Source organism: Epinephelus lanceolatus, chromosome 15 (genome assembly GCF_041903045.1).
Source record: "Epinephelus lanceolatus isolate andai-2023 chromosome 15, ASM4190304v1, whole genome shotgun sequence".
In the NCBI taxonomy this organism is placed as follows: domain Eukaryota; kingdom Metazoa; phylum Chordata; class Actinopteri; order Perciformes; family Serranidae; genus Epinephelus; species Epinephelus lanceolatus.
In genome coordinates, this window is record NC_135748.1 from 18,274,858 (window position 1) to 18,335,805 (window position 60,948).

General features: G+C 41.8%; 3 protein-coding genes across 10 annotated transcripts in view; 2 read left to right on the top strand and 1 right to left on the bottom strand.

Annotated features, from left to right (window-relative positions):
* Positions 1-9,106, top strand: part of LOC144466959 (C-1-tetrahydrofolate synthase, cytoplasmic-like) — an 11,368-nt gene extending 2,262 nt beyond the window's left edge. The window contains 11 exon segments of the mRNA XM_078175009.1: positions 778-918; positions 1,010-1,078; positions 1,186-1,297; positions 1,496-1,635; positions 1,996-2,037; positions 2,829-2,929; positions 4,528-4,705; positions 4,928-5,035; positions 5,166-5,318; positions 8,218-8,330; positions 8,436-9,106. Of these exon segments, the coding sequence (XP_078031135.1) occupies positions 778-918; positions 1,010-1,078; positions 1,186-1,297; positions 1,496-1,635; positions 1,996-2,037; positions 2,829-2,929; positions 4,528-4,705; positions 4,928-5,035; positions 5,166-5,318; positions 8,218-8,307 (1,134 nt within the window). The 3' untranslated portion in view covers positions 8,308-8,330; positions 8,436-9,106.
* Positions 9,107-15,722: 6,616 nt separating this feature from the next.
* LOC117267575 (uncharacterized) lies at positions 15,723-17,432 on the bottom strand. Of its 5 annotated transcripts, none has more exons than XR_013493452.1 (5): positions 17,300-17,432; positions 17,176-17,218; positions 16,281-16,642; positions 16,134-16,190; positions 15,723-16,001 (listed from the first exon to the last, which is right to left on the bottom strand). XR_013493452.1 is itself a non-coding variant. In XM_033643554.2 (4 exons), exons 1-4 carry the CDS (start codon positions 17,180-17,182, stop codon positions 15,822-15,824), a joined length of 255 nt encoding a protein of 84 aa, XP_033499445.1. In that variant the 5' UTR covers positions 17,183-17,197; the 3' UTR covers positions 15,723-15,821. The 5 variants fall into 5 exon arrangements, 3 of the variants coding, with proteins under 3 accessions (XP_033499445.1, XP_078031552.1, XP_078031553.1); XR_013493451.1 differs by having other exon boundaries at positions 16,281-16,649; XM_033643554.2 differs by lacking the exon at positions 17,300-17,432 and having other exon boundaries at positions 16,281-16,291; positions 17,176-17,197.
* Positions 17,433-27,548: 10,116 nt separating this feature from the next.
* ccdc9b (coiled-coil domain containing 9B) lies at positions 27,549-55,469 on the top strand. Of its 4 annotated transcripts, none has more exons than XM_033641903.2 (14): positions 27,550-27,827; positions 31,433-31,540; positions 31,709-31,813; positions 31,979-32,134; positions 34,498-34,647; positions 40,594-40,656; positions 42,571-42,749; positions 46,818-46,867; positions 46,992-47,027; positions 48,093-48,189; positions 50,332-50,365; positions 50,459-51,053; positions 51,136-51,218; positions 51,587-55,469. In XM_033641903.2, the coding sequence occupies exons 1-14, from the start codon at positions 27,816-27,818 to the stop codon at positions 51,611-51,613; spliced, it is 1,695 nt and encodes a 564-aa protein (XP_033497794.2). In that variant the 5' UTR covers positions 27,550-27,815; the 3' UTR covers positions 51,614-55,469. The 4 variants fall into 4 exon arrangements, with proteins under 4 accessions (XP_078031136.1, XP_033497794.2, XP_033497793.2 ...); XM_033641902.2 differs by lacking the exon at positions 27,550-27,827 and adding an exon at positions 28,058-28,403; XM_078175010.1 differs by lacking the exon at positions 40,594-40,656 and having other exon boundaries at positions 27,549-27,827.
* The last annotated feature ends 5,479 nt before the right edge of the window (positions 55,470-60,948 follow it).

Consider the following 60,948-nt stretch of genomic DNA (forward strand, 5'->3'; position numbering starts at 1 on the left):
TGGCAACAAGACGGGAAGACATGAGGATTAAATACATGAGGTGATAGGGGGTGATGAGACACAGCTGGGGAGGAACAATCAGGAAACAGGTGTGACAGCGCCAGACAGGAAGTAAAACCTACGGAGACAAGGAGAGACAGGTGAATCTTTCAAAATAAAACAGGAAGTACAGGACAAGACACAAAACATGAACACAAAATGGGTGACTTCACTAACTGAAAACAGGATCATGACAGTATCAACTACAGTAGATGGGGTCAACACTCTCTTAGTTAGGAGAAGCAGACAGGAGCACTGGGACACAGAAGCGAAGCAATGTACTGCTGTGGACGCTACTTTAGATCAGTTATGAAAGTCACACAATAACAGGAACTCAGTATCCAATCAGAGGCAGCAGTAGACCAGCATCTCCTCATGTTCTCAGAGGTAAAATTACTGTTTCTGTCAAAAGAGTCTGGTGTTGTTGGTCTACCGCTGCCTTGATTAGTTAGTTTGATTGCGTTATTGTGTGACTTTTGGAATCAGGCTAATAAAACCATAATAAGACAATATGAGCAGCAGCTATGTTTAGGGTCCATCAATAATACACTTGTAGCAATGTATATTTTGCATAAAAAATAAAGTTCTTGAGGATAGGTTTTCAAAATCTCTGAGGTAAACAAAACTCTCGGGGTTTCGTCTTCTCTGCTTAGATACTGACTGTACCCTCTCTGTACCCATTTGGTTGCATTGTTGTTGATGATAAGTGAGTATGCAATTCCTCTGTCTGTCCTACAGGCTCAGTTTGACATCACAGTGGCCAGTGAAATCATGGCGGTGCTCGCCCTTACCAGCAGCCTGGAGGACATGCGTCAGCGTCTGGCCAAGATGGTCGTGGCCACCAGCCGCAGCGGGGATCCCATCACCACCGAGGACCTGGTCAGTGGTCTGGACTTTGCTTCATGATGGGACTTTCTATATAAGTAACTGTGGAAACAACGCTCAAATAATGAATTGTTTTTCTCTACAGGGTGTGAGTGGTGCTCTAACTGTGCTGATGAAAGATGCCATCAAGCCAAACCTGATGCAGACCTTGGAGGTGGGTGAAACACACGTGCTAACCTATGTAATTCTACTGAAGAGTACAAGAAAAAAGTTACCTTTAGTTATGGCTTTTATGTCACATGTGGTCGTCTTAATCTGCAGGGAACTCCTGTATTTGTCCACGCTGGCCCGTTTGCCAACATCGCCCATGGTAATTCCTCCATCCTGGCTGATAAAATAGCTTTGAAGTTGGTGGGACCTCAGGGCTTTGTAGGTAAGTGGAGCACAGAAAATGTTTTCATCACTTTTTCTTGCTTGATCTGGAACTGCGATGCTACAGTAGATGATTTGCTATGTTGATAGTTCATGTGATGGAGGAGCAGATGTTATGTTATTCAGTGATATTACCCAGTATTCCCCACAGCTGGGATTCTGTTATCATTCTCTTTGTCTCAACCCCTTTTCCAAACAGTGACAGAGGCTGGTTTTGGTGCTGACATTGGCATGGAGAAGTTCTTCAACATCAAGTGTCGCTACTCAGGCCTCAGACCCCACGTGGTGGTGCTGGTGGCCACCGTCCGAGCCCTGAAGATGCACGGAGGAGGACCCACAGTGAGTTTGCTTGAGTTTCCCTCAGCGTCCTAACAACACGATAATTAATGTTGTGATTTGACATGATGTTTGCATTTCCCTGTTGTGAATTCTGAACACATCCTCAGCATACACAGGATCTCAATTAATATTTCCTCAGCACGAAATGAGGTTTCACCCTGCCTTCAGGGAATAACTGCACACTGCTGGTAGTGTAACTACATTTCCTGCTGAGTGGACATCTCAGAGCAATTACTCATTTATATTCTCAATACTTCATTCACACAGATGTTAGCTTTTCAATACTCCTGAGGCATAGACTCTGCTGTATAAGATTTGGTAAGTTCATTGTCTGCTAATTTTGAATTATTTTCTGTTCAGGTCACTGCTGGGATGCCACTGCCTAAGGAATACGTAGAGGAGGTAATGCATAAGAGAGATAATCAATAGTGTGTGTTTAAGTTTGTATGGAGAGCCTAAGGCCTTGTTCAGACTGCCAGCCCAAAATGTTTTTTTCAAAATATCCAGATTGATTTTAGTAAATGTGGACAGCAAAAAAAATAAACCACATGAATAGCAATTTTTGCAAATCTGATCCAAACCACATTTGGAGGTGGTTTGAAATGCGACTCCAACCAGATTTCTACAGATGCGTCTGAGTCCTGACACTTTGACCGCTCAAATCATATTTAAGTGTCTTTGAACTCAACACACGACAAAGTCAAATCCAGCGTGACCAAAGTGCTGAGCAGATCCCATGTTTCTACTAGCAGAGCACTAAAGAGGACAACATGAGGAACAACAGTTGTGGACTTACGCCACAATAAATTGTTGATGAACCTCCATTTCTCATGCTCCCAAGTTGGAAACCTGCATCATCAGTGCAGTTAGTGACGTTTACGTTGTTACCGCAGTAACCCATGCAGATAGATTGATGATGTCTAGACACACACATCCCATCTGATTATTTGCAAATAACAGTGCGGACAGTCTGTCTTCAAGATCATATTTGAGAAACAAGTCTGATTCATCCGCAGTCTGAACGTAGCCTAAGATAATGCAGCTTTTTGGTCAATAACATGTTTAGTGTGCAGCACAGCACATTAAACACATAATAAGCATCTACATGAAATGTTTATGTGGATTAAAATGCTGTTCTTAACCAGCTTCTCATAAACCTATTTAAAGGTGTGTTTATGTGTACCCGTGTGTAGAACCTTGAGCTGCTGGAGAAGGGCTGCAGCAACATGAGGAAGCAGATAGAGAATGCACAGCACTTCGGTGTGCCAGTGGTGGTGGCTGTCAATGCTTTCAAGTAAGTTATATATGATGATATAGTGGCAATGGGTTAAAATGATTCATACAACTTAAATCTGCACTAATCCATATTTTTATATTAGCAATGGATCAAATTAATGTGAAAGAGTTTGCCCACAATGATGAGGGAATCATCATTATAATCACTTGTCAACTTTCAGCTCACTGTTTTAGTTTTTACAGCCTGTAACTTTATTGTTTTGGTTCTTTCATCATTTTTTTTGCATTACATTCACCAAAATGACATCAGAAGAGCTAATGTTGATTTTAAATGAATGAGGGTCATGTTGTGTCACAGCAGCTAATCAAAGCACAGAAGCTCCAGTTTATTACAGTTCATTTCAAATCTAGTGCTGAGCAGGTCTGACCCAGTCTTGCAGTCACATACAGTGGTTACCACTTTGTATTAAAATCACCTTCTTATATTAATAATAGCATGATGATATAGAACAATTAGATAGCCTAGATCTTTTTAAATAAATGAATAGCCTTGTCAGAGAGGGTTAGGCAGAGGATCAAAGTCTTATCATTTATGAGATACAGATAAATATGTGTGGGCCTATGATATGAAACACAATAAACAAATTTTAAGGTTAGCACATCAAATGGATTGGCATGCGAGTAAATCACAATGACAAGCGCAAATGAATGCACTGGTGTGCCAGTCAGCTACAGCAGCGCCGGAGAAAGAGTTATGCATAAGAACGGGACTGTGTGCTGCCATTGCTCTGCAGTTGTAGGGTAAATGGAAACACATCCAACATTACTAACATCATCCATATATGTCAATTACCAGGTCGAGGAAAAAACAAACTGGAGGTCAGCTCCTTCTCCCCACTGCTTTCAGACAGCCTTAGAACACAAAAGCAGAATAGAAAACAAAGTAGGTATATGAACGGAAACATACTGGACATGATAACGCACATGATCACCTGCACCCTTCCATAAAGTAGTGTATAATGAATGACATGACAACACACAACAACCTTTAGGGGATGTTTTTTCTGGTGGCGCACTGGTGGAAGTGGAGCAGAACGGATCAGTGTGGACCAGTGTGGTTGAATGAAAAATGAAAACAATAAACCGTTCATTTCAGGTGGTAATGACATACGTGACATTGTAAATGTAATAATATTACCTGAAATCCTGTTTGTTATGCATTATATTACTTTGTTATTGCTAAAAAGTAATATATTACTGCACCGTTTCAGACACAGCAGACCACGACCACAAAAAAGCTTTGATGAATCTGCTGTAAAACCTGCTGGTTGTTGGTGTTTTATAGCTTATTGTTAATGCAGGTTTAAAGTAGGATCAAGAGATTGTAAAGCTATTTTTCTCCCAAATTACAATGCACTAGGATTGACTGGCTGAACAGGAGAAATACAAAAATCTCCAGTGCTACCTTTGCTTGAGGCAGAAAGAAAGTGTTTCAGTCACCAGATAAGGTTAGATATGGTGCACAGATGTGTTGAGTCATATATTGACAGTTCTGTTCCTGCATTTTTAGGAGCTAGTGTGTTTCCCTGCTTTTGGATTGGAGCTTCTGTGTCTGTTCATCTCTAATGCCTTTTGTTGTTCTGACCCATCCTGCAGGAACGACACTGAGGCTGAGCTGGACCTCGTCTGCAGCGTGGCCAAAGCTGCCGGAGCCTTTGATGCCGTGCGCTGCAACCACTGGGCCGAAGGTGGAGCTGGTGCTGTGGCACTGGGTCAGGCTGTCCAGAGGGCCTCCGAGGCCCCCAGCAAGTTCAAGTTCCTCTATGATTTGGAGGTAGGAGCCATTATGTTGTCGGTTTTTCAAAATTACAGTAAGTGTGTGTATGAATTTACTTGAAAACGTGCATGTTATTTGTTTTGTCTATAGAGCAGAACAAATATGTCAACCACACTGAAAAAAACTCTGGTTTTTCTATTTCTATTTTTTATGGTTGGCCAATCATTATTATTATTATTATTATTATTATTATTATTATGATGTCTGACTCCTCTCTAGCTCCCTATTGCTGATAAGATTCGAATAATCGCCCAGAAGATCTACGGAGCAGATGATATTGACCTTCTCCCAGAAGCTCAACACAAGGTGGAGCTGTACACCAAACAGGTCAGCATGTCTTCCTAGCTCATTTGTTTCTTTCCTCCGTCTTGTCAGGCCTGTTTGTTGGATAGAGAAAGCTTGATGAGGCCTGCATACACGATCTGCTTCTCTTTTTTGTCCGCTTTTCTTCCCTCAGGGTTTCAGCAACCTGCCAATCTGCATGGCAAATTCTCACCTGTCGCTCTCCCACGAGGCAGACAAGAAGGGTGTGCCCACAGGGTTCGTCCTGCCAATCAGAGACATCCGAGCCAGCGTGGGCTCTGGCTTCCTGTTCCCACTGGTTGGCACGGTAAGCTTACAAACGATGCCTTTCTTTTAGACTCTGTTGGCACAGATTCTGGGAGGGATGAGGGTGTGACCAGAATCAAACTGCCTCTCATTATAACATGATTTTCTACATTCATCTGTCATCCCGGATAAGGTGTATTAATGAAAACAAAGACTGAGTGCTACTCAACTGTCTTAATCTTGTCACTGAAATAACAAACATATGACATCGCACAATGTCAGCTTTGTTGTAAACAGTGTACAGTACAGGCCAAAAGTTTGGACACACCTTCTCATTCAATGCGTTTTCTTTATTTTCATGACTATTTACATTGTAGATTCTCACTGAAGGCATCAAAACTATGAATGAACACATGTGGAGTTATGTACTTAACAAAAAAAGGTGAAATAACTGAAAACATGTTTTATATTCTAGTTTCTTCAAAATAGCCACCCTTTGCTCTGATTACTGCTTTGCACACTCTTGGCATTCTCTCCATGAGCTTCAAGAGGTAGTCACCTGAAATGGTTTTCCAACAGTCTTGAAGGAGTTCCCAGAGGTGTTTAGCACTTGTTGGCCCCTTTGCCTTCACTCTGCGGTCCAGCTCACCCCAAACCATCTCGATTGGGTTCAGGTCCGGTGACTGTGGAGGCCAGGTCATCTGCCGCAGCACTCCATCACTCTCCTTCTTGGTCAAATAGCCCTTACACAGCCTGGAGGTGTGTTTGGGGTCATTGTCCTGTTGAAAAATAAATGATCGTCCAACTAAACGCAAACCGGATGGGATGGCATGTCGCTGCAGGATGCTGTGGTAGCCATGCTGGTTCAGTGTGCCTTCAATTTTGAATAAATCCCCAACAGTGTCACCAGCAAAACACCCCCACACCATCACACCTCCTCCTCCTCCATGCTTCACAGTGGGAACCAGGCATGTGGAATCCATCCGTTCACCTTTTCTGCGTCTCACAAAGACACGGCGGTTGGAACCAAAGATCTCAAATTTGGACTCATCAGACCAAAGCACAGATTTCCACTGGTCTAATGTCCATTCCTTGTGTTTCTTGGCCCAAACAAATCTCTTCTGCTTGTTGCCTCTCCTTAGCAGTGGTTTCCTAGCAGCTATTTGACCATGAAGGCCTGATTCGCGCAGTCTCCTCTTAACAGTTGTTCTAGAGATGGGTCTGCTGCTAGAACTCTGTGTGGCATTCATCTGGTCTCTGATCTGAGCTGCTGTTAACTTGCCATTTCTGAGGCTGGTGACTCGGATGAACTTATCCTCAGAAGCAGAGGTGACTCTTGGTCTTCCTTTCCTGGGTCGGTCCTTATGTGTGCCAGTTTCGTTGTAGCGCTTGATGGTTTTTGCGACTCCACTTGGGGACACATTTAAAGTTTTTGCAATTTTCCGGACTGACTGACCTTCATTTCTTAAAGTAATGATGGCCACTCGTTTTTCTTTAGTTAGCTGATTGGTTCTTGCCATAATATGAATTTTAACAGTTGTCCAATAGGGCTGTCGGCTGTGTATTAACCTGACTTCTGCACAACACAACTGATGGTCCCAACCCCATTGATAAAGCAAGAAATTCCACTAATTAACCCTGATAAGGCACACCTGTGAAGTGGAAACCATTTCAGGTGACTACCTCTTGAAGCTCATGGAGAGAATGCCAAGAGTGTGCAAAGCAGTAATCAGAGCAAATGGTGGCTATTTTGAAGAAACTAGAATATAAAACATGTTTTCAGTTATTTCACCTTTTTTTGTTAAGTACATAACTCCACATGTGTTCATTCATAGTTTTGATGCCTTCAGTGAGAATCTACAATGTAAATAGTCATGAAAATAAAGAAAACGCATTGAATGAGAAGGTGTGTCCAAACTTTTGGCCTGTACTGTATGTACAATGACTTTCGACTGTAGTGATGGGCACATCAGTTTTTTCAGTGTATCAAATCACTTGAATACATTCAGTACATACATTCAGAAAGATCATTTTGCAAACTGCATGCTCCTACTACACTTATGTACAGCACGTATGTTTTTGCAACACCTAATTATTCAGTGAAATATTTGTTACTATTTCCGACTTCCAGGAAAGGAAGGTGGTCATGAGCAACTCAGCGACTCACTCTGGGCTCATGTTCACTGTGCAGTACTCTCAATGAACAGATCATTGGAAATGCACCGTTCACTCACAGTGTTCGACCAGAGCTTCAGTCGCATAGTCCCACCCACTGAACTTAAACACGGCCAAACGTGCAGTTCAGCTCGTTAACTAGTGAATTGAGAAGGGTCATTCTTTAAGGATAAGCCAGTGAGCTGAGAAACAAAGCAGCATTCTGAGTAAAACCTACAGAAATATTGAGTACAATAGTCCACCTTCCATCTTCTCCTCCTCTCTATCTGTCACTCTCTCTCAAACACACGTCACCAGCTGTGTTTGCTGAAGGTTCACCTGCTACTGTGAATTAGCAAGCAAGGTATCCTAACCAGGGACACAATTAACAATTATTTTTACTATCAGTTACTTGAAAAATTACTCCGTAAATTATTTAACATTTAAAACTTGGAAAAAATAGCAAAACTTGTGTCACTATTTCCTGGACCCCAAGAAGACATCTTTAAATGTCCAAAACTCAAAGAATTTCAAAATAAAAGAGGATATACTCACATCGAAAACACTCAAACCAGCAAATATTTGACTTCTTAAAAAATAAATTTACATACTTAACTTGAACGATTAATTGACGAATCAGTTAAGCAGCTAATCATTCCAGCTCTAGCTCAAATGTGCTGTACAAGAGATGCTATATTACTAATTTTAAAGGCACCAATAATGCAATTCGTCTCTATGTCATCACCTGGAATTCCTGTTTATTTATTTATTGATTAAAAACTACTCTCCCTTGCTGTTCCTCCTAGATGCCCACCATTCCTGGTCTGCCCACCAGGCCTTGTTTCTACGACATCGACCTGGACCCTGAGACTGAACAGGTCAACGGACTCTTCTAAAAAGGCCTCTGCACTGTACGATGGTAAGAAAAGTAGTTCAGACAGATACCATTCTCATACTGGAGTTGGCAGGCACATATTTCTAATGGTTTGCATTGGTTGATTTGTTTTTTCTTGGCATTGTATAGACCCAGTGTCCCCCCCACTGAGCCTTAATGAGACGTGATGGACTCCTAACTGGAAGCGCCGTGAGATTCTCCTCTGGTGCTGTTTTTGTTTGTTGTTTTTCACTCTGACACTGACATCTGTAAATAATTGATTTGCTTCGCCCAGAAGGCTGCCGATGGGTAAATCAAAAAAACTTAATTAATCACAGAACGGTTTATTCCTCTGAGATAGTCACTCTGTAATAGACTTTTTGCAAGGAGGAAGTGTCCTATTGACTTCTCTTTTAGGTACAATGCTCGCTGCACATTAACAAGCATCACAGAACTAAGCCTAGACTCTTAAGAGGTAAATCTGGACTCTATTAAGTAATTGTGTATATTTTGTTTGCACTATACCACGAGCATCTCCTCCAGGCCACCATCTCTAACAAATCTGTTTGCCTTTGGGATACAATTATTATTAAAAAAACATCTGAACATGAAAATAATGCTGCTTAACAAACTCTTTTTTTTTTTTAGCAATCCTGTGTCCGTTGCATATCAAATGTCCTGTTTCATCTGTCCTGTTTCTGATTGAATATTTCTAACCAAGTCTAACACTGCTAGAGAAGTCATGATGCTGTAAATCAGTGGTTTCAACTTTTCTGTCAGAAAACATCGAATAAAGTGTCCTTGATGGAAAACCCTCAATATTAAGCCTTTTTTTAAGATATGTTATTTTTGACTGTATTTATGGAACTTGTTTGTAGAGATGGCGTTTGTTGCCTGTCTCATTATTGCACCACTTTCATGCCTGTCCATCAGGATTGTAGACTCTGTCCAGAGCATCTGCTTCTGAGTGTGTACAAGTTTTCTTTTTGAAATTATTGGTTGCCCAGAGATTTTTTGTTATACTGAAAATATACACCATAAATATGGACATATAAACCCCATGGTCAAAGTTTCTTTTGCTGTAAATAGTTAAGTCAAAGATGAAACATTATTTTCAACATTTTAAGCAAGATTACTGTATTATTTTTCATTTCGTACAATTTTAGAGTGAAATAAAGGAAAGCAGCACCATGCAAAAGTTTGACATTTGAGCCCTCAGACAAATTTTAAAATTGTCTCAGACCTTAATTAGCTTGTCAGGGCTCTGGCTTGTTCAGTCATCATTAGGAAAGGCCAGCTGATGCATATTTCAAAGCTTTATATATACTCTAACTCTTGACACCTTGTCCCAGCAATCAGCAGCCATTATCTCCCCTTAACAGCTGCCGAGCACTCTGAAAACTAAAATAACTGATGCCCACAAAGCAGGAGAAGACTATAAGAAGATAGCAAAGTGTAATTAGGAAATGGCAGTTGACAGGAAATTTGGAGGTCAAGTTGAGGTCTTGAAGAAAATGATCTGAGAGAGCTGCTTGCAGGATTGCTACAAAGGCAAATCAAAACTCTGTTTGACTGCAAAAGACCTGCAGGAAGATTTATCAGACTCTGGAGTGGCGGTGCTGTTCTACTGTGCTGCAACACCTGTACAAATATGACCTTCATGGAAGAGTCATCAGAAGAAAACCTATCCTGTGTCCTGACCACAAAATTCAGTGTCAGATATTTGCAAAGGAACATCTGAACAAGCCTGATGCTTTTTGGAATTAAGTCCTGTGAAGTGATGAAGTTAAAATAGATTTTTTGGATACAGTGAGCAAAGATGTGTTTGGAGAAAAAAGGGTGCAGAATTTCATAAAAAGAACACCTGTTCAATTGTCCAACACGGGGGTGGATTGATCATGTTTTGGGCTTGTGTTGCAGCCAGTGGCACGGGGAACATTTCACAAGTAGAGGGAAGAACGGATTCAATTAAATTCCAGCACATGCTGGAAGCAAACCATCTGTAAAACAGCTGAAGATGAAGAGAAGATGGCTTCTACAACAGGACAATGATCCTAAACACACCTTGAAATCCACAATGGACTTATTCAAGAGACGAAAGCTGAGGGTTTTGCCATGGCCCTCACAGTCCCCCGACCTAAACATCATCAAAAATCTATAGATAGACCTAAAAAGTCAATGCATGCATGACAGCCCAAGAATCCCAGAGCTAGAAGCCGAATTCCCCAAACAACAACTGAAAGACTCAAAGGGGGCACTACTAAGCACTGACCATGCAGGGTGCCCAAACTTTTGCTTCAGGCCCTTTTCCTTTGTTGTTAATTGAAAACTCTCAAAGATTAAAATTTAAAAAAATAATATGGCAGAAATGTGTCCTCTTTAACTTTTTGCCTCTTGGAAATCAGTTCATCTTTTACTTACTTAGCTTTACCGTGTATAGCTATAGTTTTTATTTCTATTTTTTATTATTATTGCACACTAGCCTTTTAGCACATCATCTAGAGCAGTAGTACTCAACTTACGGCCTGGGCAAGTCTGGCCCTCAGTAGGGTGCTGGATGGCCGTCCGTCCGTTTTGTGATGCGCAATGAAAATAAACTGGTAAATGCCGCAATTTGAAGGTGCCAGAGTGCATAAAAATAATCAATAGAGAGCTTGTTTAAAAAGAAAAAAGTGCCAGGGGACATGAGTGGAATATGAGGCTATGGGCCCCTGGGTACAGATATGCACAAGGCACCACTACCTCTTCTACACAGATGCAAGATGCACAGACTTTGTGGTGGTTCTTGCTTCTTTTTTGACATTTGCTGTAGTCATTTGTGTCTTTTAGGTAACTTTGTGTATATTTTGGTCATTTTGTGTCTCTTCCTGGTTGGTATGTATTAATTTGAGTGACATTTTGCAGGTGAAAACACTTGGCTCATTCTTTGCTCATTAAGTAATCCATCAATGCCAGGGGAGGATCCCTGGACCCCTCAACAGAGGTCCAGGGATCTCTACAGTCCTGGAGAAGCCCCAGCTTACACCTGACCTTTGTGGGGCTGCTTCACAGGATTTGCCTTGCTTATTCATTTTAACTGATACATTTTATAAAAGTGGCCCTTGGGTAAAGCAAGGTAAGTATCCCTGATCTGGAATATGCCACCCCCACATTTCACTACACAAAAACTTGGAGTATGTGACCAATAAATCTTTGAATCTTAAGTATGAGCAGAAGTAAATATTGTAGTGTGCAAACTGAGTGGTAATGGTTATTGAACATCTGTGGACACTCCAGACGGTGAGTGATGAATAGAGATGAAGCTAAGTGTGGCAAAATCACACGCTGAGAACTTTTTCCTGTCACACAGAACAAATGAATGTAGAAATGTTTTCCAGCTAAATGCATTTCTCTATTTAAATAAATCAGGAAATGGTTTCTGAAATGCACTTCCAGGATATAATTTCATTTCTTCAAATATCCCATTTTATTACAGTGGCTGTTTACCAGCAGGGTTGGCAATTTATTGCATCGTGTAACACGTCAGTCATTTCATCGCCATGGAAACCAGCGTGCCCAGTTGCTGTTAGAGCTCTGTTGAGCATCTGAGGCGCAGAGAGGCACATTTAAAGGTGAGCCAGATAGTGTTATGAAGTGGAATAAGGGGAAGCAACTGGGGTAACTGACAGGTAAGGAGCAATTTTACATGCATGCATATTATCTTCATTCATAAATATGTTTATTGACAGAAACAGTCGTAATGTAAAACTTGTATATTTTTGGACGCCTTTCCTTAAAAATTAGAGTGAGTGTCTTTATGTAATTTGTTCATGTGCTCAGGCTACACTGGGCAGCAACTTTTTCTGAGAACATATTTTATTGGATGATAACATATTGTATGCACTACCATACATATTTTTCAGTGGAAGAATCACACAGCAGTGCTCAGGAAGGTCTCATCAGCATTTTGTCCAAAGCAGAGTGACTCATTTTTGCACAGACTGCTGTGACACAACAACAGAGGGCGTTTCACTGTGACAAACTGCAAGGACATACATTGTGTCTTTTGATATTTGGGGGATAAATTGATATTAAACAAATTCTTTTCTATCAGCCGGAAAACAGTTGAGGACCATGGACCATTGAGGACCATCTTAAATGAACTATGTCAAGGACAGAAGCTCAAACTGGGCGCAGTTCGAATAGGAAAATGCTCAGGAGAAAACCAACTTCTTCCAAGTTACTTTTCCTCGGAAAATCAAGGACAAAAACCGGACACAGGAGCTTTGAGGTGTGCAGGCACAATGGCTCAACCTGCACGTGTAATGTGACTGAAATATCTGTGCAGATCTGTGAAGAGAAAATCAGTGATGAAGTTGAGACAGCATCTCCTACAGAGCGTCAGAAGCACCCGTCCTCCATGAATCCTGAAGCTCACAGATTGCACCACAATCAGTTGACACTAAAGCTGAATGCTTTGAAGCAAGTTTTCTCAACGTCAGTCAGCTGCTTCACGTGCACCCTGAAACCTGGTGAGGGAGGCAACTACAATGGAGGTGAACATTATGCTGGTACAATTCTGAACAGACACACCAGAGAGTCTGTGGACATGAACACCACAGAAATATATCAGGCCAGCAAGGCAGAGTACAAGCCATCTGTGGGAGTGAGGGAAACATTTAAACTACATCACCCCACTGTTGTTTCTAAGTTTCAATCAGAAGCAAAATCTTTAAACTTTCTGCGGCTAAAAGCATTTTGGAGGAAGAAACTTCTAAAGCCTTTTCCCTTCTTGCAGGAGTGCAATGGAGAAACTAATGAGTGCATGGCAGAGGAGATAATAGTCCTGGCTAATGAACATGCTGATGAGATCACAACCCAGAGCACACACACAGAAACTGTAAAACACCACTGTCCTGAGATACTGACAGTGAGTGTAGACGTGACTGCCATGACATTAGAGATGAACAACAACAATGAAGACAGCAAAGCCTCCAAAACACCCTCACTTGTAAGCAACAGCAGAAAAGTGATGGCAGGAAGTTCAAGCGAGGGTGTGATCGGTATTGGAGAGACTCACATGATCCCACAGTGTCCACGGGACTCCCACATGAGTCACAGCAGCACAGTGAGTCCTGACCATGGCTGTTCTCAAAACATGGACAGTTTACAAAAGCAACAAAGCCCCCCTAATGCAATTTCAATGGGAACTGCGTCACAGCATCCAGCAGTAAGGGACGACATCAGACTTCAGGCAGCATTCAGCAGTGACTCATTCTCAGTTCACTATGATGATGATGATGATGATGATGATGATGCAGCGGAAAATGGCCCAATGGGAAACAAAATAACAGCAAGCGCAGTGATGGATGTTGCTGCTGTGGAGGATCTAAGCTTGGATGTGTCTGATGCTAGTTTTCATGTCATGATGGTTCACTCTGAACAAAATGCAGAACAACAGTTTGAGATAGGAGAGCTTTTCCTGCTAGATGTAGCACGCTCTGTGGTTGAGGTTGCAATAAAAACTGCACTGGAACAGTTTAAAGATGAAGCGCTGGGAACCTCTGCCCATCCTGATCCTTTCAACTGACACTGAGCGAGAGAAAGCTATCATGTTTGTGGATATTAGGGTTGAGCTGAGTACTTGGATAGAATTAGTTTTTAAGGTATGGATGATGTACTTTTTACGAGTACAAGTCTCGTCCAAATTAGATGTGTCAATATCTGTACTTGTGCTGAAGGAAAATCCTCATTTGGGTGTTTAATCTCTTACTCTTATGATCGAAAATAATCTGAAGTTCGGTCCTGAGATTGTTCTGCAAATAGTTTTCTAATAATTAATAAACATAGCAACTTCTGATCGACCCATATCAAATTTAAAAAACAACTTCTAGTTAGGTCCCACCCATATCCAGTTTAAACTCTGCCCTTCCAGAGTACAGATACAGATACAGATATATTAGCTGGTTGAACAGATACAAATACAGATAATGGTGCACTCGCTCAGCCCTATTGGATATTATGTTTGTCTTGAAGACGGCAGTAGAAGAACAGGACGGAGGCCAACTTTTGGCCTTTTGGCAGTGCTACAAGAGAGGTCAGAGGTCATCAGAATCAATGGGAATCATTCTGTGGGAAAAACATGGCCAGATCAGGTGCTTGGCCCCCAGTAACACCCCCATGCTCTGTGCAATGTGCTCTACAAAACTGACAAAAGGGTGGACTTAAAGTAGTCGTACTGCAATTAGTAGGAATGGAGTGACCTTACTCTCCTTAACCCATTATATCAGCTGATATTGTGTTTTAGTGTAGCCCAGGGGTCGGCAAGCTTTATTATCAAAAGAGCCATTTTTGACCAAAATAATTATCTGAAAGTCACACAGCCTCTGGTATATGTTAGCCTATCAACTTTATTAATAGATGTAAATGAGCTTTCATTAGTATGTTTTACCACAATGTAGCTACTTTGCAGTGGGCTCTTTATGATTATTCAGTACCTAAACTTTGCAGCATTTGTGGTAAAAGCAAACAAACCCGTCCACACCCTATTAAATACTTTATTTTCCTCCAAGACTTTTCCTTTTGTGGATTTAGAGTCCATAGCTAGCTCAGCGAGGGAGGCTCAAGAGGAGCTACACGTTTTAAGGTGATGAAATATTAAAACATTTTTCTTATTTCGTGTGTAGGCTACACATTTTACAGTTGGAACAGTTGTAAGAACTATTTAAGTTTTACAATGTTGATAAAGGAAAACGAAAATGTAAAAAAAAACAAAAAACAGCTGTTATATATTTTGATTTTCTTTTTTTTTTTGTCAAAGCCACAGGGAGCCACTGGAGAGGGGCCACATGTGGCTCTGGAGCCACAGGTTGCCAATCCCTTTTATAGCCTATTATATATCATTTACCAATGTGATGTTAAGATATTCTGCTGGACCTCCTAAACATTTCCAAGATGCAATGGACAGATTTGTTTGGGCCACTATAAGCCCATGATATTCCAAAATTCTAACAGGATTTATTGGAATATCAGAGGAGCTTATGGTGACTTTAGATCGCTGTAATATTTCAAAATATTTCTATAGGCACTCATGTTTCTGACACTCAGTATTTGGGTTTTATTGAACTTCAGCCTATTGGTCCACATTATATTTACAGTAAACAGAAGTTAGGTGTAGTTTAGTGTAGGGGCTGTGCAATATCTTTTGTAGCCTACCTGACCTGCATTTTATTTTACCAACTCATTCTGTTCATCATATGAGGAGATTCTCCAGATATTTGTTTGCCATACAATGTTGTCAAGGCTGAGATATTCCCAGCACATCCACATCACCATATTCCTCCGTGTAGCACCGCCCTGCATAGTTACCAGCCAGCTGTGCACGTTTACCACCTCAAATCATAGAGAGAAGTTCATACGCATCTGTTTTGGATGAATGTGTTTAAAGCAACTGACGTCTTGTTTGTGTGAATAAACCAGACACTTTTTTTCTGGATTAGTTTATTAGAGATGGATTTAATTCTTTACAATCAGAACAGTGAATCGAGGGTTTCTTCATCATTCGCGACCGCCACGACCGCGGCCACCTTGACCACCACGTCCACCTTGACCACCACGCCCACCTTGACCACCACGCCCCTGACCACGGTTACTACCAGGACTACCGTGCTCACCAGGGGGACCATGATTTCCTCCACCCCCCCCACAGCCTCCATGTCCTTCTTCTCCCTGTTCCTCCTGTAAACAAACCGTAAGAACAATTTCTTAAAACACAGAGATATATACAGCTGAATAATTTTATTTAACACAAGATACTGAATCAGCCAAACCAGTATGAAGCACACAAGAGGAAGTTCAAAGATGTCTTACTTTGTCATGCTCACGTCCTTGGGATCCATGTTCCCCTGGCCCCCCTTTCTTATCGTCCTACAGAGGAGGAAACAGCTTTTTAAGTACATGTTTTCATGCTGTCAGTCATATAGGTCTGACACACTGTAAGTAAACAAACAGACTCACATTGCCGCCACCTGTGATGGAAAGACACAAAAATACAGGATTTTGAATGAACAAAAACATTGTCAAAAGCAGTTGCATGTGGACAGTTTATGAAAAAGAAGCAGAAGAAGATATACATCATTAATCCTCAAGGGGATTTTTTTTTTCACTCTGTTGTCATATACACACAGGCCTGAAGTACACACACACACACACAAACAGGCCTGATGCATGCATTAAACTGGGGGATTTGAGAGCGAGGGTGCCGCCTTGGACAGGTGCCCAGGAAGTGAACTGGCACCTCTCCAGCTGCCAGTCCACACTCCATGCTTGGTCCGCACAGGGGCTTGAGCCGGCAACCCTCCAGTTCCCAAGCCAAGTCCCTGTGAACTGAGCTACTGTCACCGCCAATAAACTCATCACTCAACAAACTTGTCACCTAAACAGAGACTTGAACCCTAGACCCTCAGATTAAAAGTTCTAATGCTCTACTGACTGAGCGACCCAGGCTTCAAAAACATCTGAATGCAGTATTTGTTGAATTCAAGCCAAATTATTTTTCTTTTGTTTAAAATATCTTCAACAAAGAACAAATGTTTTCACTTGTTTTGTGAAGGATTTGAATTCCTGGCAACAAAAATTCTCCAAATTGTGTTTGCACAAATATATATGCACATGTGCAGTGTAGAAAAAAGTGCATCATCCAATTTATGACGTGTAGTTTGCTCTACGTGTGTTTTCTGTTTTACTGAAACATGCAGCTACTGGTTAAAGAGTTAGAAATACTTAGATGTCACATTGTTTTTCAGAAAAACATGCTCATATACAGAATAAACTTGTTACTAACAAAAAAAAAAAATGCACAGGAAACTATTGCAAAGCATTCTTTAAAAATATAACAATCAAAGAAACTTACTGCTCATTTTGCCTCGTTGCAAAGTGCAGTAGAAAGTCTTTTCCTGGAGAACAAAAAAAGAGAGTCATTAATCTTCCGAGCAGTCGTCACAAATAAGCAACAATGCTGCTGTTGCGCTGCGTACCTGCTGCAGAAATCAAAATGATTTGTGTCTAATGTGTGCGTTCGGTCTGTATTTATAAGGTGCTGTATGAGATAAAGAATGTGGGTGTGTTAGTCCTGCACGTAAGTCCCATGCTCTAGAGCCAGAGGGATGAAACTGGCTGAACGTTAACATCACAGGACAGCTTTTGTTCTACTCTGAATCATCAAAACTCTCTCACGCACAACTATTTATTGCTTGCTATTTCATTAATGTGTTGTGGGAAACATTACACACTGCTTAGATTACATTTGTATGTCCAATGATCACATTTGACATGTTTGGAAAATTATCTCACTCACTGTATTTTGCTATTGTAAACATATGTCTCACATGTTACAAGTAATAAGTCATTGTTATTGTTCCATGTTTTGATTATGCTTCATGCAAACCCGGTTCTGCAGGGTGCAGCAGGTTTCTCTTGCAGGATATGCAATGAAAGCGTAACTGCTGCTAATGTTGAATCAAATGAAACTCAAACACACGTTACAGAGTGGCTAAGTAGTTGTGGTTGAAGTAAACTACGCAATATAACACTATAAAATACTCCATTACAGGTGCATTTGTATTTTTACGCACTGACACAAAGGTATTATCAGAACTTTGCAAGCTACCAGTTACTTCACACTGGAAGAAGTTGAGCCAAGCGAAGGAATCTAGTTTGGTTTATGCTGCTTGGAAAAACATAGTTCAAACTACTACGAAAAAAGTCACATGCCAGCAAAAAACAACCCATTCAGTTCAGGTTATAAACCAAAAAACAAAGAAATAGAAACACAGTTCACAGTAAAGTGCAACAAATGTCAGCTTTGTCCATCGGTTACACACCTGCCATCCAGGAACTATAGTCCAAGTGTGGGTTTATTGTACCAAGCAGGATTACTCAGTTAGCCAGCTATTATAGCAACATTTATAACATCTAAACCAAGGGAGTCAAACATACGGCCCGGGGGCCAGAACCGGCCTGCCATAGGGTCCAATCTGGCCCACTGGATGATCTTGCACACCTAATAGTGATGCACTTGTGAAGGCTGAGAGGTTTGTCATCTATTTTGTAAATGGATTAGTGTTTTTAAAATGTGCTTCTTTAAACAAAAAAAGGGAAAAATGTTGTTATTTATAGGATATTATGCAGTGGTTTTAAAAGTCTGACCCACCTGTGATCCAATCAGGCTGTGGCCCATGAACTAACATGAGTTTGACACCCCTGATCTAAAAATGTGTTAATTAACTAAAGCATTGATCAACACTTGTGACCATTTGTGAAAGGTCAAATGTGTTGTGGTGACTGCCTGATGAATGCATTGCCTGGGTACAACGTCACAGCTGAGCCAATAAAACACAGATGAAAAAGAAAAGGGTGGGGCTGCTCAGATATGGCTCAATTACAGCAGAGATGCAATGGTAAAATAATAATAAAAAAGACCATTGCTTTCCTTTTATTATTGTATTACAGTAGAAGTATTACTTTATTTAAGTAGTTAACTACACAGAATAGCAAAGCTACTTATTGAATTGCATGCACTTCACTACTCACCAACACTGCAGGTAAATGTTCACTGACCCCTGTCTGTCATATTATTTGTTTCTTATTACTGATGCTTCATTATGCATGTAACATTTTGATGTTTTGCTAATTTAAGTGGTTAATTTTAATACTTTATCATGTTGGGAAGTTCACCTATAATAACATCTAATATTTTATAAGTTGATCATATGTTTTACATGTAAAATCTTTATCTTACGTATCATATAAATGTAGAAAACTGTAGCAAAAAGCACATTATTTGCCTCTAATGTGTTGCTGAGTAGAATATAAAAAAGCAGAGCATTAAAATTCTCCAATAAAATATCGCAAAATAGGAAAGGAAATACAAAAGTGAGGAGCAAACAAGAGTCTTCAGCAGTCATAAATGCAAAAGCAGGACCGCCTGTGACGTTGTGCACATTTTGTTTTTCTCAATAGCTCAAACTGCAAAACCAGAAACACAACCGCCATTGTCTGTCTGGGTATTTACAATAAACATGCACTTAACAACTTCAGCACACACCTTCTGGCACACCTTTTACGAAGCCATTCATACAAAATTAGCCAGTGTTACATAAGGTGATGGAACAGACAAACAGGTGTGTCTGTCTTGGTGAGTTTCCAAGTAGACACCCAAAGTTATTATGACCTGAAATAATCCGTCTTTTGTTTTCCTAACTGAAGATGTGACTAAACATGGTGTGCTCTTATATTTTGATGTAGCTCTGTCTCATGTCAACATTAAACCTGAGCGAATCTTTGAATTTGTACAAGCTTGGCATAATAGGCACATTAGCACTCAAGCAAATGAACGTCTAATTTTCATCTAGACACTTGAATGTTTGTAGTGCATGCCTTGCTTACTTACAGATAACCTCATCTGTAAAAGCAATGTCAAATCATGTTAATTTGGGTGAGACATATAGGTCTGCCTGAGCTTTTCAGCACTGTGCATGCAGCTGAAAACACAGTGCTGTATCTGTTTTAAAGTTGCACAGTGCAGATAATGACACTTCTGTGACTTTAGATAATCATCTGTCAATAAATCAGGTTATGAAATAAAAAGTCAGCCACTGCTGCCAGTTCTTTTAAGTCAAGCCGATTAGGATCAGTGTTACTGATCCACATTTTTATTCTCCCCTAAAAATATTAGTTTTGTTTCATGCTACAAGAGGACATGGTTAATCACAGTGTACAGGGAAAAGGGGCCTCTGGCGATGATTTTCTGATGAAACAGTGACACTAGTTTACAATTCAAATGGTGCTTAATTATATTAATATACCCACTGTAATTTTTTTTTTTTAGAATTGTTTTGTTCATTCATTTCATTTTTAATTGCATTATTGTTTCATCTATTCCAATTAATCTCTGTTAGATTCCATTTAAAAAATAAATGCGAAATATTTATTATATGATTTTGTAATAATTGCAGGTTAAAATTTAGGAAAGTCTGTTGTCCTCTCCTCAGGAGTCAGCACTCTCCTTCATGTGTTGCAGGCTCCGGTTGACAGTTGCTTTGGCGCCATCTAGTGGACATGATGTGGAACTGCAGCCTGTCTGCTGTTAGCTTAATGACGGTGAGCCCAGCTAATGTGAAGGTCAGTACAGTTTAACTTTGATGTCTCACTTATCTGTTGAAAAAATAACCTAAAGTCAAACTCTTCAAAAAAATACTAATTTTGAGTTACTGTGGGCACTTAAAAAATAGATTTAAAGCTAATATCAAAGTTGTCTTAAGATACAGCCTCTGTGGTAATGAAGCTTCAAAACTGTTAGCTGTGGGCTAAATGTATTCGTTATCATCATAAAAGCTAGCTGTAGTATGAATGTGTCTGTCTGTCTCTTTGCCTGTGTTAGCCCCAAGACTGGCACCCTGCTTGTAGAAATGTTTGGATATGGACACAGTGAATCTGGTATTATGGTAAAGACAAAAACAGCAGAGTGAACTACATAACTAAGGTTAGCTTATAATGTAACATTGGCGCACATTAAACAGACAATGTGAAAAGGCTACATTATAAGAAAGCAAATTTGTGTGAAGGATAAAATTATGTTGTCGCCATGCTAGCATGACTGAAAAAAAGTTTTTAAGTATTCATGGTTCCCTGAGGATGTATTTTAAAAAGTTTGTTCATCCAGCGCTATCATCAGGTAAAAATTTCTCTTCATACGTTACTTTAATTTATGCCCAAATACCTACAAAACTAACAACATTTCTATCAACCTCACTTTACTTTATTTGCTAAGTGCTAATTAGCACATGTTAGCATGGTACAACGTGCTAAACATTGGCATTTAGCATCATCTGTGGGCACGTTAACCTGTTAGCTTTAGCATTTAGCTCACAGTCTCATTGCGCTGCTTGTCTTGTTAAGTGATTTATAGGGTTAAAGGACAATTACATCCATTTTTAAAATTCATATATGTTATCCTTGTGGTCTAACACAGTCCAAAAATATTAGTAAACCTCAACAACTCTCTCCTGCATCCAAAACCTAGAGCGCTAAAACTCAAATTTGTGTTAAGCTGCCCCAAAGGCAGTGACTTTTTAAAGATGTTATCGATGACAATGGCCCTCATTTATCAATCTAATGTACAAACCAGCGCAGAGCTGCGTGGAGGAAATGATCTTGCATTTAAGTTTGCATATGATTCTTCTCAGCTGTCATTTAAATGTCACGCCCCAATATATTCTCAGTTTAGAGGTCTAGCCCCTAGAGTTTACATCAGGCATAATACGGCCAAGAAGAGAAACTTCTCTGAGCTAGAAATTGAAACGCTGACATCCCAGGTTCAATTGGTTCTATCTAGCAGTCTGAAAAGTGGCATTAAAGTCAGGAAAAAAGCAGTATGGGAAGAGATCACTGCTGCCATCAACCACGTTGCAGTGGACATTCACACTTGAGGTTGGGATATTTAATTTATACATCCATGATATGTATCAACCTATAGCATGCATATGTTAAAAATAGCTTATGATATTGTATTGATAATGTTATAAAAGCCTATTCATATGAAAGCTTAAAGGTCAGATTAGGAGCGTGTGGCTGCGTGTATTGGGTCTGCTTCCATTTTGGGCATAACAGGTGGTGGAGGAGACAGAAAATGGTAAAAATGTAATAACCCATAGACTACTAATTTAAATGTTAAGGATAATTTTATGATAACTGATGTAAACATGTTTGGGCAGTAGTGGTGTTCAATTTTGATCAGCCTGGAGCCAGTCCCATAGAGCCAGGCAATTTGTAGACTCACAAGTCAGTCTTTAGACGCTATGCTTAACTAAAGACTAGTGTTGCCAGATCTAGCGAGACAAATAAGCAACCAGGCCTGTGAAAACAAGCCCAAAACAAGCGACTTTTTCTACGGAGCCCTCCTAGGTTCCGGGGAGAGAAAATGAAATAAACTGTGGGCACGGTTTTACAGTCCATGGGGACGGATTTTAAACTGTGGGTACAGATTGTCAATTTACATCCATGTGGACAGATAAGTAAACTATGCGCAGTTTTGCCATCAGGGTCAGAGCCAATTAGAAGCAGGATGCGGGTGGGAAAAAACTCTGCTGTCTCCTGTGTGTATGGAGAAAGGGGAGGGACAGAGGGAACAGGCAAGAGAAACTATCCTACGTTTAAATAACATATCGAAAATATCTGCTTGACAACTTATTATGGAGCTGGGAACAAGCCCAAACAAGCAACTACGCTTTAGAAATAAGCCCCAAAAAAAACCGCGACCTGCGACTACCAATATTTGTAAGCGACTTTACAGAAAAACAAGCCCAAAGTCGCTTATAATAAGCGGACTTGGCAACACTGCTAAAGACTGATGACTTTCTCCCTGATTTTGTGTTTAGATGGGCGGATACAATTTCAGAGTTTAAAAAAACTCCCTACGTTGCAGAACCAATAGTAAATCCGCAGGGCGGTCCTTCGGTGGCTCGCCGAACTCTTGTGCTCGTAAACATAGTCCAACTAGAATAGGCCGACCAAACGTTCTCTTTTGCCCGGACATGTCCACTTTTCACGTCCCGTCCGGGGCGTCCGGGGGTTTTTTATAAACTGATGATAATTTTCCGTATGTTTGTGTGTGTGTGTTAGAGTGCGGCACGGGCCGCATATTTCTGTCCGAACCCGAACCAAGTCCGACATTATTTAATGACCAAAGCACTGAGTTTGTGTCACACAGTTGTTACGGTTACAGCCTATTTAACAGGCCGGGTGTGCTCTGAGGAGAGGGAGACCTCCGTGTTTGAGACGGGAGCGGGAGGCGGGAGGTCTGACACTTCCAGCGAGAGGAGAGGGAGAAATATAACACAATAAGATAAAATAGGAAAAACCTGTCTCCCTCTTTTATTTTATTTTCAGCATTTAATCAAGGCGGAGGCGGGCGGCTGGAGGTCCGAGACTTCCAGCAAGGAGAGAGGTAGAAACAAACCAATGTGTGTCTGTGTGTGTTATGTTCAGGTGTTGTCACGTAAATAACAGTGCCCAAGCAATGAACAGGACAATAGGATTTTATTTAGGCCTATTTTTACACTACATTTTCACTGAAAGCTGGCCGAATCCGACCTGAGCCCGAATACAATTTATAGCTACATTTTTGACCAAACCCGGCCCGACCCGTCGGGTACCGTCGGGCTCGGATCGCCACACTCTAGTGTGTGTATGTGTCCCTATTGTGGCCTCTGAATTTCTGTCTTTGAGAGATATTATTTTGTAATATAACTGAATTTTCTATCCATACATATAAATTTTAAATATATTAAAATTATAAGGCATCTTTGAGTAAACTGCGAGTATCATTTAAGTAGGCTATGTCGTGGCCGGCCGAGTGTCCTCTTTTTTGGAAATCAAAATATGGTCACCCTAGACTAGAAACACATGTAGTGGTACAAAATGGCTCTAGTCGCTCTAAGTCCTTCATTTCCACAATCTTGTGGACTGAGCACAGGTTTGATAAAACAGAGTTAAAGGGCCACTGTGTAAAATGGGTTGAAAACCGTTGGAAACAGTGACATCAGTGGTCAAATTCTAGATTGCAGGGCTCACTCGCTCACCCTTCCCGTCGGGTAAATGACGGTGGCCTCGTAGGGACAAAAAGCCTTGCGCATGAGTTTTTCAGGAGTAGGTCTATCTAGCGACGAGGTGAATGTTTATTTAGAAATCTAAACCATGTTACGATATTGTAATGAATCCCTCACGAGCAGGAGACCAGAGGAGCGTTCGGGAAAAAGGCCCGTTTATTTGAGCACTCCAGAAACTCCGGTAACACTCCACTCTGTCCCAAACTCTGACTCTTCTGGCGTAACAGACACACTTCTAACTTTACACACATACTCGTTTACCATACCGAGTGGGCACCCCCTCCCCTCTCTGCTCCACCAATCTCCAGCCCGCACACTGACTGACAGCGTAGCCAGTAAACAGAGCTCAGCTGTTTATTTAGCCTAGCAATATCTCCGGACTATAGTAGCTGCAATGGACGACTTTGAACGCGTTTTTGAAGAGTTTCTTGTAGCGGACACAGACCCAGAGCCATACCTGTTTGAGCCGGAGCATACAGATGAGGAACTCCATGTGTTTGATGCTGAGCGGGCGAGAAGAGAGGCTGAATGCACAGAATGGGATTCGGTGCTACTGCTACCATCGTTGGGGAGATATATCATCAGGAGGGAAAGCGCCGCAGAGAGTGCATCACAAGGAGTGAAGTTGTGTCTTCTTTTCCTCACAGATGACGGTTCGGGTTCATTCTCTCCTGTTGCGTGGTAAGTGTGGTCCATTCGCAAACTTTATAACTAAAAAAACTTTTCACTACTCTCTATCGACGAACTACTAACACTCTGCTGTTTCCTCCTCCTTCTTCCTTCCTTCCGCATGCGAAACACGTTCTCTGGCTGGCTGGATTGTCCACTCGGTCTGCCGTACATACATGGCGGCGCAAGATGGCGATCTCTCTAAAGCAAGGCCCTTGCTATATATATATATATATAAAAGCATAATTATAAGGCTACGAAAACCAAACAAATTTTATTTTATAGCGATCATACACTTGTATAAACATATTAATGGGTAGAATATTCAGATTCAGATTCAGATTTACAATAAACCATGCCAAATATTACACACTGGCCCTTTAAATCTCTCGGCATCCATTTTCAAGCTCTCTGTGTGTTTGTGTCCTTGCGGGCGAGAAAAGGGGGAGCGCACATTTCCGGGAGGGCGTGTCCTTTTCAAAAATGCATGGCTTTGTTGCCGGCCGTTTTTGCCGGTGTGTTAAACACATTTTAGAAAGGAGTGTCCCCAGACTACCAGAAGGCGGAGACCTCTGATTGTCTGGTGGCGAGACTAGGCAACTTGGAGCTGTGACAGAGAGCGCGTGTCCATGTGGCAGCTATACATTTTTAGGTGATTATTTTGTCACTGCAAATACTTAGATGCCAATCAAGGTATGGTCTAATAACAGTTCTCCAGCTCAGCCAGATTTACCCTGCTGCGCAGCAAGTCCACGCTGTCTCAAACTTGCGTACACGAGCTGAGACCTGACATGAGATTTCATCTGCCCTCCACCTAAGTCCACATTGATTAATGCAGAGCTTTACGTGGAAATGACCGTATGCCCAGTTTTGTGTCGTACAATCGTTTCATAAATGAGGGCCATTGATAGCACCCAGGATTTTGAGTGCACTGAAATAAATGAAATGAAATAAAGTTCATTTGGGTATAAAAAAAGAAAAACATTCTGTGGATACACAAAATAAGTCTCCCATTCATTGTCTATGGAGCAGCTCCAGACTTTATAAATGATGACATCACAAGTTTGAGACTTCTTTCTCTGGTTTCTGGCTTTGAGAGAAAGTAAATCATGATCACAAATATTGACTGAACTTTTCCAGGCCCTGGAAATAACATATTGTAATTCATAATTTGGGTGGTGATCCCCTTTAATGACCCTTAAATTATAATAATGTAAATTTAACTACTGGTATGTCCTTTAACTTTACATTCATAGGTTCATACTAATTGATGCCTTTAGCTGCAATTACAGCTCATAAACCTAATCACAAGGTTATAACTCAAGTACTTAGTTAACCACTTAGTGCAATAACATCCAGGGATTAACACGTTAGGGGCCGACACAACATCAAACACAAACTCTCTTTTCGAGACATTTCCTACATTAATTCTAAAATAGCTCAAATACTTGTAGGCTAAAATATTTTGTAAAGAGCTTTTGCTCATTAGCAGGATTGATCCATGTAGAATGTACGCAATGTGGACTTTGCTAAAAATGTCGCTCAGACTGGTAACTTTCAAAGATGTGTTTGTTTCCATAATGCGTTGGAAATTGCAGAGCACTGACTCCGGGTCTCAAGTGACTGACTTCACTGCTGCTGCTGCCGCTGCTCCCCTTGAGACGCCTGTGGCATTTGTCTGCCAAGCTGCCTGTTTGCTGCATGTCATTAGCTCTCAGACTTGGGTTTGGCAAAAGGCAGCATGCCGTGCATGAAGAATTGTGGGAAATTCGGCAGGCAACCCCCAACCACCCCTCCCCTTCTAGTCTTTAGGAAGCTTCTTTAGTACTCTAAACATGTAGTCTGGAGCTCGTAGGAGACGCAGCTGTTGAAAGCGCACAGGGAACAAACAACACACGCATCTCATTTATTATGTGCGTATTGTTTTGATGTGAATGAGGCCCCATCAGAGTAGGAAGAAGCTTTTTAAAAATTTTTTTTTTTTTTGATGAATTCCCCGTCTTACCTCTATCTCAATAAAGCTATTATCATCTCGTTTAGTCGGCACACAAGGACATAATGTATTTGAAATCACACATACACACACACACACACACACACACAAAACACTCTACATGATTAAATAAAAAATCAAAAACCTTATCCACAAATAACAACACAAATACAAACCCAAAGCCAGTATCTACCAACCCCAAATGCCTATACCTATAACAGAAGACAGAATTAAAACACAATCAATTCATTAGCAAGGACCACGCCACAACAATATGTCAGTCAAATGTTTAATCGTAATTCAGGAGATGTTAGTTATTGAGGACTGGTGGATGGATGTAAGTGGGGGTGAAGGTGGAAGAGGGATGTCTTCTGGATGTACTGAGATCGGGCAGAGGGAGACTCAATGTGGGGGTTTTGTCTCAGGTTGATTACAGGTCCCCCAGACGGTACCTAGACTGGGACATGGGAGAGGTATGCACCGGATTGAATAAGAAGAGATGACGGAAGAAGGGAAGAGAGGATGAAGAAATGTTGGTAGGTATGAGGTAGGGAGGATGATGGATGAAGGGAAGGGAAAGGGAGGGTGTTTCGAGGTATCTGAGACAAACAGAGCAGGATGAGTTGACCAGGTATAAGTAGGCTTGGCAGGTAATCAGAGGTGTGGTCGAGGTGTGGCCCTGCTCCTGAACCTAAGTTAACAAATTAACTTAATTAATGGATATAAAAAAACATATCACCATGTTTCCATTAAAGCATTTTAATTATAAAAAAAAAAAAGTGACCAAATTTGCTGTGGCTGCCAAGCATTTAATGATACATACACACACACAAAAATATTATAGTGTCAGTTTAGCAATAGTGCTAATCTACTTTAAGAGTGTGTGTGTGGGGGGAGGGTGACGGGTAACAAGCATGCTCTGAGCAGAAAATAAGTGAGGAGGGGAAAGAGCAAGTGCTTTAGAGAGGGCGAGAGGGAGTGTGAGAGCATATGTGCAGGAGGGTGGGAGGGCTGGAGAGGGAGCGAGGGAGAGAGAGAGGGAGAGGACAAGCGGATGGGTGCTGTGAAATCCGTTAACAGGGGAGCTCTGTGCATTTGTTAGACGTCTTGGCTGCTTGCCCAACTTGGCTCATTGTAATCGAGGCATGATCGTCGACTCCAGGCAGCCCTCTCTGCCGCCTCGGCTGCCTCGCGCCTGGACCCACCCCAGCTCTCACCGCTGACATGGAAAGACCCGTGAGTGCCTTCTCCTTTCCCTTCTCATCCCACATTCTCTCCTGCTCTCTCTGGTGTTAGGTCCCCCCCTCTCCCTCCTCTGCTCTGTCGCAGATTTAGCTGAGGCTACATGCAGCGTTTCAGTTGTGTCTCCGGCTCTTTCTCTCCCCTGTTGTAGCTCCTGTAGGTGGCAGGAACGCTGGGTAGGGAGGAAGCCTTGGCAGCTTTCTCTCTGCAGGGCCCCCCCTCCTCCTCCCTCTCGCCTGCCAGTCCAGGCATGGGTGCCGTCCGCTGGCAGACCCACAACGTCTCTGTCTGTTTTGTGGTTTTGTGTGTGTATATGTGTCGCCTTGCTGCTGCACAACCACAGAACTGACCCAGAGGGATACCGTCACCACACAGAGTCTCCCCACTTTGGTTCAAGGAGGCCGGTGTTTACTTCAGTCTCCGCCATTGGCTTCGCTGAGATTCAGATTCGGCAGCGTGTCTCTCCCTTGCGCCTATTCTTGGTGGTATGTCCTCATGGTCTGTTGTGTTTGGATACCCTGACAACTAAAAGCTGTGAGGTAACCGCTTTCCAGCCTGCTGCTTCTCTGAGTGAGTCCCAACTTTTCTCATACTCACTGTCTCTTTGCAGGTTCAACACAGCTGCATTCAGGATGTGCAGCTTTTGTCATTTTACTTAAAGTCTGTGCTGACTACCTTACATTCAGTCAACAACACTTCAGTGGCAGATATTCTTTGCAGGCGTAACAGTGGCGGCAATGGAAAAAAAACACACTAAAGAATTTCTTGCAGTCCCAGTGTAAGGGTTTTTGTGCGCTTGCTAGCCGTGAGTCATCATTCTGTGCTAGCAATATCACACAGAAACAGCTTCGACTCCTTCGTCGTCACTGGGGCAACAGTGGAGAATCACTGACTCACATTGGCACATCTACTTCCTGTCTCTGTCAAGACAGTCTGACCCCTCCAAGTAAACGACACAGAGTGCGGAGAATGGGATACTTCAAAAATGAATGATGTGTTTTCACAGTTTCAACAAGCAGTAATGGCAACTTTTCTACTGTCACTTCTCCTCAGCTGCGAATGACAACAGTCAGTGATGCCAGCATTGATTCGGAAACACTTGTTTTAGCTGATTGAGTTGAAAGGTTTTTTGTTTTCTTTTTACAGTGATTGTCATTCGTTGAGTATTCTCAGAGCTCTGTTGTTTGTGTGCTGAATGAAAACTTTGAGAGCATATGAATGCGCATATAGAAATTCATTTCCCAGGAGGGAAATGGAGGGATGAAACAGATACAAACATAACTCTGATCCCATCTTATCAAAGTTTTGGCATTTATTTGTCGCTGTCTGCCAAATATCCCAGAACATTATTACTTTTAAAACACACATTTTGATGTCCTCTTCAGCGTAAACTACAAGCTAAGAGCTTTGCTTGGTAACAGTGTTAGTATCATCTCGTTGCCTGGGGCATGTCTCTTTGAAACAATATGTTGCATTTTGTATGACACAGGAGCTGCCTTGTGACTGGTCCTCGTGCTGGCATTTCATGTAAACCAATTTAAAGAAATAGTTCAGTATTTTGGGAAGCGTGCTTATTCACTTTCTTGGCAACACTTAGATGAAAAGATAGATAGCACTCTCACGTCAGTTAGCTTAGATTAGCACTAGACTGAAAACAAGGAGAAACACCTGTCCTTGCTCTATACAGAGGCAACAAAATCCATCTACTAGCACATTTAAAGCTCACTAATTAAAGGGAAACTTTGGTATTTTTTAACCTGAACCATTTTCCCCATGTTTTAGTGTCTAAGTGACTAATGAAGGTAACGGTTTTTGAAATTGGTCCAGCATCGAGAGAGACCGCTGCAGCAGCAGCCGTGAAACAGGCTGCATTGTAATCCCTTTGTGCAATCGTGCACTGTCAATTTCCGTCCACTAAAAGTTTTTGTCTGCCACTGACAGGCTTAGATTGTTATTATTAAGTGTCTGAAAACATTACGAAAAGGACCCTACAGAGAAATAACATGTTTTTCTTTACCTTTTGCTGATCTGCTCTCTTTGTCGGTGCGTGTGACCAGGTTTCGCTCAAGGTCTCTTTGAAGGAGAAATCTTGTTCTAATATCTAAATCTAAAGTGTTCCACGTTGTCGAAATCAGCTAAATGTTGAGCCATGACACTGAAAATCTTTAGATAACACAAAGCTATATTTTCTGTACACAACAACAACAACGTTTCCAGTGTTGACTGTTTCTTGCAATAGGTCACCTCCAACGAGATTTCAGCCTTCTCCTTGAGCAAGACTTGGTCACAATTACAAACAGACTAGCATAAGGTAAAGAAAGACGTTTCATTTCTTCTTTAGGGATCCTCCATTATGTTGTCAGAAACATATAATAACAGTCTGAGCCTGTCAGTGGCACAAAGAAGTGCTTTCAGTGGACTTAAATTAAAGGTGCACAGTTTTCTGTAGAGATTACATTGCAGCCTGTTTCGCTGCTGTGGCTGCAGCGGTCTCTCTCAATATTTGACCAGTTTCAAAAATGGTCTCCATTAGTATCTTAGACACAAAAACATGGGAAAGTTTCCCTTTAACTTTTTTGTTTAATCCATACAAAAAGACTAATTGTAATAGATTGTTTGCTGCTGCTTGTCAACATCACAGCAACGACAACCTTAGGAACTTATGTGCGCATGCTATTGTAAGCTAACCGGCTGCTAGCTGGAGCTACATGTTTACCTACAGACATAATAATCCTCTCATTAAACTCTTGGCAAGAAAGTGAATGAGTGTATACCCAAAATGCCGTGCTATAACTATAAAACAATACAGCAGTTTCTTCTTTAACGGCATCTCTGACCTGACCTGAACCTCTATTGATCCTGGTCTTTAAAGAAAGCGGCACACTCTCTTTAACCTCATGCTGCAGCAGAGTCCCTCTCTTGCCAGTCTTCCAAGACACGTGCTCTTTAGTTTGCTCTACAGCCAGGTGAAGGAACCATTCATACATCCAGACTACACAGACCAGATTGGAGAGGGAACATTAAGCTGCTGCAGGCTAAAGGAAATTAGATCTCCCCCATTATCATTCTGCAACATTATCCTAATCTTGCCTCTTCTGAATATTTGTGCACATCTCTCCAACTGTGCAGCTCTCTTGCGCATGTTTGCGCATGTTTGTACATCAAGTTAAAGAGAGATTTTCATGAAAGGAAGTGTTAACATGCACCTACTTGCTGCTCCGTAGGAGCACATGGAGATTTTCGGTACAGGGCCCCCTGTCGTGTGAGGAGGTGTGCCCCTGCTGACCGCACTGGGATGCTTAGGATGCTCCACATATGCGTTCTCCCTGTGTAACCGAGCTTCGTAATGAATGCTCCATCTGTGGTGGGTGTGAGGGTGTGTTAGTGTTGTGTGTTAACGCAGTGCACACAGTGGTGTGTTAGAAACCTTCAAGTACCAAAAGCTGGCATGAGAAGTCTGGTCACGTTTGTAATCATTGTTTTATTTTACACTAATGATTGTAGGCAAAGTTCTTGTACTGCTGCTTTAAACAACATTTATCGTTTGAATAACTTGTTTTATTAGTTTGAAAAGAAAGTTTTGTTGTTGTGTCCCCCAGACCCCCACTGACATGATGCCCAGGAGGGATCATGAGAGGGACCTGGAGCTGGACAAGAAGATCGAGGCTCTCCGCAGAAAGAATGAAGCGCTCATGAAGAGGCACAAGGTAAGGACAAGTGTTCACAGGCAGTGAAGCTTCTGTGGAGTCTGAAATTTCAGTGGTCGTCATTGCAGGTGTAGAACTGCAAGTCTGGGCCATTTGTCTTTTCTGTCAAAGGTTGCAGCTCTTTCAGGCTTCCTGATTGGTCTGTTGTTTTCATTGAGTTGCATTCAGGAGGTGGAAGAGGACAGAAAAAGGGCAGAGGAAGAAGGAATGGCGCTGCAGAGCCGAAAGGGCAAAGCTGAGGATCTTTCCATCACAATCAGCAAGTCCACCAGTGTGAGTTACTCAGTATTTTGACAAACTTAAAAACTATAATGATACTTGACTAATACCTCAGAGCACTGCTTTTGTTGCGGAGTGCACGCAGTTACAATTCTTTCTGAGGAAAAGAGGCAACAAACTCAATGACTATAACATGTTCACGTCTTCGGTTTGGAGCAGGACAGTCGCCTGGTGGTGACGAAGCCATTCAGCGGTGGCTCAACAGCTGGGAAAGGACAGCAGGAGGCCGGGCCTGACAAGGGGGGAGACGGCCTTTCGCAGGGTGCTGGTCGAGGCCACAGAAAGCAGCTAATGGTCACTATGGCTGGCAAAAAGGTAAATACGCTATAGTGCCAAATTTCACTTTAAGCGAAAATGACAGACATTCAACCCACAGGTTTTACTTAGAAAAGATGTATGATAACTTGCAAAGAAAGTAAGAGCACTGAAGAATGATGCATATGTAATGCTGACTTCATTCCATGAGCTCATGCATATGCAAAAGTGTGCCCTCATAGCTAGGATTGGTCCGACAACAGAAGAAAATTGAGAATACTGAATTGAATATATTATGATTATTATGTAACATGAACTATTTATAAGACCTACATATCTCAGAGCCTTGTTGAAGCCTTGATGGCACGATACGAAAAGCTTACAGTTAAATTTTTGCCAGAGTCAGAGCTTTTACTGCGACTCAGGAGATGCTTCATTTCACTTTTCCCTAAAGTTTACTGAATATTTCATGATCTTAGGTTTGTAGTGTTTAATTTCAATCCAATAAAGTGCAGTCTACGCTCCTTGACTTAGGCCGATACTCGAAGCATGTTAGAATCTGAGTACCATTACTTTGGCAGTACCAAACCAAACCATTTATGTATTCATGGAATTCTGAATTAATGTATAGATATATTAATGTAAAAAGTAGGCTGAATATCCCTGTTTCCTTCTCAACCTTGCTGTGAGGATAGTCCACAAGACTTGAAGGAGCTATATGTAAGAAATCTAAAGCAAATAGTCGTAAAATCATCCTAATATGTCACAGAGACTAAGGAATAATGTTCATATAACATACTGATCTCACCGACAACAATAGTACAGCCAGAATATTCGCATTTTAAAACATTTTTACAGTCAGCAAATCACGTTTATGTTTTGAATTTGTGTTTTGGCCTGTTGCGCCACCCACCGCCGTCTACCAGTCACGCAGTCAGTAGAGTCTCAGCATCAGTTACAGTTACGACTGAGCTACAGCAGCACGGCAAGCAGCATTAGCAGTGTCCCAGTACATAGCATTAGCAGCCAGCTCCTCCTCAGCTGTATCCCGGCAGCAGCGCTAGCAGTGTCCCGGTACATAGCATTAGCAGCCGGCTCCTCCTCAGCTGTATCCCGGCAGAAGCGTTAGCAGCAGAGAAGCCGGACTTGCTCAAACGGTCCGCTGGAAAACCGAAGATCAAGGATGCGGCGACGCGGCCCTGCCATGGCAGCCACCCGTGGGCAAACAAATCAGTCTCCAGCGTGCCGCTGTCCAGCAACCTTGAATCTGTAGGGGAGGGGGGGCGGACACGACTCGCGGCAGTATTTTGAATTTGAGTGCAGTAACCGTTTTGGCCACATTCTTACATACAGCGCCTTTAAGAGTCTACACCCAGGCTAGCAGCTCTTTTATCCACAACAATGCTTTGAGCTAAATGCTAACATGGTCACAATAACGATGCTAACATAGTGCTATTTGGCAAGAAATGTTTACCATGTTCAGCAACTTGGTTTACTGTGCTAGCATCAAGCATCTTCTGGAGGTGAAAAATGAAGCCAGTGTGGAAGTGATAGAAGGTGCAGTTCTTCAAATGGCCACTGGAGGCTGGCTCCAAAAGCGAGTCAATACCCATAAACACCCATGTTAAAATGCCTCACTTTACAGCAGAAAAAAACATGTTTACAGCCTGATCTAAAGTTAATTTCCCCATTCATGACAATTGTACGGGGGTGATTTTTTTTTACAACTCATCTATTTAAATTTGTCCATATATGGCCAACTTGGCTCCCTTCTGCCTCTAAAAATTCAAGATGGTGACAGCCCTAGAGACAGACTTGAGGCTTCAAAATGGGAGTCCACAAAACAGCAAGTGGCATTGTGGTGGCTATGTTCATTTTACTGTCTATGGTTTGCATGCTAACCTTTACTAAATAGCAGTAAACAAGGAGTACAGCTGAGACAGATGGAAATATCATTAGTTTTGCAGGTATTTGGTTGTAGATATCTGTACCACAATTCATAGCAATTCATCCTATAGTTGAGATATTTTGGTAGATACTTTGGTAGACTGCACACTGACATAGCTATCCAAAGAGACACGCTGATAGCTTGGCTAAAAATGTGCAGCTTTGTGAGGTACAATGTGTCATCCTGTTGAATCAGAGAGTGGCTGGATTAAAGTTTAGGCTTGTGGTAGCACCGTTCAATCATCTGTCCATGAATATGTCTGTATAGCTATACAGGTACATTGAGGACAGCAGGTGTCAGGGCTAAATGTTCTTATTTGTGCACATAAATGAAAAAAGGTGTCTTACAAACAAGTACCCCCAACCCACAAATTAATAAGTCTTGTGCACTATTTTGACATCATAGGAGTGGCACTCTTATATTACAGCTCACTGCTACAGTTATGATCCCCTAATATGAGTAACTGTCTCTCCAGGGTAAGAGGGTGGTGAGTGAGAGGCCAGAGAAGAGGCCAGGCCCTGCGGACATCAAGAGCCCTACAGATGACGGACAGGCGAGGCGTGTGGAGTCAGCTGGGAGGGGAAAGCAGCCACCTCACATGACTAGGAGAGACACGGCAGCACAGGTCTGAATCAGACACACTGAACATTTCAGTGATCATACGCTTCAGCACTGAAAATGCACCCTGTAGTCTGTTCCCACTCTCTCGTACGCCTTTGTTCACTCTGTGGTGCTGCACCGACGTGTTTTACATAGATGTCAGACATGTCGGCTGGCCACACCCCTCCAGTGATGGAGCACAATGGTTTGTGAGCAGGAGGTGGACTGGGGCTGTGTTTGACTGGTGTGGAATTAACAGAGGGGGGCTGCTAATAGAGCTGTTGGCTGAGTCGATGTGCTGTAGAGCCACGCCTTCGAAAGGCCTGGATGACTGCTTCTACGTTTTTAGCATAATCCCTTTCAGGTCTGATGGATATTCTTCTTTTCTCCTTCTGTAGAACTTTTGTTGTATTTTTAGCAAAAGAAAAATCACTCAGCCTCTGGGTGTAGATGTCTTTGGGCGTGTGGAACAGTCTGTAAAGTTCATACAGTCCCTCTAGGGCCATGAAAGATAGATAGATGCTCTATTAGCTCCTGTCCTAACAAAGAGCCTTGCTATCGGTAGTATGGAGTTGGAGATGGCATGTTTAACATCAGTACCTTCACTACACTGTATACTGTTGCTGTAAGATCCAATGTTTAATGCAGACAGGCAGAGACACATGTGCACATGCAGCACCCCCGGCTAGGCTGTAAAATGCCACACTGTCATTGAACTTAGACCCCCTGGGTATGCAGAAACTCTGGAACAGCTGCTCTGCCTCAGTCTGACACACACACATACACACTCACAGGCTGCTCAATCAATGAGTCGAAGCACAGCACAGACAGCTGATCCTCACCACTGTAAACACAGACACAGTCTGGTTGCAGGAGGGGTGTCCGGACACAAAGCTCGCGGAGGCTCTTGCTAAATATGTATATATACATCTGCCTCTGATTGGCTGAGACACCGAGGGCTGCTCACTGGCCCGTCTGGGTTAATGTGCACTAAATCTTTGGGCTGAACACGCTGTTCTCTTCGCCTTTATTTCTGGCCCGCTTGGTCTGTCCCCCTTTATTTATCATGTGGACTGAATCAGCATTTGAACAGTAGCCAACACTCCAGTGCACCAGTCGTCTGTGAATCCGAGAGACCCAGGGTTTCCATGTGGTCGCTGTTTACATAACCAGTATCGTTTAACGAGTTTTATGAGAGCTGTGGGGGGAAAACACTGCGAAAGGGTGTTGATGGGAGGAGAAAATGTCATGGATCTATCTGGCAAGTGTTAGAAAAATATTTGTATGGATGAAATCCGTGATAAGCTGCAGGTTTATGTGGTTTTGCCCTGCCCTGAAATATTTTTCGAGTGAGTGTGTGTGTGTCTGGTTACACTGTCACATTGCGGGGACTCATCTTCCATTTAATGACAAATGCAAGTCCCTGAAACTTAAATCATTAAAGTTTAGGGTTAAGTTTAGGGTCAGAGTAAATCTCCAGGAAATCAATGTAAGTCAATGTAATGTCATCTGAGGTGATGGAAACACAACTGTGTATGTGTTTCTGTTTACACAAGCCTTTTTGACACCGCTGTAGGGCCACTGCAAAGTCCCTTCTTCATGCAGCCTTTGCATTTTTACATAGAAAAAATGGTGGCATCAGTGTGATTGTAGACAGCATACTGGTATTGCAGAATCAAAAGAGGCGTGACAGGTGTGACATGTGACACAACAGCATCGGTCTCTAGTGTGACATATAAAACATACGTCTGCAGCACTTTCTGAACAATAACAATGGCATAACATCCATCCATCTATTTTTATCTGTTTATCCGGGGCCGGGTCACAGGGGCAGCAGGCCAAGCAAAGCACCCTAGACTACCCTCTCCCCAACCATGCTTTCCAGCTCTTCCTGGGGGACCTCAAGGCGTTCCCAGGCCAAATAAGATATGTAATCCCACTAGTGTGTCCTGGGTCTACCCCAGGCCTCTGTGGGACGTCTAACGGGAAGGACCCAGGAGGCATCCTGATCAGATGCCCGAACCACCTCAAATGACCCCTTTCAAAACGAAGGAGCAGTGACTCTACTCCACACTCCCTCAGGATATCCGAGCTCCTCACCCTAAGGCTGAGTCCAGCCACCCCATGGAGGAAACTCATTTTGGCCGCTTGTATCTGTGATCTCATTCTTTCGGTCACTACCCAGAGCTCATGACCATAGGTGAGGGCTGGGACATAGATGGACCAGTAAATCGGAAGCTTTGCCGACTCGGCTCCCTCTTCACCACGACGGTCTGGTGCAGCGCCCGCATCACTGTAGAAGCCGCACCAAACCGCTGATCCATCTCACGCTTCATTCTACCCTCACTCGTGAGCAAGACCCCGAGATATGTGAACTCCCTTGCTTGAGGCAGTAACTCTCTCCCAACTCGGAGGGGGCAAACCACCATCTTCCAGCAGAGAACCATGGCCTCAGATTTGGAGGTGCTGACTCTCATCACAGCCGCTTCACGTACGGTTGCATGTTCGTGGTCATGGTGTGATGAAGCCAAAAGAACCACATCATCTGCAAAAAACGGATGATGCTCTGCAGATGGCATAATACGACAATAACAATCATTTACCTTTCCTGTTATATGGCAGCTGATCTTGTCCTTTGCTTGGAGAGTAAGGAGCTCCTGGACCTTATTGTTTTCCCAAGTTGCAGACATTTTCAGCTGCTGTTCTTCCTTGAGTTAGCTGCTAGTTGCTATCAGCTACTTTTTAAATTTCCCACGTTGTCAAAACATCACACTCGTGCTGCCCACAATCCCATCCTGCCGTCTGTCCAGCCTATACAGACATTGTTTCGGCACTGTTACTACCTCCTTTCTTGGCTCAAAGGCGAGACAACTCTGTCAACCCCCATTCCGCAGTCATACTTTTTATACAGAACGGCAAGGCAGCATAACGGCGTAATATTACTGCCTTGAACAGGTGTATGAATGGGTCACATTTGTGGAGACTTGCCTTCCTGTTGGGGACAAAAGTTCAGTCCCACAACATACAGTACAGGCCAAAAGTTTGGACACACCTTCTCATTCAATGCGTTTTCTTTATTTTCATGACTATTTACATTGTAGATTCTCACTGAAGGCATCAAAACTATGAATGAACACATGTGGAGTTATGTACTTAACAAAAAAAGGTGAAATAACTGAAAACATGTTTTATATTCTAGTTTCTTCAAAATAGCCACCCTTTGCTCTGATTACTGCTTTGCACACTCTTGGCATTCTCTCCATGAGCTTCAAGAGGTAGTCACCTGAAATGGTTTTCCAACAGTCTTGAAGGAGTTCCCAGAGGTGTTTAGCACTTGTTGGCCCCTTTGCCTTCACTCTGCGGTCCAGCTCACCCCAAACCATCTCGATTGGGTTCAGGTCCGGTGACTGTGGAGGCCAGGTCATCTGCCGCAGCACTCCATCACTCTCCTTCTTGGTCAAATAGCCCTTACACAGCCTGGAGGTGTGTTTGGGGTCATTGTCCTGTTGAAAAATAAATGATCGTCCAACTAAACGCAAACCGGATGGGATGGCATGTCGCTGCAGGATGCTGTGGTAGCCATGCTGGTTCAGTGTGCCTTCAATTTTGAATAAATCCCCAACAGTGTCACCAGCAAAACACCCCCACTCCATCACACCTCCTCCTCCATGCTTCACAGTGGGAACCAGGCATGTGGAATCCATCCGTTCACCTTTTCTGCGTCTCACAAAGACACGGCGGTTGGAACCAAAGATCTCAAATTTGGACTCATCAGACCAAAGCACAGATTTCCACTGGTCTAATGTCCATTCCTTGTGTTTCTTGGCCCAAACAAATCTCTTCTGCTTGTTGCCTCTCCTTAGCAGTGGTTTCCTAGCAGCTATTTGACCATGAAGGCCTGATTTGCGCAGTCTCCTCTTAACAGTTGTTCTAGAGATGGGTCTGCTGCTAGAACTCTGCGTGGCATTCATCTGGTCTCTGATCTGAGCTGCTGTTAACTTGTGATTTCTGAGGCTGGTGACTCGGATGAACTTATCCTCAGAAGCAGAAGTGACTCTTGGTCTTCCTTTCCTGGGTCGGTCCTCATGTGTGCCAGTTTCGTTGTAGCGCTTGATGGTTTTTGCGACTCCACTTGGGGACACATTTAAAGTTTTTGCAATTTTCCGGACTGACTGACCTTCATTTCTTAAAGTAATGATGGCCACTCGTTTTTCTTTAGTTAGCTGATTGGTTCTTGCCATAATATGAATTTTAACAGTTGTCCAATAGGGCTGTCGGCTGTGTATTAACCTGACTTCTGCACAACACAACTGATGGTCCCAACCCCACTGATAAAGCAAGAAATTCCACTAATTAACCCTGATAAGGCACACCTGTGAAGTGGAAACCATTTCAGGTGACTACCTCTTGAAGCTCATGGAGAGAATGCCAAGAGTGTGCAAAGCAGTAATCAGAGCAAAGGGTGGCTATTTTGAAGAAACTAGAATATAAAACATGTTTTCAGTTATTTCACCTTTTTTTGTTAAGTACATAACTCCACATGTGTTCATTCATAGTTTTGATGCCTTCAATGAGAATCTACAATGTAAATAGTCATGAAAATAAAGAAAACACATTGAATGAGAAGGTGTGTCCAAACTTTTGGCCTGTACTGTAAATCATTAAAATTTTAGGGTTAGGGTACGTCTCCTGTCTGTGTTTCTGTTCACACTGTCACAGTGTGGGGACTCGCCTTCGTTGTGGGGACAAACTGCAAGTCCCCCGTTATATAAATCATTAATTTTAGGGTTTAGACTAGGGTTAAGGTTCGGGTAAGTCTACAGTAAATGAATGTAGGTCAGTGTAATGTCCTCTGAACTGACTGAAAATCATGATTCTGTGTGTGTGTGTGTGTGTGTGTGTGTGTGTGTGTGTGTGTATGTGTGTGTGTGTGAGAGACAGCCTGGAAATAAATAATGACTCTGTGAGAGGGGTGTGGTTGTTTGGCAGCGTCCCAAACAGATATTGTAATGCCTGGAAGTAACCCATGACTAGACTGTCAGTTCACACTCATGAGCGAAAGAGACAGGAGAAAGGAAATGTAGAGGGAGGGGAAAAAGTGGCGGGGGGAGAGAAGGGAAGAGACTGCTGGCAGCCCACCGTCTGTTTCCAGCCTCCATTTCCCCTCACTGGAACCTTAAGTGGTCTGCTCTCCTCCGGCACGATTGTTTCCCCATTCCCACCATCCTGAAAGGACCGATTTGATCTAATTAACATTCGACTGCCTTCTCACTCTGAAAAGGCTCATTATGCTGCCAAAGACAGTGGCCTGGCGAGGAGCCAGGAAAGGGTCAGAGAGGGAGAGGAAGAAGGAGTGAGAGGCGAAAGAAGAAAAGAAACAAGGTAGTCAGGAGCCCTTTGTGTTTGTGTGTAAGCCAGGCTGCATTTGGGTGTGGGTAGGAGAGCATGCGTGTGGGCGTCATTGTCTGTAGGTGCAACAGACCACTCTGTCCAGCATTTATTGCCATCCCCCCCCTTGGCTGTTCATACAAGCGTTGCTGTTAATGGCAGCATGACTCATCCACTGTGCTCACTGGAGCACATCATTGCAGTCAGAAATACACTTCAAGCAAAATTCATACAATTCTCCACCTGCAGTGAGATGAGTTTCTTTTTCCAAATCACTGAAATGCAACCACCTGCAAACTGCACTCTGCTCTGATGACCTCACCGCAGACTGGACATTTAAAACGCAGCCTCAAGTGCCAAATTACACCATGGCACCGTTAGTCCACTTGGGGGCAGTGTAGGTCTCATAATCCTTCTCAGTGGATGAGTCCATGCTCTCGCTTGATTTGTTTTCACTGTTCATGGCGGCAGTAATGTGACTCTTTACAACCATGTGTAATTGGCTGGGAGCAACTTGCTGTGTCACCCTTATTGTCGTTATGTTCATCTCCCTTTTTTTTGTCTTGTCTCTCCTCTGTGACAGGATGAGGTTAAACAAGGGCAGAGGCACACCGAGGAGCAGCACAGGCTTTCAGAGCAATGCCAGGTACCACAATGACATGACGTAGCAACATGCATATTGTCCCTATCGCTAATCTAATGAGCACAATTCACCGAGATGGAAACAAATGTGGAATACAAGTTTTCCACATGACAGCGCCAGTATGCTAGATCACGAAAACACAGAGGAATGCAAATATGCTCTCTACCCTCCTCATCACAAGCGCTCACATGCAGACAGACACAACACGTTGCCATGCACGCCCCCCCTTTTCTATCGCTCGTCCCCATCTGCCTCCTGCTGGCTTGCGTGTTAACGTCGCTGGAGTAGCTCAGAGCTCAGCTGTCTCGCAGATTGGGCGTGCGACAAACAGGCTAACTAGGGAGGCAGGGAGGACAGGCTTCAAAGTCTCGCTGAACACACAGCATGACAAGTGATGCTGTTCATGCCTCTCTGCGTCTCTGTACCTTGTCTGCTTTGCAGCCTGAGCTGAGTGACTGCTTAAGGAAATATCATGCTGGGTCCTTTTTTTTTTTTTTTGGTGTTTGTAAGGAGTAAAGGTCAGGCAGCCCTTGGCTTTGTTAGCTGCTATGTTTAACAAATGCACCAGAAACCTCCTCTGGCATTTTCAGAATGATTATTCTCATTTACAGATCTATCTAAATATGCATACACACGTCTGAGTTCTGTTTTGGGCTCAGCACCAGCCAGACTCGCTGTGCAACGTCCACCTTACCTGTCTTGGCCCCTGACAACCTCCCTGTGAGGCCACACGGAGGCGAGAAATCAAGAAATTGAAAAGTGCTAATTAGCACTGTGGCCGGGGTGGCAGCAGGAGACGGCCTGTTGGAACATGCGACAAGCGCCCTCCCCTGTGGCCCCTTGACGTCCTCCAGGGGCCAGAGGAGAGAGAGAGGGGAGAGAGGATGGAAAACAGAGGGATGAGCACAGATGCCATGTCCTCCAATAACTGTTCACTGGAAGGCAACATGTTTACTTGGCTATGATTGGTCCACACCTGAGGGGAAAACATCACACATCATGGTTTCTTACAGGCACTGCTGTTTCTCTCTCTGTCATAATATGCAGAGCAGCATGAAGTTTGTTTTGCCATTTTCCTCACACTATTTTATTTTTTCTCTAGACAGCATCTCCCTCCTGCGTATAAAAAAAAAATCACCCATGTGTACTTTCTCTCAGAGATTGCTGCTCTTTTACGTGATTTCCCTCAGAGCAGCAGCAGCAGCAGCAGTGTTTGTAGTCCTGCTTCACTCCAGGGCTTTGTAACAAGAGCACACAGCCTCTGTCCCCTTTGATGTGTTAAAGAGCCTGCATCACATCTCCCTTTAGTATTAGCAAGCCATCCTTTCTGCTCTCATCGCGGTAATCAATAAACAGGTTAAGAGGGGAATGGAGGACGGGGATATAATTGCATTTACTGCAGACTGCACTTTCCCTGAAATATTGTCTCAGAGAATTTGATTGTGTTTGTCATCATGGAAGACAAACAAGAAGCTTTTTGTAATCACATGGGAGCTGACAGGAATGAACTGACACTCATATTCCATTACCAGTATTTACAGTGATGCAGCGAATGGCGTTTACAGTAATGTAGAATACATGAAAATACCACAAATATCCTTGTTTGTTCATTTTCTTTTTTACCCCCACTGATCTGTGTATGGTCCAGTTGCTGTTTATCTGTTTACAGACGAGAAACTGTTTATGTTTATGACCACCTATGCTTAATGTGAGGCTACTGTTGAGCTTCACCACTCTGATCAGCGTGTAGAGTGATGCTTCAGATGCATTATAACGTGCCACTCATGGTGCTGGTGTTTAGTCATGTTTCAGTGCTTCATTACTGTTGAGTGGACAGCAACATGATATAAAAGCATTAAGAGGGCTACTCATTTTAATAAATTAAAATACACTGAACTGTTTTGTGTGTGTGTTAAGGAGCCCGAGAGCCCGCAGGCCAGCACAGACCTCAACATCCCCACATCAAAAGAGGAGCAGGAGGAGTATGTGCGGTGGAAGAAGGAACGCGAGCAGATTGACAGGGAGAGAGTGGCACGCCACAAAAACGCCAAGGGCCAGTGGAGACGGGCATGGGACATGGACAAAACTGAGAACATGTAAGACTTCTTAGCACTCAGCCCTCCCAAGGCACTTCATCTGCTGATGGCTTAGATTTCGTACAGCTATTCCTGTGGGTGATATTTCATTGGCTCTCTCTATTTTTATATTGGAGAACTCAATTCTAAGAAATGTGGACTGAACATTTAAATCTTCTGCAGCAATGCAGAGCTTCACATTCACACTCATCTCCCCAATGGCCACTGAGCAGGAGGGGATAAAATGCTCATCAAAGGCCACTTAATGGTAGTTGTTGAAAGAGGAATCTATTCCTCTAACCACTAGCCTTTAGTCCTCTTAGTTATACTCTTTATTATAAAATAAGATGCGTCTTTACCTTGCATTATGCAATTTAATAATGTAGGCTTAGTGCTAATAATCTCCCCTCTCTGTTTTTTTATGTAATAGTTTAACATTTTGGGAAATACACCTCTTCATTTACTTTCTGAGACTTAATGACAAGATTGATGCCACTCTGGTGTCTGTATTCTTGTAGCCAGCTAACTTAGCTTAGCATAAATATTGGAAACTGCTCTGTCCTTAGGTTAAAGAAATGCCTACCAGCCCCTCTAAAACTCACAAATTACTTTGGTTTGTTTAATTATTTATTATTATTATTTCTTATTTATTATTTCTCAGCCACAACAGCAACACAACTGACATTTTTACTGCATTTTTTTTTAACAAATTGGTCTAGTGTGAAGGATTTATCGGCATCTAGCAGTGGGGTTGCAGAACTGAAACCCCTATGTGCCAAGTGTATAGGAGAAATATGGTGGCTGATACAAAAATGTGAAAACACAAATGGCCCTATCTTATGGGGTGCCGTTTGTAAAGTGGCTCACGCTGAAAATAACATCAACATTTTGCCACATTTAGCTTCAAACGATGTTTAAAAAAGTGTGAATTTTTTAACGTCACCTTTTACCACATTTACAGCAATATTTGTTAACTTAGAAATATATTAAATAGTTAAATCTAAATATTAAATGTGGCACCTAAATGTTAAATGTTAAATCTAAATATTAAATCTAAATCTAAATCTAAATATTAAATCTAAATCTAAATACTAAATCTAAATCTAAATATTAAATCTAAATCTAAATGTTAAATCTAAATGCTAAATATAAATATAAATGTTAAATCTAAATGCTAAATATAAATCTAAATGTTAAATGTTAAATATTTAGCTAATATGCAAATTCACACTGCCGGTCACCGGAAGTACCAAAATAAAAGCTCGAAATGGTCAGACTGTGTTTATAGAATCAAATAACGAATTAAAACCAACTTATCGGGGGAAATGGACACTTGAACATACATTAACGTGATAATAACTACCTAAAATAACAAGAAACGTGTTTGGAGAAATTTTATTTGATGTGTACTTTGAGTTGTTAGCGTCCCTTCGGAGGGAATCATCTTGTTGTTTACAAATACTTCCGGGTAGAAAATCAGCGGAGTTTAGCTACATATATATATGCATATCTCACATTTTTCACGTCACTATATCACCGTTGAGACTAATCTGGTGTTTGTAAAGTCTATAAACACAATGATTGAACAAACATTACTATCATGTTCTGAAATTAATAACATGGTTATCGTAGATTAGCTGGGCTAACCGTTAGCTGTTAGCCCCGTTAGCGGTGTCTGTAATGACTCTAAACGGTCCGTGAAAAAAAATTTTTTTTTCCAGCGGATGTCTTAGTTACAACATGATTGAGCTAATTGGAGTAGTTTCATGTCGTATCCGACAACGGGAGGCTTTTAACAGATGACGTCCTGATGTTAGCTTTGCTGCTGCTGCGGCCACTGATGCTTTCTAGACATCATGATTTCCCAAAACTGAAAAAATACCACACATCGCAACACAAAACTGCTTTGCTAGCTCAATCATGTTGTAACTAAGACATCCGCTGGAAAAAATTTTTTTTTCACGGACCGTTTAAGAGTTAATGAGTCATTACAGACACTGCTAACGGTGCTAAGAGCTAACGGTTGTTAGCTTAGCTTAGGTTGATAGTCCCTCCGAAGGGACACTAACAACTCAAAGTACACGTCAAATAAAATTTCTCCAAACATGTTTCTTGTTATTTTAGGTAGTTATTATCACGCTAATGTATGTTCAAGTGTTCATTTCCCCCGATAAGTTGGTTTTAATTCGTTATTTGATTCTATAAACACAGTCTGACCATCTCGAGCTTTTTTTTGGTACTTCCAGTGACCGGCAGTGTGAATTTGCATATTAGCTAAATATTTAGTTTCACCCAGAACATTTAGATTTAACATTTAACATTTAGATTTATATTTAGCATTTAGATTTAACATTTAAATTTAGATTTAATATTTAGATTTAACATTTAGATTTATATTTATATTTAGCATTTAGATTTAACATTTAGATTTAGATTTAATATTTAGATTTAACATTTAACATTTAGGTGCCACATTTAATATTTAGATTTAACTATTTAATATATTTCTAAGTTAACAAATATTGCTGTAAATGTGGTAAAAGGTGATGTTAAAAAATTCACAATACTTTTTTAAACATTGTTTGAAGCTAAATGTGGCAAAATGTTGATGTTATTTTCAGCGTGAGACACTTTACAAATGACACCCCATACTATCTAGAGCTAGTGCTTGGTTTGTCTGTTCTGGGCTACTGTAGAAATAACATGGTGGGGGAGGACCTGCTCTGTATGTAGACATAAACGGCTCATGTGATAAAAACACAAGTCTTTTTGTTGTCAGGTGATTATAAACGAATGAAAACTTAACATTATTGTTACATACTATTTCTGCCAATAGATTCCTGTAAGTCCCGCACACTGGACCTTTAACAAGGGAAATAACTGAAAAGGTGCTGGTAGACCAATGTTTTTATATTATTTGGTTGTCCATCTGTCCATAATCGTGATATCTCAAGAACGCCTGGAGGGATTATCTTCAAATTTGGCACAAACGTCCACTTGGATTAGACGATGAACTGATTAGATTTTGTTGGTTGAAGGTAACTGTGGCCTCACAAAACATGTCACTGGGCATAACTCAATATCCATCTGCTAATTATGACAAAATTCATTCAAATATCTAATAAGGTGAAGTGATATGATGTAACCATAGTACACACAGTGCCCTCATTTTATTTTGGTCTGCTGACTTATCAGCTTCACATTCGCCCCCTTTCTAATTAGCAGTTCTTTTAATAATCAGAAGTTTGCCTCTGTCCTCTTTTTACTTCTGAACTGAATGAAAAGCTTCATTTACTTTGAGTGCAGATATGGATAACCTTGAAGAACATCCTGTTGGAAGAATCCATTAGACGAGGTGCTTGGACTGCGTGTCCTCCCACAGGATCACAAGACTCAATCTCATGAAGCCACAGGATGTTGCTAAATTATTGGGTCACCAAATAATTACGTTTGAGGCGAATTATATCATTGTATGCACAGTTATGTAACGGTATTTTAGCATAACTTCTTGTGTATTCTCACACTGCAGAGACTCAGTTTGATCGCAGCTTTGTGAAAACACACAACAGCACCCCAGACTGACTGGAGGAAAGAAAGTACGGCCCATTCATTTTAAGTGTTTGTTAGATTTCAAACAATCCAGGCTGTGGTACAAAGAGTTGCAGAGTAAATGAATGTGCTGTTTAAGGAAGCATCAAAATGTAAAGAGACAAGGGAGGAGCGGATATTTTTAGCTTGGAATAAGGGATGGAATACCTTGCCTTATTTGGCAAGGCTTAAACAAGGCTCTTGAGTAAGAATAGGAAGAGGAAATGTGTTTTTGATTCAACAAAGTAGATGGCTTCACTTGATGTTAAAAGCAAAGATGTGACTCACGGGGCAAAAAACCTCTCACTAATTCCACAAAGTCTCAAATTTACATAATAGATGTACAATAATGATACTTAAATGTCAGAAGGGCCTGTTGAAGTGGAGAGGAGATGAGCTGTTATGTCACCTGAACAAAAAGCGATGAACTATTTTAAGGCATGACAAGACAGCGCTTGCTCTGGTTTATATTTCTGTCTTAACTGAACCTCCATTTTTTAGGTTTTCAGACAAATCCATCCCCGACAGAGACTGGGGGGCTTCCAGCAGAGGTGAGACATTCAGACAGTCCTCACTGAGAACAGGAGGAAAACGACACAGCACAATATGATGATAAAATGATGTGTTTCATCCTCCTTTTTCTTTATTATTTAATCCATTTTTTTTTAATTCCAGGTGGACGAAATGCTAGAAGAGGGCAGTCCAGGGCAGGTGCAGTATCCTACACTGAAATAGCATTTATTAATTAGTTCAGTGCCTTAAAGAGATAGTTCACCACAAAATCAAAACCACATATTTTTCTTCTTAACTGTAAAAGTAGATGCATACTTCCTTCTGCACAGTGATACGGTTGGCGGGTGTAGTTCAGTAGAAAGAAAATATTTCTTAGATGAAACCACTCACAATAAGCTCTGTGGATTATCTTAAAGGCTCTCTAAATCTTCCTAAGCTTGAAAAGTTTTTGTCACATACAGCAAAGTAGCCTGTAGCCTGTAGCTCTAACTGCCTCTCTGGGCACCGCGTTCACGTGTGTGTGCTTGCTTTCGCTGGTCTTGCGCTGGCTGGTTGGTGCAGCCTGGACCCAAATGTTTATTGTTGTCATTTGCGGAGCCTGGGCTGCCTACAGAGACCGGACTTTTTCACAGCATAATCAGAGGACATGTAGCTAGCGGATTGTGAGGAGATGTTTGCTGTATGTGACAAAAACTTTTCAAGCTTAGGAGGACTTAGAGAGCCTTTAAGTAACTGGGTTATGATTCCCAGAGTCCTTTTTTGTGCTTTTAGCACCACAAGCCAAGTGCCATCTAGTTCCCTTATATGTCAGAGAATATCTTCAACATTTGATAAATAGCACCTCAGGTAAGAGGAAAATATGTATCTTCAATTTTGGGTTGAACTTTCCCTTTAAAATCATCACTCAGCTTACTGAAAAGCTCAGAACACTTCTGCGAATTTATGTAATTTTCTTAAGTGTCAGTGAAACAGAATCTAGTTGCTATAATTTGACTTTTTTTTCTGAAACAGGATATTGGTGTGGGATTTAATTCATGTGGGGTTCATTAAACTGGGTAAACTGGTGGGATATCAGTTAGGAAGAGCAAGGCAGATAATGTTGGGGGTGGGACTGTTTGAAAATCTGTTTTTTCCCTGATATTTAAAGAAATTTAAGCCCACACAGCAAGGAAACAAATTAATTTGTTGTTGTCTAGCAGAAATGAGAAATGGCTTTTTTTTTAATGTAAATATGTCATTTAATTTTGACTTCTTCTGTCCTAGGTCACGAGAAGCGAGGCAAGGACAAGGGAGCTAAAAACGTGCTAGTGATGGGCAGTAAAGCAAAAGGCATAGATCGTCTGACTGGGAGAGCCAGGAGGTCAGTAACAGTAACAGTTAAACATCATCCACATCAGTGCCACACACACAACCGCCTGATGTTAAAGTTGATTCAACCGATGGGATGTCTCTCACCACAGCTGCATTCAAGTGTTACGAGAAAACGTACTATGACTAATGAAATCTGCGAAACGAATGTGGGAAGGCCCACTGTTGTTTTCCTGCACTGTGCCCTAATGCACAAATTCCCCTGGATGTCATGAGACTTGATTTAGAAGTTGCGGCAGCTGACTAAATAACCCAGAAGGCCCCATGTGTGTCTCACTGCATTAACTTCTTTTTCTCCTCCAGCCTTCCTCTGTTGTGAAACAAGCCACTGTGCTGGGTGGCGAGGAGGCTTTCGGTGTTACCCAAGCTTTGCTCTTTATCTCAAAAAACCGCAAGGCCACAGACCTGGAAGTGAGGCATTATAGCCTTTTAGTGTGGAAGTGTAATGTGCCGGATGACTTCCTCTCTATGCAAATGGGATGGAGGTTGGAAAGGGTTAGGAGAAGTGCAAAACAACATTCAGGTGTGTCCTGACAGGTTCCTGTTGTTAGGCTGTGCTGATGCCACAGCTGGTAATAAATTGTAGTGTAATGAGAGGCAGCCCACAGGCCACTCAGGCTACAACAGCTGAGACCTAAGCTAACTAGAGCTAAGCTACCAACAGCTTTCTGTCTTCATGTTTCTCATACTTTGCTTTCTCTTCCATGACTATGCAATGTGAACGGAGCAGGTCAATGTTTTTGGAAGCGCACATATTTGCTTTGTTGCTGATAGCTAGTTGAGAAGACTGATACCACTCATGTCTGTATGGTATATATGAAGCTACAACCAAGACAGGGTTAGCTTAGCTCAGCATGAAGACTGGAAACTAGGCCCCTAGGAAATGCGCCAAGTTTGAAGCCAATTTTTGCTGGCACCAAAAACTGGATTTCCAACTGTGCATCATGTGATGCCCTGTGACCCAAAAAATTTTTTTCCCATAGACTTACAAGGTGAAAGAAACAGTTGTAAATCAGTGGGTACATTTTTTTTTGAGTGTCACAACCACCACAAAATGACTTGTTTTACTATCAGAATTTAATCCAGGGCGTTGGTGGCTTAGTGATTAGAGCACGCGCCCCATGTACAAGGCTGTTGCCGCAGTGGCCTGGGTTTGACTCCAGCCTGTGGTCCTTTACTGCATGTCACTCCCTCTCTCTTTCTCTCCCTTTCACACTTGTCTGTCCTATCAATTAAAGGCAAAAATGCCCCAAAAAATATCTTAAAAAACAAAAAAAAATTTAATCCATTTGGTACAGTAACATTTAAAAAGTCTAGAAGAGCCGCATGATTACATCTTTTTATCCAAGTTAGTGGAGCGCTTAACCAGAAGTTGCTGGCTGGCCCTGCGGGGATTTCTAGTACACTTGCTCTGTTGGCCCAATTTTATGCCACAAACAAACATTATTGGCTCCATGTGCCACGGAGCAACTTCCCTAGGAATGAACAGGGTCCTGGGTTTAATGCTGTATCCACTTTTTATACATCCATGCTTGAATCGGTGAAAAAAGCTATCCTAGCTCAGTCCAAAGGTGAAGGCTTTACAGGCTTGTTGTTCTGGTAAATGCATTTACACTTCAAAAATCATGAAAGTGGAGTTCATTTGTGAGGATTATCTCGCTGAACAAAACGTGAAAGTATTATAAACATTTGTTTGCCACACATCTTATCTTCTGCAATAATCCAAAATCCAATGGACTGATGAGGGAACCAGGCCCACAGAAAGACTTCTCTCTCTCACTCTACTACATGTTGAATTTGACATTTTGATGACGATATAAAAGGGATATATTGTGCAGCCCTATCTATTAGCGTCAGTAAAGTTATTCAGTTAACTAATTTAATCTTCTTTTATTTAATCAGCATTTTGCTACTTTAGGACTGAGCTAAGCTAGCTGTTTTCCTATTCCCTGCCTTTATGCTAAGCTAAGCTAACTGGCTGTTGGATGAGAGCAGTATCTTCTCATCCAAATCTCTTTCCAAATTGTTTCCTCTAAGTTACATGTGGTAATGGGGGGAAAAATAGAAGATTTTTAACACACTCTGTCTAAATTGTCACAGATTGTTTTTTTTTTAAAGTGCCTTTATTTTTTAGATGGCAGGCAAATGAAGATGGAGAGAGACTACAGGTGAGAAATCGAACCTGCGTGAGTGTGAATATGAATTGGCTGATAAATGTTACTGAAGATGCAGGAATGATTTGTACTAATCTCATCTCCTAGTCTTCTGACACGACATTAGAGGAATTCTTGGAGGAACTCGACGCCCTCACAGATCCTGAGTTAGAAAATCTGAAGGATGAGGACTTGAAAATGAAGCTGTCGCCCAGCCCAGATTCACTGCGTACATCTGAGGAAGTGAGTGGATCCACAGATTCCCCGAGAGAGGACACCCCCACTCAGGGGAAGGCAGAGGCCTCGTCCCCTCGGGGCTCGGAGAAGAAAGTACGCTTCTCAGAGGAACTCATCCAGGGGGCTCATACCACAGGCTCTCAGGACTCTGCCAGCTCAGAATCGAAAAGTGCGAGCTCCTTAAAAGCTTCCTCACCGAAAAAACCCCAACAAAAAGCGCAGGAGCCGCAGCAGCCTCTTGAAAGTGCCAAGCAGGACGATGCTAGTCCGCAAGATCAGGGAGGTGGTCCATCTGCACCTCCTGTAGCCCCACAGCAGGCTCCTGAAACTGAATGTACTAAACAAGACAGCACCCTCCCCCAAACTCCCAGCTCCCCCTCTACTGAAAAAGCCTGCACCTCTCTCCAGGAGAGCTCTGTGCAGCCTTTAGAGCTCGCCAAGTGCAACATCAGCAACACAAACACAGGTACACAAAAGCTTCAATCGCCCTGACTTTACTACATCTGGATGGCGTATAGCTAAACTAATGTTGTTTTTATTTTTCAAAGAGGAACTAATAGACTCCGGTCTGTCTGTCCTGAGCCTGGAGTCAGGAGAAACACACCCAACACACTCCACCAGCAGCGACAAGGTCAGTGTGCGAGACGGGAGGAGGGATGAGAGAATCAATAGATGTGTAAATGGACCGATAGAGGGAAGTGCAAATGGATGATGAGTTAAATGGATGAAGAGAGAGCAGTATATCTGCACTGCAGCTGTGTGATATCCAATTTCGGTTTAAGTACATTCATCACCTCTGAGGCCTGTTGGAGTGCAGCAGAAATAGTCTCATGAGAGAGTGCCTCTTTATCTCATCCACCGCTGAAACAGCCTGATAATGCATCTAACAGCCCACTTAAATCATTCATATAGGAAAGAGATGAATAATGGACTCTGAATTATGGAATAGAAATAAGCTTTAACTAACAAGTTTGTGTATGTTTCTCTCTTTTCTTGCAGGCAAGAGAGCATGGGAAGATTGTTTGACATTTTCGGGATGTAAATACAGAAACCAAATGACAGCGACACAGAGCCTTCGCCTCTTTGTATTTGCATTGCGCTTCAGGTAGCTCGTTTGAGGTACCCTGTTTATGGCTTACACACAAAACCATGGTTTGTATACTTTGCTGTGGCGTGTCCCACCTGTGGAAGTTTTCAAATTGTCTAAAATTTGATGAAGGAATGGTCGAACATTTTTCTTGCTCAAATATTTTTTTACATCCAAGCACTTTATGAGTATGAAAGCATGAGTACTGACACGTGGATTCAGTATGTTGGTACGCTGCTTGAGTGCAATATCATTGAATGTTTACATTTGTATGAAGATTTCAAGGTACATATCAGGAGGCTAGCTAATCCGTTACGCCAGAGATACTGGATGAAGCGAGATACCCAACTCAGCTTACTTCCTGATTCAGTGACGTCAGCGCCACGCCCCCGTAGGAAACTTGCGGCAGCTCTGAATGTATTGTCGTCAATGAGGAAAATGAACGTGATCACAATTTATGCTCAATTCTTTCGCCCAGTAGTCACTAAAGTAAATATTGGGTTCATTTTCCACAAGCCACACATCTTACCAACATTCTGAGACTAAAGCTGCATTTTTCATCTGCACAGATCAAGAGAAAGTTAACTTTGTTTGAGCCCTGTCCGTCTCAGAAAACAAGTTCTTGCGAGATCTCATGATCTTGATAAACAGGCGGTAAAATCACAGTTAGTTTACAAACAGTTATTTACCGCTAGTAATAAATAAAAAATGCCCAAGCTTTGTGCAGCAATAGGCTGCAATAATAGGAAGAATGTATTTTCATTCCACCTGCTTCTCGATCCGCATACACAGACATCCACAGAGCCTCTGTTCAACACGGTGGTGGGGAGGGGGGTTGAGGGAGAACAGGCTCTGATTGGAGGGAGAGCTAACCACGCCCACTTAGGAGACAGGAAGAGTAACCGTTTTCTTAACATTGGATAAGCCTACAGTTGGGTATCTCCCTTCATCCAATATCTCTGGTTACACTTTGATAGCCCTTGAAAATTCAGCCACAGTCAAATTATCTAGTGCCTGATTCTGCCTTCGAGGTATTTTCAATTAAAGAAATGAAGTCTGTGTTATATAACGATACAGTAGTGACAGTCTGTACTTCTGCACTCAGAACTGTGTGAGTAGATATTGTTTATTAACTCCTTCCAGTATCGGTCATTAGCCTTTCACCAATCAGAAATCAATACACTATTGAAGGGCACATTTGAGACTTATTGTCTAATCGGCCACTGACATTGTTAAGTTTATAAAATTTTCTTGCTGACATAAACGTTTTTGTTATTTAGAGCATTTAAAGGGGCACTCCATCCATTTTAGACATCAAGCTCAGTTAGCTAACTCATCAGTGCTACTCACCTTATAGAAACAGTAGTGCAATGTCTTCTGTGGCTCTGGAGGAGCTTCATCAAGTCGGACAAAATAACCCTGATGATGTCACAGTGATGTCATCACAGTTACCTCAATTGTAAAATCATAGATTGAGCCCAGATAGAGCCCACATTAAAAAATGGAGGGATAGTATGTCTTTGTAGATGATCTTACAAAGATATACTATCAAGGTGCGTTATGGGAAGTGTAGTACCCAGTTTTTTGGCACTCGGCCCATCCTAGGAACCTAAAGTCAGGATATCCAACCAAATCTCAATCCTCGTCTATGGCAGTTTTAGACACCTAGAGCAACTGATGCAGTGTAAAGAGAGAGGAAGTCCACGAAAGGATGAGGTTTGGGTTGATGGATAGGTCTAACAAATACAAGACTTTCACCCAGGAGACCACCTGTTTGTGTCCCATGTGAAACCAAAAGTCAGTGTTATTTTTTTTAGTTTTTTTAGACAACATTCCGTAGAATACGTCAAGATAAGTTACGTTACCAAAGTACTTATTTTAACCCAAACCATGATCTTTTTTTCTAATCCTAACCAAGTATTTTTGTTGCCTAAACTTAAGGTAGTTTTGGTGACAAAGCCTACATTTCCTGTGAACACAGATGTTTATTTTGAAAAGACGCTAAGCACATAAAGACTAGAAATTGACATGGAAACTGACACATGGAAACTGATACATCTAAAACTGACGCTAGAGAGGTACATGGAGCATCATAGTTTGAAGAGTAGGAGCACTGACCAATCTGCCCTATTTTGATGAGTTAGAAGTGACAACATGTTGGAATGTCTCAGTCTATGCTACATAGTTTTTGACATTGTAATTTTAATCCATGTCTGTAAAGTCCCCAAACTTTTTATAGAAATACAGATCTAAATCGTTGGAGTGCCCCTTTAATGCTAAGCTAACATCTAGCTAATAGCAAAATCCATATTACTGGCATAAACATATTTTGCTTGACTGATGTTCAGTAACACTGCGGAACTAGAATCTCAAACTTGTCCTTTAACATATTGTCATTTTGTTCCATAACGTTGGCACAGCTGAATCCCAATTATCTGTCTTCCTCAGACACTTGTATGTTCAATATGGAATTGTTATGTATATGTATAATTTTACAAATTTGAACAATTAACAGCAGAGACATAAAAGTCAATGTTTTGTGATTCGAAAACTAATTTGGGGACTAAAATTACTATTTTCTTTAATAGTTTGCTCATGCTGTTTTTAAACAACCAGTGTAAAGCATCCCGGTACATAACAGTCCCCACCCTTTTTCTCTGTTGAGACTTTTGGCCCCTGTGGGACCGACGAAATTGAGGGCTCAGCCTTTTGTCCACAGTCAAAACACTGGGCCTGTTGACATTGTTTTGTCATTTCTTCTCTTTTATAATCACGAAAGACAAGAAATATTTTTGAAAAGCTGACGGAGCTTAAAGAATTTCGCCAGTTGTTGTGCCTTGCATATCGGCTTCTTCAGATAATGAAGGTGTACCTTTACATCATGGCTTGTACCATAACATACAGTCGCGTTAAATGTACTGTACTAACAGTTCAGCATTGATTTTATTTATTTGCCTCTTCATTTGGACAACAGAATGTTAACTCGAATGATCTAAACAATGTCCGTGTGCATTGTAGTAGCTGTTTTTTCTTCTTCTCTGTGACATGTATGGATTTGTTTTTATTTATTGCCAGTCTCTGGTTTTATTTTTGGTATCAAGTGACAACTATAATAAGAAGCCTTACAAGAACTCTGTCCTCAAAGACGTTTTTGGCTTTTGTCAGTGCTACAGTATAGTAAACAGTTATGTAACCGAAAGTAGAGAACATAGTGGACATGCTCTGAGCTGCGGAGCCCTGTCAGCTTCGACAGTGGTTACATAAAATACAAATCATCAGGAATCTAGTAGAAGCACACTGAAAAACATCAAGAAGCGAGTCACAAGGTTTGAGGCCAGTCTAAACATAAATAAAGAACAAGTGCTGTGTTTGAGTCGGGGCCTTATTCTATATTATATATGGATAGAAAGTGAAGGAAACTGTACAGATTACCTCTGAAATATTTAAAATTCCCTGTGGGATTCAATTTAGTGAGATGAAAGTTAGGACCTACAACCATAGAGCAGTTGTACTTTTGTCCTTGTTTAGCATTTAGTTAGTAGACATATGCATTTTCACCTCGCTTGAATGTCAGATTTAGGAGGTGGTTGTAATTGTCCTGCTCCACCTGGGTGTACACTGCTGTTTTCACATCCACTCATACGGAAGGAATAATCGTGAGTGTCTGTGTATGAGTGTGTGTGTCAAGGTTTGATCCATGCTAATTTAAATCTGTGTGCAACATAGCTTAATTTACTGTAGATCAATTTGGAAGGAGGCATACGGAACATCAATAAAGTTTTTCTGTATTTCAAACATCATGACTGGCATCGTTTTTTTGCACTGTCACCCTCCCTCCCCCGCCTCTCACTCTTTGTTGCACCTGCGGTAAGTACCACAGACATGAATACAGTCCCATCTCTGGAGAGTTGTTGCGTCGTAAAAAAAACCAAAGAGGGCTGCTGTGGTGAATCTCCCAAAGTAAAGAGGGCAGATGTGACCGAAACGTAGCACTGCAGCATCAGCAGTCCATATCGTTACACCTCGCTCCACTGAGTCTGCTTTCGTGCTGGATTTGATTAATTTCAGATGAGCTCTCTACAGGGCGGTCGCATTGGAAACGGCTCCCTCTCAGCCCTACAGGTGGGACCTCTTATAGGTGCTACTATTTTAATTATCTCCTCCCAAGGCTATCTCCATAGCAGCCTTCTCCCACTGAGGCTTTGGGGTGTGTGACCTACTGTACAACAACTGCAGCAGCTTCAGTCTCCTTGAAAATGTTTTACTTTCTTTGTAACACAAGCCTGAAGGTTTTTGATTCCTGTATATAAAATTATGAAAACACACAGTTTCCGAATTGAGACACTAACACTCCTGGTTCACTTTGGTGCTAAGCTAGCTAATAGTTTGAAGGGTCTGACGCAATAGTACAGAACTACAGTGGGGGTGTTGATATTATGGAAATGAGTCCTGTAGGCTGTTAGAGGATTGAAGTGCAGTGTAGGATTATGTCAGCTGCGCTCTGCACAAGCTTGCCTTCCTGAGGAAAAAAAAAAAGCTCAACTTTTGGGCAGAGCAGCTTTGAAACAAGGTGAGACAGGATCTGTTTTTGTGTGTGATATCACAGGCTCCCTGACAGTAGCTTTCCCTCTGCTGTCACTAACTCATGCAGGCTGCGGTGATGCTCGAGGTTAAAGATGGAAAGGTTTTTGCTTTAACTTATCATTATGCAGTAAATGTTGATTGCACTGTGATGGCTGCAGAGTAATGACACCATCAGTGTTTAGATTGGTTCCCTGAAAGCCTTGCTTTCACCATGCAATTCTGTCTGCCACCAGCTATGAGCTGCCGGGAAAACGAAGGCTGGATTTACAAAAAACAGGAAGAGGATAACGCTTTTGTTTTAGCTATCGTTATTTACCAAAGAGTATCAATGTACGTTCTTTGCAGTTACTGTCCCCAGCAGCAGAAATGGCAGACGATGGAGCAGTCAAAGTAAAAGTGGAAAGCAAAATGCAGTCCTGAGTCATTGGTGGGCGCTAAAGAAAAACGTAAAGTGATCTAATTGGCTTAGCGAAGGCAGCACCAACAATAACAGCACTTGGAAACACAAAGAAGGGAGTTAAAAAGTTGTTTTTCCACTCAAACTTTTGACTGCAAAATGATTTGATATAATTACTGTAAAGCAATAATTCAAGCTTTTAGGGAAAATGCTCTCAAAACAAGTGTAATTAGAGTTTTATAAGAAGATAAATTGAATTTTTATACATATCCAGCAAATTCTAAGCCATAGCAACCTATTAGCTTAGCTTAGCATAAAGACTGTAAACAGAGGGAAGAGCTAGCCTGGCTCTGTTTGGAGCACTCAGAGAAATAATTTGCTCTATTTTGTCAGGTTTATGTATTCCAGTTACACATAAAATGTCCATCTATCTTGAGTAAAGTAATTCAAATCTAGTCAACCTAGCAGTGATGACAAGACTCCAGGAGGTAATATGATACATAACCCTGTGCAAAAACCACAACCAGTCTCTTTTAAATGTTGTTTTCTGTACTAAAATAAACAAGACATGTTGTGTTAACTGGTGAGCTTTAAAGACAAGCGTATATCCTGTTACTTTTTAGTTTAAAAATGGATCGCTATAACGATGCTGTTCCTTGTTCTATGATGCCACCTATTAGCCACAAACACGGCGAGGTAACAGTCGGACGCTCTCGGGGTGTTTCATTACAGTTGATGGATGTGGGTTAATTGGAAGCGAGGTCTGGCCCGGCCCTGCGACCCTGACAGAACCTCACACAGAGAGGCTGGCAGTCCCCACTGAAAGTGTGCGTCACCCCCCCGGCCCTGCCACGGCTCAGGATGTAACAACCACGCCTCAGCAGCTGCCCTGATCAAGCAGAGTGTGTGCTCTCCCCCCACCCAACATCACCACCACCCTCGCAGCCTGGAGACAGGAGGCTGGGCTGACAAGGTGTCCATGTGCTTCCTCCCTATTGATCTGAGGTTTTGTTAGCATCATCTGATAACCCTGATTGAAAAGCCTGCCTGTGGAGCTGTCATTTTTGTGATTCTGGTTTTTATAAACATACAGAAATAGCAAGCAGTCCCCAGTAACATGAAGCTGTTGTGTGTTGGATCATTAATTTGACATTATTTGACAATGCAATCTATTGTAAAGAAAGCACCTTAAAAAAAGAAACTAGCCATAATTTGGTCTTTTGCAGCATAAAAAAAGAATATTATTATAATAATGGTGTCTTGTTATCGGGGAACTATTAGAACGGCCACTAGAGACCGACCTAGTTTTACTTTGTAAAGTAAAATTTAATCAGTTCATGCCTCTAAATGGGGCAGACATACTGTCCTATATAGCCTTAGACCCATTTGACCTTTTGACCTTGACAGTTGCATCCTAAATAATACCATGTTCTTGTCCTCATGAATATATGTGCATCTTCATAATCTTTATCATCACATCATAGAAACACACAGTTGTTTCACCCTGTTGCAAACTAGCAATGATTAAAAGAATGCCGTATATTTTTCTTCAAACATTATTATTACGCTCCCTGAACGTCGACAACACAGCGCCTACCTATACACACATCTTTGCTTTTGTTTTATTGTGCATCACTACACACTTTTGCCCTTTCATTAATTGAAAACGCTTTTGTTTTTGCTCCCTTCACATTGTTCTCCTGTATCGCAAGACATCATGTTAATATTTCATAACTTTTGTGATGGCGTCTTGCTCAAACAATGGTACACTGAAAGGCTGTTAATTCCTCAGGCTTTGTTGGAGCGGTCTCTTGGTTGTAGCATGTCACCACGAAAACATGTCAAATCTGATGAGGAAATAGGCTCTGCAGAACTTTAAAGGCCCAGCATCACTCAAAAAATGTGTTTATTTTGTTACTTCGTTTGGATGTTTAGGTTTCACAGTGCACAATGTTGCACTTGCAAGGTTGGACAACAGCACAGCATTTTCACATTCATCTGCTTAAGGGGGAAATTTCTCTGATTACTTTCAGTCTGAGTTGAAAACATGCACGGTTTTGTGACATCACAACTGGTTTGGAAGCGAGTCATGGTCGAATATGAAATATTTATGTAACCTTGATGCCTACATCCCATATACACTTCAAATAGATGAGTGAAGCTCTGAAACATTTCAGATAAAGATCATTTGCATATTCATAGATTCTAGGTTTTTTAATGAAGGCAAAAGGGTGGAGGTGATTTTGAGAATTTTTAACCATGTAATTGTACTTTTTTGTGGACAAATTCTATCAAGCACAAATTAGACAATTATTATATGTATAATATTTACTTGTCTGTTTGGGATCTTTAAATGAGCTCTCTACAACATTCAGAGCATTTATTTAATATTAATATATATGTACTTTGTCAAGATATAGTGAAGTAGTGGCACCCTGAGCAAAAAATGAAGCCACACCCTCTTTTTGTGTTCTTATCTGAGCTTCTCTGGTCTTTGTTGTGGTAGGCGGTCTGACTTCATGTGCATGTAACTGCATATGAGTCTCTGTGAGTGTATCCCACAGGCTAGCTAATTGACACCACTCTGCACTGCACTCATATGGCAGTTACCACTGATAATGCCGTCCTGACTCCTGACTCATGATGTTATTGTGGAAGCATAACGGCCCCCCTCCAGTACCTCCACATTCTCACTCCCAACTTGTCAAATACTGACGCTTGGTCAGTGACTCGACATGTCAGAATATGACGCGCTAGGTTCCCCTCCTGTGTCAGTTTTGGACGCTCCAGGACAGCATGTCAGTTAACGCTACTTACATGCATTGTGTCTTTTCAAAAATAAATTGAGTTTTCACAGGACATGTACAGTTTCTGCTTGTTAAATTCATAGTCTCTTTTCAAAATAGACTTAGAACGTAGGAAATATAATTCATTTTTATGTTTACTTCCTTAAATTTTGGCAACTTAAGCATTTGGTTAGGTTTAGTAAAAATCATCATAGTTTCGTTTAAAATCATTGCGTTTGTTCCTAACATAATTTAACGTCAAGTGACATATGTCACTAGCATCGTATGCTACACATCCTAGCACACTATGTTTAATAACTATATTCACTTTTGGTTTCATAAGGGACACAAACAGCAGACTCTTGGGTGAAAGTCCAGAGTTTGACCCCTTCACTACCAGTACCACCCACCCTATGCAGACTTTTTCATTCTTTATTCTTTGGCAGTTGCGTGGAGCATCAAAAAATGCCGCCGCCTGGTGTGTCTTGTGCTGCCGCTAAAGGGTGCCTCTGTGTGTCGATGTCTGATGATTGACCAAGCATCTGTATGTGACGAGTTGGGAGTGAGAGTGGCAGCTCTGGCAGTTGTTTGCAGTGTAAACACTGTTGGCCGCAAGCAACCAGCACAGCCACCTCCATGTTGAGAGCTGTGTGCAGACAACCCCTGCCCAACTCTAAATCTCATGCTCTGAATGCCATATAGAGCTCCTTCAAGCACTTTGTGCATAAAGCTCTACTGCCTTTTATTAACATTATTTGCAGTATATTTCATGTCAAATCTTTATATTGTGTCTAGCTATGAATTATCTGATGGACGATGCAATTGCTCAGCTTTTTCTTGACAAATCTAACATTAAAGTAATGAGTACAGCCATAAAATAAATCCCACTGAACCCAATATATAATGTATAACTGATTTCACATCAGATTATATAATCATCTGCCTGGGTGACTGGGTTCAAGGGTCATAAGGTCAGATGTTGTGTCCTGACTCAGACATAGCCTCCAGCAATAACTGTCAGTAATGATGAACTCCTGCATCGATAGGTCAGTCTTTACTCCGCTCGTATATCAGAGGAAGCCGTAAGAGGCACTAGAAACATCTCTGTCAAGGCTGTGCTATATACCGAAGCCACTGCAGCACTGACAGGCCTGTAGCTCTGTATTACAGTATTTTATTCTGGCACACATTGTTTATGTTGTGATGATGGGTGATGTTTGTGTCGTGTGCCATCTTGCCTGATGAATGAACTTCCTGTTCAGCTCAGCAGACGCACATACCTTGGCTCTGCTTCTGAAAATCTGTCACATTAACACAACAGTGCATGTCATCACTGTTTACATCACGGTTCAAAATTTCTGAAGCACTGGCTGCCCGGCGTATATCAAGTGGTTTTACTTTCAGTGTGATAGTGAATGGTGCTTGTCACCGCCAGCATAGAAACCAAACAGTCCTTTCACGGAGAGTTGGATCAAAATAGCACCGAGCCGTATTGTGTAATGTGTTC

Bases quoted from the DNA above. Each gene is read 5' to 3' on its own strand.
- ccdc9b (XM_033641903.2), top strand. The intron at 32,135-34,497 runs GTAAATACGCTA...CTGTCTCTCCAG, and splicing joins TCACTATGGCTGGCAAAAAG to GGTAAGAGGGTGGTGAGTGA. The intron at 42,750-46,817 runs GTAAGACTTCTT...TCCATTTTTTAG, and splicing joins ATGGACAAAACTGAGAACAT to GTTTTCAGACAAATCCATCC.
- LOC117267575 (XM_078175426.1), bottom strand. From the start codon at position 17,243: ATGACTCTCTTTTTTTGTTCTCCAGGAAAAGACTTTCTACTGCACTTT. The intron at 16,191-17,175 runs GTAAGTTTCTTT...CCTCCTCTGTAG, and splicing joins GCAACGAGGCAAAATGAGCA to GACGATAAGAAAGGGGGGCC. The intron at 16,002-16,133 runs GTAAGACATCTT...GTTTGTTTACAG, and splicing joins AAGGACGTGAGCATGACAAA to GAGGAACAGGGAGAAGAAGG.